Source organism: Sylvia atricapilla, chromosome 3, assembly GCF_009819655.1.
Source record: "Sylvia atricapilla isolate bSylAtr1 chromosome 3, bSylAtr1.pri, whole genome shotgun sequence".
In the NCBI taxonomy this organism is placed as follows: domain Eukaryota; kingdom Metazoa; phylum Chordata; class Aves; order Passeriformes; family Sylviidae; genus Sylvia; species Sylvia atricapilla.
In genome coordinates, this window is record NC_089142.1 from 1,605,327 (window position 1) to 1,676,267 (window position 70,941).

Sequence of the window (70,941 nt, forward strand, 5' to 3'; positions counted from 1 at the left end):
ACACGGGAATTCGGGACTGGAATATCCCCCGGGAGAAGAGACATGGGAATTTGGGACTGGAATATCCCCCGGGAGAACAGACATGGGAATTTGGGACTGGAGCACCCGGGGAGAAATAGGACACGGGAATTCGGGACTGGAGGATCCCAGGAGAACTGGGACATGGGAATTGGGGACTGGAGCATCCCCGGGGAGAACCGGGACACAGGAATTTGGGACTGGAACAGCCCCCCGGGAGAACAAGGACACGGGAATTTGGGACTGGAGCATGCCCCAGTGAGAACCGGGAGACAGGAATTCGGGACTGGAATTCAAGACTGGAGCATCCCTCGGGAGAACCAGGACATGGGAATTTGGGACACGGGAATTTGGGACTGGAACATCCCCTAGGGAGAACAGGGATACAGGAATTCGGGACAGGAGCATCCCGGGGAGAACCGGGACATGGAAATTCAGGACTGGAGCATCTCCCGGGAGAACCAGGACACGGGAATTCGGGACTGGAGCATCCTGGGGAGAACCGGGACATGAGAATTTGGGACTGGAGCATCCGGGACACAGGAATTTGGGACTGGAATTTGGGACTGGAGTACCCCGGGGAGAACCGGGACACGGGAACTGGGGACTGGAGCATCCCCTGCCAGAACCGGGACACGGGAATTCGGGACTGGAATATCCCCCGGGAGAAGAGACATGGGAATTTGGGACTGGAATATCCCCCGGGAGAACAGACATGGGAATTTGGGACTGGAGCACCCGGGGAGAAATAGGACACGGGAATTCGGGACTGGAGGATCCCAGGAGAACCGGGACACGGGAATTCGGGACTGGAGCATCCCCTGCCAGAACCGGGACACGGGAATTTGGGACTGGAACACCCCCCGGGAGAACAAGGACATGGGAATTTGGGACTGGAGCATGCCCCAGTGAGAACCGGGAGACAGGAATTCGGGACTGGAATTCAAGACTGGAGCAGCCCTCGGGAGAACCAGGACATGGGAATTCAGCACACGGGAATTTGGGACTGGAACATCCCCTAGGGAGAACAGGGATACAGGAATTCGGGACAGGAGCATCCCGGGGAGAACCGGGACACGGAAATTCAGGACTGGAGCATCCCGGGGAGAAGCGGGACATGGGAATTTGGGACTGGAGCATCCCCTGGGAGAGCTGGGATACAGGAATTTGGGACCGGAGCATCTCCTGCAGGAACAGGGACACGGGAATTCAGGACTGGAACATCCCCTGGGAGAACAAGGATACAGGAATTTGGGACTGGAATTCGGGACTGGAATTCAGGACTGGAGCATCCCAGGGAGAACTGGGATACAGGAATTCGGGACTGGAGCATCCCGGGGAGAACCGGGACATGGGAATTCGGGACTGGAGCATCCTGGGGAGAACAGGGACACGGGAATTCCGGACTGGAGCATCCCCGGGGAGAACCGGGACATGGGAATTCGGGACTGGAACATCCCAGGAGAACTGGGACATGGGAATTTGGGACTGGAGCATCCCGGGGAGAACCAGGACACAGGAATTCGGGACTGGAACATCCCAGGAGAACTGGGACATGCGAATTTGGGACTGGAGCATCCCCGGGAGAACCGGGACACGGGAATTTGGGACTGGAGCATCCCCTGGGAGAACAGGAACATGGGAATTCGGAACCGGAGCATCTTCTGCAGGAACAGGGACACGGGAAGTCGGGACTGGAGCATCCCCTGGGAGAACAAGGATACGGGAATTAGGGACTGGAATTCAGGACTGGAATTCAGGACTGGAGCATCCTGGGGAGAACTGGGACATGGGAATTCGGGACTGGAGCATCCCCCAGGAGAACCGGGACACGGGAATTCGGGACTGGAGCATCCCCTGGGAGAACGGAGACACAGGAATTCGGGACTGGAGCATCCTGAGGAGAACAGGGACACGGGAATTCGGGACTGGAATCTGGCACTGGAGCATCCCTCAGGAGAACTGGGACACGGGAATTTGGGACTGGAGCAGCCCCCGACAAAACCGGGATACAGGAATTCGGGACTGGAGCATCCCCTGGGGACAACCGGGAGACGGAAATTCGGGACCGGAGCATCCCGGGGAGAACTGGGACATGGGAATTCGGGACTGGAGCATCCTGGGGAGAACAGGGACACGGGAATTCGGGACTGGAATTTGGCACTGGAGCATCCCTCAGGAGAACCGGGACACGGGAATTCGGGACTGGAGCATCCCCTGGGAGAACGGAGACACAGGAATTTGGGACTGGAGCATCCTGAGGAGAACCCGGACACGGGAATTCGGGACTGGAATTTGGCACTGGAGCATCCCCTGGGAGAACCGGGACATGGGAATTCGGGACTGGAGCATCCCCCAGGAGAACAGGGATACAGGAATTCAGGACTGGAGCATCCCGGGGAGAACCGGGATACGGGAATTCGGGACTGGAGCATCCCCTGGGAGAACCAGGACACGGGAATTCTGGATTGGAGCATCCCGGGAGAACCGGGACACGGGAATTCGGGATTGGAGCATCCCGGGAGAACCAGAACACGGGAATTTGGGACTGGAGCATCCTGGGGAGAACCGGGACACGGGAATTCTGGACTGGAGCATGCCCTGGGAGAACAAGGATACGGGAATTTGGGACTGGAATTCGGGACTGGAGCATCCCCCAGGACAACCGGGACATGGGAATTTGGGACTGGAATTTGGCACTGGGGCACCCCCCGGGAGAACTGAGACATGGGAATTCGGGACTGGAGCATCCTGGGGAGAACCGGGACACAGGAATTCGGGACTGGAGCATCCCCTGGGAGAACTGGGACATGGGAATTCGGGACTGGAGCACCCCAGGAGAACCGGGACACGGGAATTCGGGACTGGAGCATCTCCCGGGACAACAGGGACACGGGAATTCGGGAATTCGGGCCTGCCAGCAGGGCAGGGTCACACTGCAGCAAAAGGAGCAGTGCCCACACCGGGGCAGGGCTGGCCCAGCTCCAGCAGCGGAGGCACAGGAAGCTCAGAATTCCAGGGCACGGGAGCAGATGATCCCAAATTTTTCAGAAGGCAAGGAGCACAGAAAAAGGTTTTATTTTTTTAAATCCTTTCTGCCTTTTATAAAGTGTTCCCATACGGACTTGAGACGGCTGGTGAGCAGGAACGACACTGATCCCATTGGTCAAACCACAGAAACAGCAAAACATCGCCTGGAGAAGGATCCTTTTGAGAAAGGAGAAGTTGTCGGCCGAGATTGTTTTGAAAAGGAACTTTCTGGTTTTTTGGGGTTTTTGTTTTGTTTTGTTTTGGTGTTTTTTGGTGGGTTTTTTTGTTTGGTTTTTTTGTTTGTTTTTTTGGTTTTTTTTGTTGTGGTTTTTTTTTTTTTTTTTTGTCTGGTTTTTTTTTTGTGTTTTTTTTTCTTTTTTGGTTTTTTTGTTTTGTTTTGTTTTGTTTTTTTGTTTGTTTTTTGGTTTTGGTTTTGGTTTTTTTGGTTTTTGTTTTTCCCCTTGAGAAAATGTCATCAGCTGCTAGCAGGTTAAAATCTCCCAGACCCAGGAATATCAGGCCCAGATTTCCCCTCCAGGGAAAACTCCTGGAGACAAAAGGACAAATTCCTCTCCTTTGGTGCTTTTGTCCTGCTTGAGCACCCATGAGCACCCAGTGCTTTCCTACCAAATCACCGGGAAAATTATATCCGTAAAATTGTAATAAAAGGAATAAATCTGACCCCAAAAACAGCCCTATTCCAAGGGCTGGGAATTCCCTGATCCCAGGCGGCTCCAGAGGCACTTCCAGGCATCCGGGGGATCTGGAGGATTTGGGATTTGCTCCCAGCTCTGATCCAGTTTCTCCTGCTTCGGATCCAGAGGGTTCGGGATCAGATTTGGGTCTTTTCCCACCCCGCGTTCCCAAATAAACCGCTCGGATCCACGGCTGCTTCCCTGATTTCCTCATCGCCCCAGGGCTTTTCCCGCCTCAGCAATTCCAAAATTCCATGGAGCTCCACGGAATTCCATTCCATGGAATGGGTTTGAGCTGCCTTGGCACCAAAAGCCATTCCCGGCTTTTTATTCCCGTTTGATCACTTTAAATCCCTTTTCTCCTCTCTCATCCCGCTTTTCCATCAGAATCCAGCCTGGGCCCAGAACAAATCCATGGATGGAAACTGAGGAGGAGGAGGAAAAGCAACCAAAGCTCCCAAAATCCAGTAAAATGTTTCCGATTTTGGCCCTACCTGGAGAAAAGACAAATCCCGGCCCTTCCCTTCATCCTGGGTTGTCATTCCCTTTTCCAAGGAGCGACCCTGGGGAATGCTCCTGCTCCTCTGCCCTGGGGATATTCCAGCCCCTTTCCCCCGGGAATATTCCAGCCCCAATTCCCTGTCTCCTGATTCCCCCGGGAATATTCCAGCCCCGATTCCCCGTCTCCTGATTCCCCCGGGAATATTCCAGCCCCAATTCCCCGTCTCCTGATTCCCCCGGGAATATTCCAGCCCCAATTCCCCGTCTCCTGATTCCCTCAGGAATATTCCAGCCCCCGGTTCCTCCTGTCCATGACCTGATTTCCTGGGGGATGTTCCTGTCCCGGGTCCCCCTTTCCAGGTATTCCCAGGAGATTCTCCTGGCCCAGTACCTCCAGGAACTGTTCCTGCCCCGTTTTTCCCAGGAGATTCTCCTATCCCGGTTTCCCCTATCCCCGTTTCCCCTATCCCAGTACTCCCGGGAGCTGCTCCTCTCCCGTTTTTCCCGGGAGATTCTCCTGTCCCAATCCCCCTATCCTGGTTACCCCAGGAGATTTTCCAGCCCCATTTTTCCCAGTAGACTCCCTTACCCCTATTTCCCTTATCCCGATTGCCCCTATCCCGGTTACCCCTGTCACGGTCTCCTTATCCTGGTTTCCCCTATCCCCATTTCCCCTATCCCCATTTCCCCTATCCCGGTCCCCCTATCCTGGTTTCCCCTATCCCGAACTCCCCTATCCCGAACTCCCCAATCCCCATTTCCCCTATCCCGTTTTGCCCTATCCCGGTCTCCCTATCCCGGTCCCCTTATCCCGGTCTCCTCTATCCCTATTTCCTCTATCCCGGTCTCCCCTATCCTAGTCTCCCCTATCCCGGTTTCCCCCATCCCGGTTTCCCCTATCCCGGTCTCCCCATCCTGAACTCCCCTATCCCGGTTTCCCCCATCCCGGTTTCCCCTATCCCGGTCTCCCTATCCTGAACTCCCCTATCCCCATTTCCCCTATCCCGGTCTCCCTTATCCCCATTTCCCCTATCCCGTTCCCCCTTATCCCAGTCTCCTCTATCCCTATTTCCCCTATCCCGGTCCCCCTATCCCGGTTTCCCTTATCCCCATTTCCCCTATCCCAGTCTCCCCTATCCCAGTCCCCTTATCCTGGTATCCTCTATCCCTATTTCCCCTATCCCGGTCCCCCTATCCCAGTCTCCCCTATCCCGGTTTCCCCTATCCGGTCTCCCCAGTCCTGCTCCCCCTATCCTGGTCCCCCTATCCCGAACTCCCCAATCCCCATTTCCCCTATCCCGGTCCCCTTATCCCAGTCTCCCCTATCCCCGTTTCCCCTATCCCAGTCCCCCTATCCTGGTTTTCCCTATCCCGGTCTCCCGTATCCCGCTCCCCCTATCCCCAATTCCCCTATCCCTGTTTCCCGTATCCCATTTCCCCTATCCCAGTCTCCCCTATCCCGGTTCCCCCTATCCCAGTCTCCCCTATCCCGTTTTCCCCTATCCCGGTCCCCCCTATCCCATTTCCCCTATCCCAGTCTCCCCTATCCCGTTTTCCCCTACCCCATTTCCCCTATCCCGGTTCCCCCTATCCCGGTCCCCTTATCCCAGTCTCTCTATCCCGGTCCCCCCTATCCCGTTCCCCCTATCCCGGTCCCCCCTATCCTGGTCCCCCTATCCCGAACTCCCCAATCCCCATTTCCCCTATCCCGTTTTCCCCTATCTCATTTCCCCTATCCCGCTCCCCCTATCCCGGTCCCCCTACCCCGGTCCCCCTATCCCGGTTATCCCGAAGATGTCCCAGCCCCGTTTTATCCCGGAGGACACGCTCCATTCCCGTTCCCCTCCTTCCCGGGGCGGGCCCTGGAGCGGCGGGGGCGGCGGCGGTGGGAGGGAAGGGAAGGAAAAGAGGGAAAAGATGGAAAAGGAGGGCAGGGAAGGGAGGAGGGGGCTCGGGGGGCCCGGCCCCGTTCCCCTCCCGCCCCACAAAAGCCCCGGGGCGGGCGGGCGGCGCTCACAGCCCGGGACCCGCACCCATGGGCGCCCGGAGCCCGGCCCCGCCGCCGCCCGCCGGCTCCGCTCGGCTCCCGGTGCCCGCCCGCGCCGCCGGGACACGGCCCGGGGACTGAGGGCAGTGCCGGGAAGAGGCGGCGGCAAGATCGGGAAAAGCCCGCGGGTGAGCGGCGATGGGGACGGGAACCGGGATGGGGGAGCGCCGGGGGTGGGCGGGGAGGGGAAGGCTCCGGTCCCGGTTCTTCCCGGGATGCTCCTGTTCCGAATTCCCGTGTCCCGGTTCTCCCGGGAGTGCTCGGGTCCCGAATTCCCGTGTCCCGGTTCTTCCCGGGAGTGCTCGGGTCCCGAATTCCCGTGTCCCGGTTCTCCCGGGAGTGCTCCGGTCCCGAATTCCCGTGTCCCGGTTCTCCCGGGAGTGCTCCGGTCCCGAATTCCGGTCCCAAATTCCCGTGTCCTGGTTCTCCCCGGGGATGCTCCAGTCCCGAATTCCCGTGTCCCGGTTCTCCCCGGGGGTGCTCCGGTCCCGAATTCCAGTCCCGAATTCCCGTGTCTCCGTTCTCCCCGGGATGCTCCAGTCCCGAATTCTCATGTCCCGGTTCTCCTCGGGGGTGCTCCGGTCCCGAATTCCAGTCCCGAATTCCCGTGTCCGTGTTATCACCGGGGATGCTCCAGTCCCGAATTCCCGTGTCCCGGTTCTCCCCGGGGTGCTCGGGTCCCGAATTCCAGTCCTGAATTCCCGTGTCCATGTTATCCCCGGGGGATGCTCCAGTCCCGAATTCCCGTGTCCCGGTTCTTCCCGGGGGTGCTCCGGTCCCGAATTCCCGTGTCCCGGTTCTCCCAGGAGATGCTCCAGTCCCGAATTCCCGTGTCCTGGTTCTCCCCGGGGATGCTCCAGTCCCGAATTCCCGTGTCCTGGTTCTTCCTATCCCAGTTCCCTCTGTCCCGGTGTTCCCAGTTCCTATCCCAGTTCTCCCTATCCTGGTTCCTATCCCGGTTCTTCCTATCCCAGTTTTCCCTATCCCAGTTCCTATCCCAGTTCTCCCGATCCCAGTTCCTATCCCAGTTCCTATCCCAGTTTTCCCTATCCTGGTTCTTATCCCTGTTCCTATCCCAGATCTCCCTGTCCCGGTTTCCCCGGGGGGAATTCCTGCCCCGAATCCCTGTGGGATGTTTTTTATCTCCCGGCATTCCCCGGAGATTCTCCTGTCCCAGTGTCCCGGGAGAATTCCCAGCGGGAGTTTCTCCATATCCCGGTTCCCCTGGGATGCTCCTGCCCCTGTTTCCTTGATCCTCATTCCTGCGGGGGATTTGATGGATCCCTCTGGAATTCATGGATGGAGTTTCCCCCTTGGAACTGGGACCGGGAGCAGGGAGTGCTGCTGGTTTAACTGGGGTGGGCAGAACAATCCCAGGGAAAACAGAATCCATGGATCTGTCCCTGCTCCAAACTCCATCCAGACTTTCCTTGGATTCTCTGGGAATTCCAGCCCAGCCGGGAATTCCTTCCCAAGATCCCACCCCAAGTTCACCTTTCCCAGTGGGAATTCCATCCCCTGGCCCTCCAGCCTTTTATCCCAAATTCCGCTCTCCTGGAGCCCCTCAAGGTTCAGAAAGCGGCTCCGAGGATTCCCTGGATCCTTCCCTGATCCAACTGGACATTCCCAGCTCTCCCAGCCCTCGGAGCAGCTCCGTGTCCTGCTGGTTTTGGGATCCCGGAGCTGCAGGTGGGATCTCACCTGCTCCATGCCGATGCCGGGGCCAGGCAGGCTGGGCCGGGATCGGGACATTCCCGTTTTTCCCCGGCAGGATGGAGAACAAGGCCGTGTATCTCCGCACCTTCTCCGAGCGGGAGAACGGATCCATCCTGGAGGAGCCCTTCGAGGGAAGGAGCCTGTCCAAGCTGAACCTCTGCGAGCACGGTGAGGAGGGATCCGCCTCGGGATACGGCTCCGGATACACCTCTGGATGCATTTCTGGATCTATCTCTGGATCCAGCTCCGGATCCGCCTCTGGATCCATCTCTGGATCTGCTTCTGGATCTGCTTCCAGTTCCAGCTCCGGATCCGCCTCTGGATCTGCTTCCAGATCCAGCCCTGGATCCGCCTCAAGATCCAGCTCTGGATCCCCCTGGGATCTGCCTCCGCATCTGCCTCGGGATCCAGCTCTGGATCCTCCTCCAGATCCAGCTCTGGATCCACCTCCTGATCTGTCTCTGGGTCTGCCTCTGGATCCACCTTGGGTCCACTTCCAGATTCATCTCTGGATCTGCCCCTGGATCCATCTCCAGATCCTCTGGATCCACTTTCCAGATCCACCTCTGGATCTTCCTCTGGATCCACTTTCCAGATCCACCTCTGGATCCTCCTCTGGATTCACCTCTGGATCCACCTCCATATCTGCCTCTGGATCTGCTTTTGGGTCTGGCTCTGGATCTGGATCTGGATCCACCTCCAGATCTTGCTCTGGATCCACCTTGGGATCCTCCTCTGGATTCACCTCTGGCTCCATCTCCAGATCCTCTGGATCCACCTCCTGATCTGTCTCTGGATCCGCCTCTGGATCCACCTTGGGATCCAAGTCTGGATCCATTGGATCCACCTCCAGATCCATCTTCAGATCCTCTGGATCCACCTCTGGATCCACCTGCGGATCCACCTCTGGATCCACTTCTGGATTCTCCTCTGGATCCGCCTCTGGATCCATGGCGGGAATGGGAGCACGGAGAGCTCCCGGGATTTCTCTGGAAGGAGCTCCGGCTGTGGCTCCACAGGGGCAGAGCTCCGTGCTCAGCTCCAGATTCCGGCCAGGATTCCCTGCCCTGGGAAAGGGGACGGATTCCGTGCCGGGAGCAGCCCCGGGATGTGTCCTGGGGAGGTCCTGGCACATGTTTTCCAGGGATTCTCTGGCTCCCCCATCCCTGGGAATGTCCAAGGAAAGGTTGGAGCAGCCTGGGATAGCGGGACGTGTCCTTGGGAAGAGCTTTAAAATCCTTTCCCACCCAAACCATTCCGGGATTCTGGGATCAAGGACACTCAGGATCCATCCCGAGAGATTTTTATGGAATTTGGAGATGGAAAAGGGAAGTGAGACCCTTCCTGGAGTCCTGAGATTCCCAGTGAAGCCCCTGGATCCCAAAATTCCTTCTCAAGGAGGAATCGGGATGGGGCTGGAGCCAATCCCAGGCTGGGAGAGCTGGGAATGTGCAGCTGGATCAGGGCAGGATCCAGGGAATCCTCGGAACCTTTTCCACAGGGAAAGGAAAGCTGGGATTTGGGATAAATGGCTGGAGGACCGGGAGGCAGGGAATGGAATTCCCAGTGGGAAATGGGAGCCTGGGATGGGATCTTGGGAAGGAATTCCTGGCTGGGAGGGTGGGGAGGGGCTGTCTGAGCGGGGAACATCCAGCTCCAGATAAATTCCTCCTGGGAATGCTGAAAGAGGCTCATGGTGGTGATTCCAAAGGGGATAGGGGACAGCTTTGGATCCAGAGGGGGAATTTCCCATCCAGGAGATCCCTGAGTGCTGATCCCATTCCCAAAGGTTCATATCCCTGCTCCTCCTGCCTCTTCCCAACTTCCCGCTGGGAAGAGAGGATCCCGATCCTGCTGTTCCCATCCCTTCCCACCGGAAAACAGCCAGAAAATCCAGGAGGGAAGACTCGGAGCCCTGCAGCACCCATCCCAGAATTCCATAAAAATCCCTCGCCCTAGGAAAGGTTGGAGGCACCTCCCTGGCTTCGGGGTTTTTATGGAACTCCTCTTGGAATTCTCAGGGCTCGTCCCATGGCTGACCCCCGCAGGGAAGCCCATTCCCACGGGAAAGGCCTCTGGAGCGGGATTTCTGGGAAGGGACAGGAGAAAAGTCATCCCTGAGGATGGGACCGCCCGGATCCCGCCCGAATTCATGGAAAACTCCCTCCGGAGGATCCGTCGGGAGCGGGATCCAAACCTTCTCCTGGCCCAGAATCCCCGGACCTTTTCCAGGGATTCGGGGACCCCAAATCCCGGGATCCCGGTTGTTTCCCTCCTCCCTCTCCCTGGAGCCTGGGCAGGGGCAGGAAATGTTCGCTTTTCCTTGGATCCCGGCCCCTTCCAAGGGCCGGGAATGGGAGTGGGAGGATCGGGGCGCGCCGCCAGCTCCTCCCGGAGTCTCCCCGGAGCCGCTGGAAGCGCGAAAAGTCAGGAAAACATCCCGGGAATTCCGGGCTGGGAGCGGGGAACGGGATCCAGGTGGAGCATCCCGGATCCCACCTGAGCCGGATTCCCTCGGGATCGCCCCCGCTGATCCCGGAGCTCATTCCCGAGCTCCGAAGCCGGGCGGAGTTTCGGGATCCGCCCACCGTAACCCTTTCCCGGCTGGAGCCTTTTCCGAACATCCCTGTTTTCGCGCGGGATGGACACATGGAGCCGTGGAGCTTGAGGAAAAATCCAGGGAATGCTGGCGTCTCCCTGTGCGTGGGTTCCATCCCGGAATTCCAAGGAGCAGCTCGATCCCACCGGGATGGGGTGAGATTCCCACCTGGACATTTCCCGGCAGGGATGGAGCTGGGAATTCCCATAGGATGAGATCCGAAATCCCATCAGGAATAGCCCAGGCTGGGAATGGGAATTCCCATGGGATGAGATCCCAAATCCCAGCAGGAATAGCCCAGGCTGGGAATGGGAATTCCCATGGGATGAGATCCCAAATCCCAGCAGGAATAGCCCAGGCTGGGAATGGGAATTCCCATGGGATGAGATCCCAAATCCCAGCAGGAATAGCCCAGGCTGGAGCTGGGAATTCCCATAGGATGAGATCCGAAATCCCAGCAGGAATAGCCCAGGCTGGAGCTGGGAATTCCCATGGGATGAGATCCCAAATCCCAGCAGGAATAGCCCAGGCTGGAGCTGGGAATTCCCATGGGATGAGACCCCAAATCCCAGCAGGAATAACCCAGGCTGGGAATGGGAATTCCCGAGGGATGAGATCCCAAATCCCAGCAGGAATGGCCCAGGCTGGGAATGGGAATTCCCAAGGGATGAGATCCCAAATCCCAGCAGGAATGGGCCAGGCTGGGAATGGGAATTCCCATGGGATGAGACCCCAAATCCCAGCAGGAATAGCCCAGGCTGGGAATGGAATTTCCATGGGATGAGATCCCAAATCCCAGCAGGAATGGCCCAGGCTGGGAATGGGAATTCCCCTCTCCTGTGGGATGAGGAGCTCTGGATCCAGGAGCACCAAACACCGGGATGGAGGCACACACGGCTCCGGGTGGGAATTCTGGGCTTTTCCTCCATCTTATCCCAGTGTCTCCTTGGGGAAACTCGGATCTGGGAAAGGGCGAATTCCTGAGCTGGAATGCAAGTGCTGGGAAAAGCTGCTCCCAGAAATCCCGGTGTTCCCACCAGGATCCAACTGGGAATGGTTTGGGTGGGAAGAGACCTTCAAACTCATCCCATTCCATGGACAGGGACAACATTCCCATGATCCCAGGCTGCTCCAAGCCCATCCAACCTTTCCTTGGACACAGCCAGGGATCCAAGGATTCTCTGGGAATTCCAGCCCAGCTGGGAATTCCTTCCCAAGATCCCACCCCAAGCTCCCCTTTCCCACTGGGAATTCCATTTCCTGGCTCCATGTCCTCCAGCCTTTTCCCAAATCCCGGCTTTCCTTTCCCTCCAGAAAAGGCTCCGAGGATTCCCTGGATCCTTCCCTGATCCAGCTGCACATTCCCAGCTCTCCCAGCCTGGGATTGGCTCCAGCCCCATCCCGATTCCTCCTTGAGAAGGAATTTTGGGATCCAGGGGCTTCACTGGGAATCTCAGGACTCCAGGAAGGATCTCCCTTCCCTTTTCCATCCCTGAATTCCATAAAAATCCCTCGGGATGGATGCTGAGTGTCCTCGATCCCAGAATCCCGGAATGATTTGGGATGGGATCCATGGACCTTCAATCCCATCCCAACCCCGACCCCTCCCGCCATCCCAGGCTGCTCCAACCCCATCCAGCCTTTCCTCGGGCACTTCCTGGTGCCTCCTCGCCCTGGCAGGGACGATCCCGACCATTCCCAGGTGGAATTCCGAGGCTGAGCCGTGTCCCGCTGTGTCCCGCAGATCCCGGCCGGAGGATGAGGCCCTCGGGATGCTGCTGCCGGATGGGATCCGTGTCGGCGCTGAAATATTCCGTGGTGGGACTTTACCTCCTGGTCCTGCTCATCCTGGTGGGAATCTTCATCCTGGCAGGTGAGGCTGGGAATTATTCCCTGCCCGGGAACGGTTTTCCGGGCGGAGGGAAAGTTGGGATCCAGCAGAAATCCTGGGAGCTCGAGGATGTTCCGGCTTGGGTTGAACCTCTGGAATTGCTGCGGGTTTTGAGGATCGGGTGCTGGGAATGCCGAGGCTCGGAGCCGGGATTGTTCCCATCGTTTGTGCCCAGCCGGATTTTCCTGGGTTGAGGAGGACGGGATGCAGGGCAGGGAATTATCCTGGCACATTCCAAGGCTCCTGACTCCCCCTTTTCCCGAATTTTGGTGAGTGCAGGGGTGACAAAGCCCGCCTTGGGAATGCCTGGAATTCCCACCCAGCCCCTCGGGAATTACCCAGCTCATCCCGGCACTGCCATTCCATGGGATCCGTGCTGCCTCAGGATTGTTCCCCTCCACGCCTTGTCCTCCTGGGAGAAATTCGGGAATTTCCCGGTTTAATCCTCAGTCCCGGGATCTCTCTGGAGATCCCTCATTCCCACCCCGTCCTTCCCAGAGTTTATCCCGTTATCCATGGCGGGAAGGGATGTGATCCCCTCTCCCTTTTCCATCCCCAAAATTCCCCCTCCCCGACGCCGGCGGCTCTCCAAGGGCTGGGAAAGGCCGGGAGAAGATTTTTCTGGAATTTCGAGGCCTCTCCCGCTGTGCATTGCTGGGATGTTGTTGTTGGCCGGAGGATCCCGGAGCGAGGGATGCCAGGGATTTGGGACAAGCTCCGCTCCAGGAATAACAACAACAACCTCTGGCACCGGGAATCTTTTAATTCCTGCCTCCCGGAGCGGCGGGACTGGCGGGATTCCAGGAAAACCACAGGAAAACAACTTCACCCCCCACCCCGGGTCGTCACCCGGAATCTTGGAAAAGGGAGGAAATCAGAGAAATCAGGGAATTCTGGGAATTCAGGGAAATCATCTCCGTGGTTGTGGCTTTCTGGAGGTTTGGAATTTTAAGCCAGGTCCTGGAATTCTGAGCTGGGGGTGTCCAGAGCGTTCATCCCAGCTGGAAAACCACCGGCACGGGGGTGGTGTGGGATAAAGGGCTCACAGCTGGGAATCTTGGGGAGAACAGCCCCAGCTCCCAGGTTGGGAGCTTGGAAAACCGGGAATGTCCATGGGCACCTTTAATGCTCAGATTTCCCATGGAAAATCCCTTCCTGGGCTCCTGGAGGCAGACACAGAGCTGGGAATTTCCTCCTTCTGGGAGGAAGAGCCACGGAAAGACGGATGGAATGCTTCCAGTGGGAAGGGACATGGGTGTCCAATTCCATAGGGACACTTCCCACCATCCCAGGTTGCTCCAAGCCCCGTCTGACCTGCCCTGGAATGTTTTGGGGGTGGGTTTGGCCGGGAATTGTTTGGGATCCAGCCAGGGCATGTGACCTTCCTTGGAAAAGGGGTTGGGAAAAGGGTCAGTGCCAAAAATCCAAGGAATTGCCAAGGAGCAGCAGGAATGGGATTATTTTCCTCCCTGGAGCCGGAGTTTTCCACACGGAGCTCCGTCAATTCCCCTGGGAACTCACATTCCCTATATCCCTGTCCCTGGTCCTCCCAACCCACTGAAAAGCCTCTGAGCCCGCAGATATCCGACTTTTTCATGGAATCATGGAATGGTTGTGGTTGGAAAACGCCTTGGACCCCCTGGAGCCCAGCCACTCCCCTGATCCGTGTCCCAGAGTGCCACGTCCACACGGATTCAAATCCCTGCAGGAATAAGGATTCCACCCCTGGGCAGCCTTTTCCCCGAGGGAATCCTTCCTAATTCCAACTTTCCCTGGAAAAACTTGGGGCTCTTCCCTCTTGTCATTCCTAAATAACGACGAAACCCCCAAACATCCCAAGGTTTTTTCCTCAGGGAATGGTTTTCCCTGTAGTTTTCCGTCCTTCCCGTGGGAGCCTCTCCCTCCCCAATCCCTCAGATCCCTCCCAGGGATGCCGGGACCAAACTGGGATGAGCAGAGGGAACTGAGAAGGAGAATCCCGGCCGGAATTCCGAGACAAACCGTGGGATTCATGGGAACAGGGATTGCAAAGATAACTGGGAGAACCTGATTCCAGCTTGGAGCAGCCTGGGATGGCGGGAGGTGTCGGGGTTGGGAATGGGATGGGATTGAAGGTCCCTTCCCACCCAAACCATTCCAGGATCCTTGGGAGCTGCTGGGATGGCTCCAGGCGGGAATTCTGCGTCTTGGCCGGAAAATCCTGTAGGATGAAGCTCCAAGGGATTTCAGGAAAACCCCGAGCTCCAGGGAATCCTTGGAGCCGCTTCCTGAGCCTCAAGAGGCTCCAGGAGAGCTGGGATTTGGGATAAAGGGCTGGAGGGCCTGGAGGCAGGGAATGGAATTCCCACTGGGAAAGGGGAGCTTGGGGTAGGATCTTGGGAAGGAATTCTTGGCTGGGCTGGAATTCCCAGAGAATCCCTGGGAATGTCCAAGGAAAGGTTGGGAATTTCCCTATCCAGGTGGAACTGGATGAGCTTTACTGCTCCTTCCCACCCAAACCATTCCAGCTGGATCCTCCAGCACACAACTCCTTCTCCAGCCTCGGATTCCGGCAGAGGGGAAAAACCTTTTTGGGGCGGGAATTTCACCTCCCAGGAACCAGGAACACCCTCGGGACCATCCCAGACCCCAAGGGCTCTCCCTGACCTCCCGCCTCTCCTCTCCCTCCATCCCAGTCTCCCGTCCCCGGGCGTCTCCCGAGGATCTCCAGGCGCTCCTGGGAGACGTCCACCGGCTCAACGAGACTTTCCGGGACCTGCAGCTCCAGCTGCTCCATCCTCCTCCTCATCCCGACTTCCTGGAGCACCTCTGGAGCCTCCAGGATCTCCTGCACAACCACTCGGACTCCCTGCTGCTGCTGACCTCCTCTGTCCGGAGGCTGGAGGAGCTCCTGAGGATCCTGCAGAGCCGGGCGGGACAGACGGACGTCTCCTTATCCCGGCTCCGCGATTCCCTGAGCCGGGAAGGCGAGGCGGCGCAGCTGGAGCTGTGGAGGCTGTCGGCGGAGGCCAACGGCAGCCGGCAGCTCCTGGAGCACCACCAGCACCTCCTGGGACACCTGGGAGGACGGATGGAGGCCCTGGGAGAGCAGGTGGAGGCTCTGGCCGGAGCCGTGGACTCGGTGAACCGCAGCCTCTCCGAGGATATCCGCCTGCAGCGTTCCCGGCTCCGGGATCTGCGGGGGATCCTGGGGAACGCCAGCCAGGAGGCCCGGAGGATCCGTGCGGAGCAGGCGGCCACCGAGAGGCAGCTGAGGATGGAGCTGGCTCTGCTGGGAAACGTCACCGAGGAGCTGCGCCTCAAGGATTGGGAGCATTCGGCAGCGCTCCGGAACGTCTCCGTGATCCGGGGTGAGGAGCCGGGAACGACGGGAGGGATCGGGGATGAGGTGGGTCTCAATCCGTCAGGGATTGGAGGAAGGTTGGGGTTGGAAAAGTTCTTCCGAGGTTGTGGAGTCCAATCGCTGCTGGTTTTTATCCACAGGGATTTTAATCCTGGGAGTTGGGGACTCCAGACTTCCCTGGGTGTGATTTATATCCAGCTCCCAGATCCACAGGGATTTTAATCCTGGGAGTTGGGGACTCCAGACTTCCCTGGGTGTGATCCGTGTCCAGCTCCCAGATCCACAGGGATTTTAATCCTGGGAGTTTGGGGACTCCAAACTTCCCTGGGTGTGATCCATGTCCAGCTCCCAAATCCACAGGGATTTTAATCCCTTCAGGAATGGGGACTCCAAACTTCCCTGGGTGTGATCCATGTCCAGCTCCCAAATCCACAGGGATTTTAATCCCTTCAGGAATGGGGACTCCAAACTTCCCTGGGTGTGATCTGTGTCCGCCTCCCAGATCCACAGGGATTTTAATCCTGGGAGTTTGGGGACTCCAAACCTTCCCAGGGTGTGATCAGTGTCTGCCCCCCAAATCCACAGGGATTTTAATCCTGGGAGTTTGGGGACTCCAAACCTTCCCAGGGTGTGATTTATGTCCACCTCCCAAATCCACAGGGATTTTAATCCTGGGAGTCTAGGGATTCCAAATGTCCCTGGGTGTGATCCATATCCACCTCCCAGATCCACAGGGATTTTAATCCCTTCAGGAATGGGGACTCCAAACCTTCCCTGGATGTGATCCATGTCCAGCTCACAAATCCACAGGGATTTTAATCCCTTCAGGAATGGGGACTCCAAACCTTCCCTGGATGTGATCCATGTCCAGCTCACAAATCCACAGGGATTTTAATCCCTTCAGGAATGGGGACTCCAAACCTCCCTGGGTCTGTTCCGATCCCTCACAGCCCTTTCCATGCAGGAATTGTTCCTGGTATCCAACCAAACTTTCCCTGGTTTCCTCGTCCCGTCTCCCGTTTCCCAACTCCCACCTGGCTCTAACTTTTCATGGAGACGTGGAGAGGGAAAATGTCCCCCTGGATCCTCCTTTTCTCCAGGCGCAGCCCCTTTCCCAGCTCCCTCAGCCTCTCCTGGTGCTCCATTCCCGTTTCCAGCTCTGTTCCCTTCCCTGGACATGCTCCATGGTCCAGATCCGGCCCCATCCATTCCCTGCATCTCCGTCCCCTGGGAATCCACAAATATTCCCCATCCGTGGTTGGGAAGAAAGCTCCAAGGTTCCCTCCAAGATGCCAGGAAAATCCGACTTTCCCCCCATCCCATCTTCTCCTCCTTTTCCACCCTCAGTCCTTCCCAAATCCCGGAATGGTTTGGGTGGGAAGGGCCTTTAAATCCGATCCCATCCCAATTCCAACACCTTCCATAATCCCAGGTTGCTCCAAGCCCCATCCAGCCTGGCCTTGGGCACTTCCAGGGATCCAGGGGCTGCCACAGCTTCTCTGGGAATGCTGTGCCAGGGAAAACCCATGGAGAAGCCCAGGAGATCCCGTTGGAAGCTCCAGGGTGGAGCAGGAGGTTGGGAGCAGCTCCTCTCCCGTTTTCCACCTGCGGAGACCTCACGGGCTGCTGCTCATTCCTGCTGCTTCCAGCTGGAATTCCAGCTGGAATTCCATCTGGAGAGGCCCGGGGCTGGTGCCAAGGCACTTGTTCCCCTTTTCCAGCTGCCGAGCCGGAGGGGATGGATGTGCTTGATCCCCAGGAGATCCATCCCCCTGGAATCCCAACAGCTCCCGAGGTCCTTCCCCTCATCCCTGCAGGATGTTGGCTCCCAATCCCTGTTTTTTTGGGGTGCTGGGACCACTCTGTCCCGTTTTTTTTGACATTTCCCTATTTCCCCACTCCCTGGATCCCACATTTCCCTCCCCATCCATGGGAATGACGTCACCTGCCCTGGGATGGAGCCACCGAGGGTGGGATGGAGCTTTGGAATCGCCTTATCCCAAAAAACAAACCCCTTCCCAAAGGGCCGGCACTGGATTTATCAGCCCTGACACATTCCTGGCACCCCAAACTTCCCTCTCCACCCATCCCATGGATAATTCCCGGGGCCTTGTGCCCAGCTGGATTCATCCCAGCTCCAGATGTCCTTGGGTGAGTCCGTCGTGTTCCCGGATGGATTTGGCCGAGCCATTCCCTGCCTCCCCTTTTCTTTCTCCCTAAATCCTGGGCTCTGGATCCTGGATTCCGGATTTGGGCAGCTTGGGAATGTCCCCAGGTTCCTCTCCAGCATCCAGGGATGGATCCGAGCACCTCCCGTGGCTCAGGAAGGACAACACGGAGCAGTTTTGGGTCTTGGGAGTCACCCTGAGGGGGAATTCCCGGGATCACAACCCCCGGGTGGGATGTGCTGGATCCCAGCAGGTTCCATCCATCAGGAAACGCCTCATCCTGCTGGGATTGGAGGCTGGGAAGCCGGGATGCAGCAGGAATAGGATTTCCTGGGAGCTGTGGGGTGGGAACAGCTGGGAACGCTCAGGAGCCTCTCCCAGCCGCCCTTCCCAGTTTTCCTCCCTGTGTCCTGTCCCAAGAGCTGTTCCTGGCGTGGGACCAGCCCCGGGAGGATTCTGGAAAATCTGTGGCTGTCCCATGCCTGGAAGTGTCCATTCCCAGAGTCTGGAGTTCATTCCCAGAGTCTGGAGTTCATTCCTGGGATCAGGAGTCCATTCCCAGGGTCCGGAGTTCATTCCCAGAGTCTGAAGTTCGTTCCTGGGATCAGGAGTCCATTCCCAGGGTCTGGGGTCCATTCCCAGGGTCTGGAGTTCACTCCCAGGGTCTGGAGTTCACTCCCAGGGTCTGGAGTTCATCTCCAGGATCTCGGATCCATTCCCAGGGTCTGGCATCCGTTCCCAGGGTGTGGAGTTCATTTCTGGGATCAGGAGTCCATCCCCAGGGTCTGGAATTCATTCCTGGGGTCTGGGGCCCATTCTTTGGATCTGGAGTTCATCCTTAGGGTCTGGAGTCTGCTCCCAGGCTCTGGAATTTGTTTACAGGGTCTGGAGTCCATTCCTAGGATCCGGGATCCATCCCCAGGATCCAGGGTCCATCCCTGGGATCTGGAGCCCATTCCCAGGATCCAGAGTCCATTCCCAGGATCTGGAGCCTGTTCCCAGGATCTGGAGCCCATTCCCAGGATCCAGAGCCCATTCCCAGGATCCGGAGCCCATTCCCAGGATCTGGAGCCCGTTCCCAGGATCTGGAGCCCATTCCCAGGATCCAGAGTCCATTCCCAGGATGCGGAGCCCATTCCCAGGATCTGGAGCCTGTTCCCAGGATCTGGAGCTCGTTCCCAGGATCCGGAGCCCGTTCCCAGGATCCGGAGCCCATTCCCAGGATCTGGAGCCCATTCCCAGGATCCAGAGTCCATTCCCAGGATCCAGAGCCCATTCCCAGGATCCAGAGCCCATTCCCAGGATCTGGAGCCCATTCCTCCATCCCCTCAGCCCCCGGAGTTGTTCATTCCCTTGGGAAGAGACAGCCAGGCCCAAGAATTCCGTATTTCCCATCATCCTTTCCCATCCCCGACCGTCTCCAGCCCGGGATGTTTTCCAACCTTGACACGAGATCCCACTCCAGATCCTACAGAACATTCCCAGATCCCAATTCCCGATCCATTAAAACCGCTGCACATCCCTGTTCTTCCTGACCCTTTTCCATGGCCCAGAGCCCTGGCTGGATCTCAGCTTCCCGAGTTCCCGGCTTTTCTGATTTCTGGGAAAACAGTTCCCAGGGGTGGATGGGTGGGAATGACCGGCCTCTCCCTGCCCTCTTTTCTCTCATCCCAGGAATATTTTTTTTTTCTCCGTTATTTTTCTCTTCAAATTCCTTCTTCCCATTGTTTTGGCTCCCGATTATTTTTCAGCTTTCGGGATTTGACCCTTTGCAGAATGAGGGATAAAACCCGGGATTGGGATCTTCTGCTCATTCCTGGGATTTTACCAAAGCCCTGCTGTCGATCCTCCCCTAAAGGATCATCCCCAGAATTCCCAGAGGAAATGGAAAATGTCCCTGCCCATGGATGATCCTTAAAACCCATTCCAACCCCTAAAATTCCAGGACTCTATGAACATTCCCAAAATGCCTATTTTCCCCGATTTCTCCCCATGATTTCTTCGGGAATGTCCCAGCTTTTGGCCTAAAGGAAAATTCCCGGAGCCACGCCCAAGGTGAAGCTTCCAGGTGAATTTTCCTGGCGCCTGGAGCAGGTCGGTGGGATCCAGCTTGGAATTTAACGTCCAGAAATCCTGGAAGTTTCAAACCATGGAAAACTGCTCTGGCAGCTCCTTTCTCCCCGTGTTTCTTGGGAAATCCCTGGATCTCCCGCTCCCGCTGCACATTCCCAAATCCAGGATGTGATTCCCGCCCTCCTGTTGTGTTCCAGGACCACCGGGACCCAAAGGAGACCGAGGCACGGAAGGGATGGAGGGAGAGCCCGGCCTTCCCGGCCTTCCCGGGCTCCGAGGTAAGGAAAACATTCCCGGTGTCCATAAAATCCCACAAAACCCCATCCCTGAAAAACCCCTGGCTTGATCCAAATCCAAAGGAACAACTCTCGGTGACTTCCTGAGCCATCCCTCGGGATGTCCCAACTCCTGAGGGACACGGGCATGGATCTGCTCTCCCAGATCCTGGAACATCCATCCTAGGGATGGGGAAAAAGTCACCGTCCGCCCGGCTCCAGGAAATCCACGTCGATATTCCCAGATTCCAGACAATCTGGAGCTGGAATTGTCTGCCCCATTCCCAAACTGAGCCTTCCAAGGCACCAGGGCTGGAATTGCTGCTGGATCCCTCCAGCAGATCCCAGGAACCCTTCCTGGGGCCTCGGCTCCGAGACTTTTCCGGGATGTTTTTTCCAACGTCAGTAATGCAAATTTTCCGATCCCCCCTCCTTCTTAATTCCATTGTTTTTGGGGAGGAATTCCATTGGAAGCCACCAGAGGACATTCCCACCCTGAGGAAGAGTTGGCTCCAGCTGTCTCAGATTTTAAGGGAAATGTGGGAATGCTTCCAAGGGCTGGGAATGGCACGGAGGTGGTGCAGGATCCCCCAGGGATCCATCCCGCCGGGAGCAGGGATCCGCTCGGATCCGGCAGGATGGAGCTCCAGGGCCACATCCAGGGCCAGATCCAGGTTTGGATTTGTATCCAGGTCAAGGTCCAGATCCAGGACCAGATCCAGATCCAGGTTTGGACTCACATCCAGGTCAAAGCCTGGGTCCAGGTCCAGTTCCAGACCTGGATGTGGATCCCAATCCGTGTCCAGGTCAATGTCTAAGACCAGGACCAGGACAAGGGCCAGTTCCAGACCAGTCCAGGCCCAGGACCAGGACCAGGACCAGGCCCAGATCCATATCCCGGACCAAGTCTGGATCCATATCCCGGACCAAGTCTGGATACAGGTCAATGTCCAGATCCCAATCCAAGTCCAGATTCAGATTTGGATCCAGATCCAGGTCCATATCCAGGACCAGGACAAGGTCTGGATCCAGACCCAGATCCAGGCCCATATCCCAGACCAGTTCCAGGACCAAGTCCGGATTCAGGTCCAGGTCAAGGTCCAGATCCCAATCCAAGTCCAGATTCAGATTTGCATCCAGGACCAGATCCAGGTCAGACCAATCCCAGTTATCCCCTGCTCCAAACCCAGTGCACAGGACTCTGGATGTCAGATCCCCATCCAGATCCCGATCCATCCCTGGTATCCTCTGCTCCAAGGATTCTGAGGCACCAGGACCTTGCTGGGATTGCTTTGGGCTCAAACCCTGGGATTTTGGGATCGCTCCCTCCCCGGCCCAGCCAAGCCCAGCCTGGAAATCCGATCTCCCTCGGACAGCCCCTCCAGCTGCCCGTGCTCCTTCTCCCTCCAGCTGGAATTCCTGGCGCTGACAGATCCGTGGCTGTTTTTCTTGGGTGTAACAACCCTCGGAATTATATTGGCTCTTTCCCTTTTTTATTTTTTCCCACTCCATTTTGTTCTTGTTCAAACAGAAAAACAAAACGATCCCAGGAGAGTTCACCCTCGGGAAGAGTTGTGGGAAGAGCCACGATTTTTAGGTCTTTTCCTGGAGTTTTTCGGGATGCGGGTACGACCCTTTGGGTCTGAGTTCAGGTTGGGCTCAGGTGTATCCCTGGAAAAGCCCCTTTTCCATGGAAAATCCACCATCCTGCCCCACAGAAATCCAGGTCCTGATCCCTCCTCGGGATGGACACGGCAGGGAAAGATTGTGGCTTGGGATAATCCCTGCTGGAGCTGGGGCTGGAATTCTTCCTGGTGGATTTTTTTCCTCGTAAACCAGAGGAAAATCGTGACTGAGTTTGGAAAAGCCCAGCCCAGGAAGGGCAGGAGCAGCGGTGTCCAGGGAATTCCAGGCTCCCTCCACACGGATGGAGGATCCTGGCAGAGCTTCGGATCTGACCCCGGCTCAGGATGAATCCCTGCTGGATCATTCCAGAGGGATCACCCCCAGGTCCCACCAGGTCCCATCTCCAGCACAGGGTCCTTCCCTCCACCCTGGATCCACATCTGGATCCAGCTCCAAGTCCCAGTTGGGGTCCAGGTGCGGATGTAGATCCAGGGCCAGATCCAGGATCAAGATCAGGTCCAGGACCAGATCCAGGACCAGGTCCAAGTCCAGATCCTGGTCCAGAGCCAGTTCCAGGACCAGCATCAGGACCAGATCCAGGATCAGGATCAGGTCCAGTTCCAGGACCAGAATCAGGATCAGGATCAGGATCAGGATCAGGATCAGGATCAGGATCAGATCCAGTTCCAGGACCAGGATCAGGATGAGATCCAGTTCTAGGATCAAGATCAGGACCAGATCCAGGTCCAGGTCAAAATCCAGTTCCAGGTCCAGGACCAGGAGCAGATCCAGATCCAGGTCCAACTCCCATGTGGATGGAGGTCTCCTCCAAGGTTTGGATGTGTCCCCTGCGAAGGAATTCCCAAACTCCAGCCCCAGTTCCCACCTCCCAGAGGTCAGGAATGCTTCACACCGGAGGGTTTCACCCACCTCCTTCTCCAATAAATATCCAGCCCCTTAGACAGCATGGATCCAGGAGACCTGGAGCTCATGGGGACACATTCCGATTCCTTGGGATGGATCCCAGTTTTCCTTCCTTAATCTCTGGCTTTGGAGCCCCTCCAAGCCTGAGGACACCGATAAATCCATCCTGGATCCCTGGGAAGTGCAGGAAAAGGACGGCCGGACTCTCTTGAATCTCCTGGTATTCCCGGACTCCTGGCACGTCAGGATTGAGGAATTCTGCTGGAATTTTGTGTCCTTGTCCTCATTCCAGGGCTTCCCGGGGAGCGGGGCCCCCCCGGCCCGCGCGGACTGAAGGGGGACCAGGGAGAGCTCGGCCCTCGCGGTCCCATGGGAATGCGCGGATTCAAAGGTATGGACGCAGAATTCCGGCCGGGATGGGCTCTGGAGATCCTGGGATGAGGGGCAGAGCCATGGAAAAGGGAGTGGGGGGATCCTCTGGCTCGGGGAAACCACCTGGATCTCCTGGAGGAACAGGAATCTCGACGATTCCTACTCCGACACCGTTCCGCTGAGGAACGGCAAGGCTCGGAGGGGATGGATGGATTTGGGATGGACGGATGGATTTGGGATGTCCTCCCATTCCATGGGGCTCCGTGGGCACCTCCCAGGCTGTGCTCCCACGCCTGGCTCCGGCAGGGATTTGGGAATAATCTCCTGGTGGTTTTCTGGGGCATTCCTGACTCGCTGCTGTTTCCTGTCTTCCCATGCCCGGGAAAATGGCAGGAGTAGGAAATTGGGATTCACTTGGAACGGGAAATTCTGAGCCCCAACCGAAACCAGGATCGACAATCCCAAAAAACGCCCTCTGTGCTTCAAAATTCCTGCTGGGGAGGCAGGAAGGGAAAAAAGCCCGGGAAGAGCTGGGAATTGTAGGGAAAGGAAACCTGGAGTGGGCTGGATTTGGGATTGGCTGGGAAGGGATCCCAAAGATCCTCGAATTCCACTCCCTTCCACATCTTCTTCTATCCCAGGTTGCTCCAGGAGGTTGTAAAACCCCTGGATACATCCCCGGAGCTCCGGGAACATGGAGGTTTTCTCACTGGCCCACGCCGAGAGCTCCTTAAATCCAGAAAATTATCCCAGAAAATCCCTGGGCTGGGATTGGCCAGCCTGATGCCGGATTTGCTTGGCAAGGAATCATGGAATTGTTGAGGCTGGAAAAGTCCTCCGAGTCCAACCATTCCCAGTCCGGATCCGCGTCCCCAGGTGCCACATCCCTGTGGATTTCAATCCCTCGGGAATGGGGGCTCCACTGCCGGACTTGATGGTCTCCCAGGGCTTTTCCAACCTCAGCAATTCCATGGAAACCTCAAAGCCATTCCCGGATCCCATCCCAGAGATCCCTCGTGTCCCACATGGATGGGGGGGGGTCACTCCCAGGGCTCCAATGTGTCCCCCCAAAAATCCACCCCCCAACTCCACCCTGGAGACCGGGAATGTCGGATACAGGCAACCAACCCCTTTTCCAATGAAAATCCTTTCATCCAACCCCTTTTCCAAGGAAAATCCGACCCCTCTGGCAGCGTTTGGGCAGTTTGTGGGATTCTCTGGAATTTATGGGAAACAGACCCAGATCCAGGCACGGATCCAAAGCCGGGCTTTGCCTTAAATCCCGAATTTCTGCAGGAATTGTCCTACCCTTCTCCAAGGACTTCCTTCCGAGCACAGGAGCCCTCAGTTCCCTGGGAATTGCATCCCAGGAATCCTGGGATGGGGGTTTTAGGCGTGCAGGAGCCTCCTGATGGAAAATTCCAGGTTGAAACCTCTCCTGGAGCTGCTCCGACCTGGCAGAGGAACAGCAGATTCCCGAGTCCTTTTCCTCGTCGTTGTTTTCCCGTTTTCCATGGGTTTTCCCTCAAAAGGAAAATCCCAGTGGAGGATTTTTTCCCCCCGTCATTTCCAAATGGGAAAAATTATCCTGGGAAGCGAGGACAGGTCCACCACTTTTCCAGGGAAAAAGGTCATGCAGGGAATACACTCAGGCGGAAACAGCCGGAAAAATCCAGGGTGGGATCAGCAATTTAGGGATAAACTCGGGGGGACAAGGGAAGATTCCTTCCAGAACATCCCTGGGGTCGATTCCAGAGTTTCTGGGAATGTTCCTGGAGGCACAACCTGATTCCACCTGGGAAAACCTGAGGACTGGGGGATTCTCCTGGAGCTTTTTCCCAAGATTTTGGGATCCACTGATCCCTGTGGATCCATGGGAAGAGCTGAGCGTCTCTGTCACCGTGTCCGGGCCTGAATTTGGTGCACAATTCCAAAAAAATGATAGGAAAATGGCCAGGAATTCTTTGACGGTCACTGGGGGACGGACCAGGAGAAGCTTCTCCCGAATTCCTGGGCTCCATCCCAGTGCCAGGGCTCCCTCCAGGCTCTCAGGGAATTTGATCCCATTTTTTTGGATGTTCTCCAGCCCTGACACCTTGGGAGCTGAAGCCACCAAGTTATTCCCAGCAGAAAATTCCTGGGAGAAAGGAGAGTTGGGAAGAGGGGGAGAGAAGGAGACAGAGAATCCCAGAGGAGCTGTGGCTGCCCCTGGATCCCCGGGAGTGTCCAAGGAAAGGCTGGAGCACCCGACATCCAGAGCTGCTGGGTTTGGAATGGGATGGGATTGAAGGTCCCATTCCAGGATTCCCGGATTGTCGCTGCTCTCAGACTGGTGACGGAAACTGGGACAAGTTTGGGATTTAGGGATGCTAAAGGATTTAGGAATCCTCTTCCAAACTGCACGATCCCAGGATGCTCCAGCCTTTCCTTGGACACTCCCAGGGATTCTCTGGGAATTCCAGCCCAGCCAGGAATTCCTTCCCAAGATCTCACCCCAAGCTCCCCTTTCCCAGTGGGAATTCCACTCCCTGCATCCTGGCCCTCCAGCCTTTTATCCCAAATTCCAGTTCTCCTTGAGCACCTTGAGGCTCGGGAAGGGGCTCCAAGGATTCCCTGGACCCTTCCCTGATCCAGCTGGACATTCCCAGCTCTCCCAGCCCGGCTCCAGAGGGGCTCCAGCCCTGGGAGCAGCTCCGTGGCCTCCTCTGGAATTTCTCCTTCCAGAGTCAGGATCCCGGGGCTGGAGGTGGGGCCTCACCTGAGTGGGACAATTCCCGCTTTTCCTGCTGCCTGAACTTTGGGATCAGCCCAGGACGAGGCCATTCCCAAACCATTCCAACCTCTCCCCCACCCCATTCTGGGGACGGATCCATCCTGACCCGGGATCGTTGCTTCCCAATCCCGTTTTCCCTGGGCTGGATGTGAGGAGCAGGGGCTGCTCCAGCATCCCGACCCCATCCCTGGCACCATTCCCGGGAGTTTCCATCTGGATCCCATCAGCTCCGGGCCGCTTTCCCTCATCCCACACAGCTGCTCCCGCCCTCGGGACCAATCCCTCTCTCCCGGAGCCTCCCAGGGAAAGGGCCGGAATTTCCTGCCCAGCTCTGGTTTTTTGGGATTGTTTTCCACCCGATGTTTTCCTTTATCCCGGAGTTTGGAGCCGCTCTGGGCGTTGTTTGTTGTTCCTGGAGGCCGGAGCATCCTGGAGCCTTTCCCTTGGGATCGGGCCAGGCTCGGGATCAGCAAATCCGAGCCCCTGGTTCCGTTCAGGACCTGGAAAACCTGGGAATGAGGGAGGAGGAGGCTCCGGGAGAGCCAAGGAATGACCGAGCTCGTTAGTGAGGTCATTAATGGGATATTAAACCGTGACTGGGATATGAAATCATTCCTGGGATATCAAAAGGGCGGGAATGTTTATCCAGCTGCTCCCGACCCCCTGGCATCACCCTTTTCCATGGATACGAAATTGGGAATCCACATCCCCAGCCCTGAGCACCAAATGAGGCGTTTTTAGCCCCAAATGGGGGATTCCCACCCCCAAATCGGGAATTTCATCCCGAAATCCAGGGGTTTGTTGCTGTTTTTCATGGGATCTGCAGTCAGGAATTCCAGGAGCACCAGGCCTTCCTCTTCCCTCTGCCGCAGGACGCAGGATCCCGGAGGATTTTTGGGATTTCCCATCCCTCCGGAGCAGGGATGGGAAATTCCAGCAATTCCGGATCTTTCTCTTCCCAGGTGACCGCGGCCCCAAGGGGGACAAAGGGGACCGAGGGGCTGCTGCTGGCACAGGTGAGCTCCTGGCGGGATCCACGGGGATCCCAGCAGGGATTTGGGGGAGATTTTTGGGAATTAGGACTCTGGGGCGGGGGGGGGGAAAATTCCTGATGCAAAGAGGCTGCTGGGAAAACCATCCCGGGGTTTTCCTGCCTGGATGAGGAGGAGCCGGAGCCAGCGGGAAGTGGGAGGGATGGCGGGAATGGGAAAGGACCAGGAATGGGAAAGGACCAGGAATTCCAGAGGGAAGAGGTTGGGAATGACAATGGTGTCCTCCAGGCTTGCTGCCATCCCAGGGACATCCCAGCTTGGGGACATTTCCCATGGAATTCCAGGGATATCCCAGGTTGGGGACATTCCTACCTGGGGACATCTCAACTTGGGGACATTCTCCATGGAATTCCAGGGATATTCCAGCTTGGAGACATCCCTCCTTGGGGAAATTCTCCATGGAATCAGGGACATCTCAGCTTGGGGACATCAGCCCTGGAAGCCCTAGGACATTCCTCCTTGGGGACATTTACCTTGGAATTCCAGGGATATCACTCCTTGGGGACATCTCTCCTTGGGACATTCCCCCTGGAATCTCAGGGATATCCCAGCTTGGGGACATCCCAGCTTGGGGACATTCCCCATGGAATCCCAGGGACATCCCTGCCTGGGGCCATTTGTCACCATGGATGATGTCACTGTGGATGACATCACCATTGATGACATCATCATCATCCCTTTGAGATGTCACCATCCCTGGAATTGTCACCACGGATGATGCCACCATGGATGATGCCACCATGGATGATGCCACCATGGAGATGTCACCACAAATAATGTCACCATGGATGATGTCACCATCCCTTTGAGATCTCACAGTCCCTGGGGATGCCACCATGGATGTGTCACCATGGATGTGTCACTACACATGATGTCACCATGGATGATGTCACCATGGATGATGTCACTGTGGATGATGTCACTATGGATGATGTCACCACACATTATGTCACAATGGATGATGTCACCATGGATGATGTCACCACCCCTTTGACGTGTCACCATCTCTGGAATTCCCACCATGCAAAATGTCACCAGGGATGACATCACCAGGGGTGACATCACCAGGGATGACATCAGTATAAATGATGTCATGATAGATGACATCACAGTGGATGACATCATCACTGATGGTGTCACCATGGATGACATCACCATGTCTTTGAAATGTCACCATCCCTGGAGATGTCACCGTCAATAATGCTACCATCGATGATGTCACCATGGATGACATCACCATCCCTGGGGATGTCACCATGACTGTGTCACCATGGATGCTGTCACCATGTGATGTCACCATGTGATGTCACCATCCCTGGGGATGTCACCTCAGATGGTGTCACCATGGATGAGGTCTCCATTCCTTTGAGATGTCACCATCCCTGGAGCTGTCACCATGGATGACATCACCAGCAATGACATCACCATGGATGATGACACCATGACAGATGACATCACCATGGATGATGTCACCATGGCTGCTGCTGCTGATGTCACTATCCCTGGGGATGTCACCATGGGTGATGTCATCACAGATGATGCAACCATGGCTGATGCCACCATAGCTGATGTCACCATCCCTCTGAGATGTCACCATCCCCAGGGATCTCAATATGGATGATGTCATGACCAATGGCATCACCGTGGATGATGCCATCAAAAACTACGTCACCACAGATGATATCATCACTATCCCTGGAGTTGTCACCATGGATTACATCAGCACAGATCGTGTCACCACGTATGACGTCACCACGTATGACGTCACCACACACGACATTATCGTATATGACGTCACACATGACATCATCCCTGTCTCCCAGCTCCGGCCGAGGGCTCCGTGCGGCTCCTGAACGGCTCCGGGCCTCACGAGGGGCGCCTGGAGATCTTCCACGAGCGCCGCTGGGGCTCCGTCTGCGACGACGGCTGGGACAGCCGGGACGGTGACGTCGCCTGCCGCATGCTGGGATTCCCGGGAGCCGCCGACGTCTTCCGCATGGCGCGCTTCGGACAAGGTGGGACGGCCCACGGGATGGGGCATGGCCGGGGTGGGACAATCCATGGGATTGGGGAATGGCCAAGGTGAGACAGCCCCTGGTGGGATTGGGGAATGGCCAAAGTGGGACAATCCATGGGATGGGGAATGGCCAAGGTGGGATAGCCCCTGGTGGGGTTTGGGAATGGCCGAGGTGGGACAGCCCACAGGATTTGGGAATGGCTGAGGTGGGACAGCCCGTAGGATTTGGGAACGGCCGCCATTTGCAGGGTGCCGGCTCTGGAATGGCTCCCCAGGGAACTGAGGACGTTCCTGACCCTGCCGGAGCTCCTGGAGCATTCAGAAAACATTCCCTGGGACAGGGAGGGGTTTTTGGGGGATCAGGATTGGATTGACGATCCCAGGGGATCCCTTCCCACTCTGCGGACTCCAGAATTCCCCTGAACTCCTCGGGTTTGCCTCTCCAGCTTCTCGGACCTGACAGATCCTGGAAAAGCCACTCCAGGATTGCACCTGGATCCTTCCTGTCCCTCATTCCCACCTCAGGAGACCTCGGGATGTTCTCCCACCACTGCTCCATCCATCCCACCTGGCCTTGGACATTGCCAGGGATCCAGGGATTCTCTGGGGATTCCAGCCCAGCCGGGAATTCCTTCCCAAACTCCCCTTCCCCAGTGGGAATTCCATTCCCTGCCTCCCGGCCCTCCAGCCCCTTCCCAAATTCCAGCTCTCCTGGAGCCCCTTGAGGCTCAGGAAGCAGCTCCAAGAATTCCCTGGATCCTTCCCTGATCCAGCTGCACATTCCCAGCTCTCTCAGCCTGGGATTGGATCCAGCCCCATTCCGACTCCCCTGCAGGATGGAATTTTGGGATTCAGGGGTTTCACTGGGAATCTCAGGACTCCAGGAAGGGTCTCCCTTCCCTTTTCCATCCCCGAATTCCATAAAAATCCCTTGGGATGGATCCTGAGTGTCCTTGATCCCAGAATCCCAGAAGGGTTTAGGTGGGATTCATGGACTTTCAATCCCATCCCAGGGACACTTCCCCTGATCCCAGAGCGATCCAAATCCACCCTCGGACATTCCCAGGGATTCTCTGGGAATTCCAGCCCAGCTGGGAATTCCTTCCAAAGATCCCACCCCAAGCTCCCCCTTTCCTAGTGGGAATTCCACTCCCTGGCTCCTGTGCTTCCATCCCTTTTCCCAAATTCCAGCTCTCCTGGAGCCCCTTGAGCCTCGGGAAGTGACTCCAAGGATTCCCTGGATCTTTCCCTGCTGGGCATTCCCGGCTCTTCCAGCCCTGGGAGCAGCTCCGGGGCCAGATGGATCCACGGATATTCCGGATCCGTGGAATTCCAGCCCCCGTGTCCGTGTGTCCGCAGGCTCCGGGCAGATCTGGATGGACGACGTGTCCTGCACGGGCAGCGAGGATTCCCTGGAGCTCTGCAGCTTCTCGGGATGGGGCCGCACCAACTGCGGACACGCCGAGGACGCCGGCGTGCGCTGCCGGACGGACTGACCCCAAATCCGGCCCCAGGGGAGATCCCAAATCCATCCCAAAGGGAAAATCCCAAATCCGGCCCCAAGGGGAACCCCCAAATCCGGCCCCAGGGGAAATCCCAAATCTGGCCCAAAGGGGAACCCCCAAATCCGGCCCCAAGGGGAAAATCCCAAATCCGGCCCTGGGGGAAACCCCAAATCCGGCCCCAGGGAAAATCCCAAATCTGGCCCCGGGGGAAACCCCAAATCCGGCCCCAGGGGAAATCCCAAATCTGGCCCCGGGGGAAACCCCAAATCTGGCCCCAAGGGGAAAATCCCAAATCTGGCCCCGGGGGGAAATCCCAAATCCAGCCTGATGGGAAATCCCAAATCCGGCCCCAAGGGGAACCCCCAAATCCCACCCCAGGGGAAATCCCAAATCTGGCCCCAAAGGGAAATCCCAAATCTGGCCCCGGGGGAAATCCCAAATCCAGCCTGAAGGGGAAATCCCAAATCCGGCCCCAAGGAGAAACCCCAAATCCAGCCCCAAGGGGAAATCCCAAATCCGGCCCCATGGGGGAAATCCCAAATCCGGCCCCAAGGGGAAATCCCAAATCTGGCCTGAGGGGAAATCCCAAATCCAGCCTGAAGGGAAATCCTAAATCCAGCCTGATGGGAAAATCCCAAATTTGGTCCCAAAGGGAAATCCCAAATCCAGCCTGAAGGGGAAATCCCAAATCCGGTCCCAAGGGGAAACCCCAAATCCATTCCAAGGAGAAAATCCCAAATCCATTCCAAGGAGAAAACCCCAAATCCAGCCCCAAGGGGAAACCCCAAATCCCACCCAAAGAGACCAGGTGAAAATGCCAAATCCATCCAAAACCATCCGAAAGGGGACAACCCCAAATCCAGCCTGAAGGGGAAAACCCCAAATCCATCCCAAAAAGACCCCGGGATGATCCCAAATCCATCCTGAAGAGGAATCCCAAATCCATCCTGGAGGGCAAAATCCCAAATCCATCCTGAAGAAGAAAATCCAAATCCATTCCAAAGAGGCCGGAGGAAACCCCAAATCCATCCAAAAACCATCCCAAAGGGGAATATGCCAAATCCATCCCAAAGGGCGTGGGGATGATCCCAAAAGGGACAACCCCAAATCCATGCCAAAGGGCCTGGAGGGAAAATCCCAAATCCATCCCAAAGAGGCCCCGAAGGATGACCCCAAATCCATCCCAAAGGGGCTCCGAAGGATGACCCCAAATCCATCTCAAAGGGGCCGAGGGGAAAACCCAAAATCCATCCCAAAGGGTAAAATCCCAAATCCATCCCAAAGGAACTGGGGAAAACACCAAATCCATCCCAAAGGATCCCAGCTGGGCCCAGGGAATGGGATTATTCCCAGAGAAATAAAGGATTTGCTTTTCCCTGTGGGGTTTATGGAGGCTTATAGGGTTTGTGGGGTTTATGGGGTCTATGGGGTTTATGGGAGTTTATGGGTTTAATGGGGCTCATGGGATTTATGGGGCTTTATGAGGATATATGGGGTTTATTGGGGTTTTAGGTTTTATGGGGTTTATGGGGTTTTGGGGTTTATAGGGGTTTATGGGGTTTATGGGGTTTATGGGAATTTATGGAGGTTTATGGGGTTCATGGGATTTATGGTGGTTTATGAGGATATATGGGGTTTATTGGAGTTTTTAGGTTTATGGGGTTTATGGGGTTTTGGGATTTATAGGGTTTATGGGGTTTATGGGGTTTATGGGAGTTGATGGAGGTTTATGGGGTTCATGGGATTTATGGTGGTTTATGAGGATATATGGGGTTTATTGGAGTTTTTAGGTTTTATGGGGTTTATGGGGTTTTGGGGTTTATAGGGTTTATGGGGGTCTATGGGGTTTATGGGAGTTGATGGAGGTTTATGGGTTTAATGGGGTTCATGGGATTTATGGTGGTTTATGAGGATATATGGGGTTTATTGGGGTTTTTAGGTTTTATGGGGTTTATGGGGTCTATGGGGTCTATGGGAGTTGATGGAGGTTTATGGGTTTAATGGAGTTCATGGGATTTATGGTGGTTTATGAGGATATATGGGGTTTATGGGGTGTTTTTAGGTTTTATGGGGTTTATGGGGTTTTGGGGTTTATGGGGTCTATGGGGTTTATGGGAGTTTATGGGAGTTTATGGGGTTAATGGGGTTCATGGGATTTAAGGTGGTTTATGAGGATATATGGGGTTTATTGGGGTTTTTAGGTTTTATGGGGTTTATGGGGGTTTTATGTTTTATGAGGTTTATGGGTTTATAGGGGTTTATGGGGTTAATAGGGGTTTATGAGGCTTTATGGGGTTAATAGGTTAATGGGGTTTATGGGGGTTTATGGGGGTTTATGGGGGTTTTTAGGTTTTATGGGGTTTATAGGGGTTTATGGGGGGTTACGAGGCTTTATGGGGTTTTTAGGTTTTATGGGGTTTATGGGGGTCCAGGGGCCTCAAAGAGGGATGGGGATTTATGAGGTCTGGGGGCTGTGGGGGGTCAGAGAGCGATGGGGGCCCAGGGGGTCTGTGGGGTCAAGGAACGATTGGGGCTTATGGGGTTGCAGGCTGGGAGGGTTAGGGACATTTACGGGGTTTGGGGGATTTACGGGGTTTGGGGGGATTTACGGGGTTTAGGGGGTTTATGGGGATTTATGGGGATCCAGGGGCCCCGCAGCGCCCCCCTCCCCTATTCCTACCCCGCTCCCAGCCCCACAGAGCCCCCAAAGCGCCCCAAATGTCTCCCATTGCTTTTGGGGCCGCCCCAACCCCCCCCCACAGCTCCCCGCCATCGCCCCAAGCCACGCCCACTCCGCCCTGACCACGCCCCACGTCGGCAACGCGATTACGTCATCCACCAGCATTTGGCCACGCCCCCGCGCCTGTCCGCGCAGCTCAGACCACGCCTTCTCCTCTGGCCACGCCCCCACTGCACACCCTCCGCCATATTTGGTGTTTGGCCACGCCTCCTCAGGGGGCGGGGCCAGCGCGCGCGGGGTTCGAACGCGGCTCCGGATAACGGGCGGAAAAGGCGGGAAAAAGGATCCCGGAGTTCCCTGGGATCGGCACCGGGAAAAGGATCCCGGAGTTCCCTGGGATCGGCACCGGGAAAAGGATCCCCGAGTTCCCTGGGATCGGCTCCGGGAGCGGGAAGAGGATCGCGGAATTCCCTGGGATCGGCACCCACCGACAGCGAAGCTCGAACCGAGGTGGGACCGGGGCAGCTTTTCCCGGGAACCGCCCGGAGCTGGGAATAACCTCCTCCGAAAAGCTGTGATTCCTCACCCCTCTCCCGAATCCGGGACATCCCAACCTTGGCTCCCCCATCCCTGGGCTGGGATCTTTCCCCAGCCCGGAATTCCCGCTCCACAATTCCCAAATCAGGGACGCCCCCCAAGCTGAGATCCCCCCAATTCCCTGATCCCGGATCCCCCCAGTTCCCGAATCCGGGATCTCTCCCTGATGTGGGATTTCCTCCCCCACACGCTCCCAGACTGAGATCCCCTGGGATCCGCTCCGCCCTCCAGTTTGGGATCCCTCTGATCCGTAACCCCTCAATTCCCCAATTTGGGACATCCCAAATCATGGGAACCCCCCCTCTCTTCCCCAATTCCCAAATGCTGCACTTCCCCCATTCCCAAATTCAGGAACCCCGAATGTGGGGTTCCTCCCCAATTCCCAAATCCGGGATCTCCCCAATTCCCAAATCCGCCCATTCCCAGTGCCACTGGGGTCCCTCCACGTCCCTTTGTGCCCCACAGGATCGGGATTGGGATCGGGATCAGCTCCATGGACACCTTCCAGTCTCCGCCCCCCGCATCCCGCAGGGACAAAGGTGAGGAACAGCAGGATGATCCCAGAGTATTCCCACAAGGAATCGCGGGGAAAATCCCTGAGGCTTTTCCAGGGGTAAACAGCCTCGTTCCAAACCCGGGATCCTGGAATGAGAAAGGCCTTGGGAGCAGCTCCGGGATGAATTCCAGAGGCTGCTCCAAGCCTGGTCCAAAATTTCCTGGGAAAATTCCACAGATTCTCTGGAAAACTTTGCCAGTCCCTCCCCCCTCCTCCTCCTCCTCCTCCTCCTCCTCCTCCTCGCAGTTTTATCCCTGAGCACATCCAGGTGGGAAATCCCTGGGATCGACTGGGATCAGTTTTCCATCCCTGTTCCCATCCCTGTTTCCCATCCCAACTCCTTTTTCTTCCCAACATTCCCCTCTGGAATTTGGGCTCCGATCTTCAGGAGCTCCGATTTTTAGGGAACAAACCCATCCAAGGAACGGAGCTGGAATTCGGGAAAACATTGAGGGGGGTTGGAATGAGCTTTCCCAAAAATCTCAGTCAGGAATGGGGTTGGAGCATCCGGTGGGAATCATGGAATGCTTTGGAAAGGAGCTCCAAGGCTGGGAATTCCGACCATTCCTAGATCTGCATCCCTGAAATCCACAGGGATGTAAATCCCACCGGGAATGGGGACTCCAGGGCTGGAAAACCTTTTCCAGGCAGGAATTGTTCCCAAAATCCAGCTGAACTTTTCCCTGGAAGTTCGAGGGTTCCTGTCTGTGATTCCCGGGCAGCGGATCTCAATCCCAGCTGGAATTTCCTGTGGAAATTTTCCCTGCAGATTCCGGCCTCACATCCGTGGCCATCCCGGCCTCTCCCTTCATGCAGAAGTTGGGATTCGGCACCGGAGTCAGCGTCTACCTGATGAAAAGGTCGGGAATGGCCTTGGGAATTGTTATCCCGGGAAATCCCAGAGAAAGGGGGTGGAAAAGGAGCCTCAGACCTTGGGATGATCCTGATTTTCCTCCCCATGGATACGGAGGCCAAGGAGGGATTTGGGATTTGCAGAGCCAGGAAGGAGTGCAGTGGCTTGGGATAATGCTGTCCTGGCTGGAATGCCGGGATTTGGGCTCCATTCCTGGGAATTCTGGGGTTTGGGCTCCGTTAGTTTGGGATAACCTCATTGGTCTTTCCTTGGATGGAATTCAGGGGTTTAGGGCCATTCCTGGGATATACTGTGGCTGGAATTACAGGATTTGGGGCTCCATTTTTTTGGGATATCATTTTCCCAGCTGGAATCCAGGGATTTGGGCTCCGCTATTTTGGGATAACCCTTTCCTTGGCTGGAATTTAGGGATTTGGGTTCCATTCCTGGAAATTCTGGGATTTGGGCTCCAATATTTTGGGATAACCCTTTCCTTGGCTGGAATCCAGGGATTTGGGCTCCAATATTTTGGGATTTCCCTTTCCCAGGGATTTGGGCTCTGTCCCTCCATTCCAGCCATGGCTCCATCTGGAAATGGGAACGGATAAAATTTCCCTTTCCCTGGAGAATTTGGAGCATTCCCGCTGGGATCCTTCTCCCTATTCCCTCCAGAATTCCACACAAACCCCCTCAGCCGTTCCCAGTTCTCCATGGGAATTCCCGCGGTTTTTCCCGCCCAGGTCTCCGCGGGGATTATCCCGCTCTCCGTGGGCCGTGAAGAAAATCAATTCCGGCTGTTCCCAGAGCCAGCGGAGCCTCTACCAACAGAGACTCCAGGAAGAGGCCCAGACCCTCCGGAATCTGCAGCATCCCAACATCGTGGGTGGGAATTCAGCGGGAATGGAGGGGCGGGATCCATGGGAATGGGGCTGGGTTTGTTGGGAATGGAGAGGCTGGAGCCAATTCCAAAGGGAGATGAGGGGAATTTGGGATCAGGGAATTCCAGACCTGCCAGCGCCTCTGGAATTCTGTGGGAGTGGCCAGGGGTGGATTTGGAGCTCCCTGGGATTGCGGGAGGGGTTGGGGTGGGGTCAGGATTGGATTGAAGATCCATGAATCCCATCCAAGGCGTTCCATGATTGTTGCTGCTCCCCCATTCCCATCCCATCATTCCCATGGATCCCATGGTTCTAGTCCCATTCCCCCAGGTCTCACAGATCCCACTCCCATGGATCCATGCCCATGGATCCATTCCCCCAGATCTCACGGATCCATTCCCATTGATCCATTCCCACAGACCCATTCCCATTGATCCATTCCCATTGATCCATTCCCATTCCCATGGATCCATTCCCATTGATCCATTCCCATGGATCCATTCCCATTCCCATTGATCCATTCCCATGGATCCCATTCCCATTGATCCATTCCCATTCCCACAGACCCATTCCCATTGATCCATTCCCATGGATCCCATTCCCACAGATCCATTCCCATTCCCGTGGATTCATTCCCATTCCCACAGACCCATTCCCACAGACCCATTCCCACAGACCCATTCCCATTGATCCATTCCCATGGATCCATTTCTATTCCCGTGGATCCCATTCCCACGGATCCATTCCCATTCCCCTGGATCCATTCCCGTTCCCACGGATCCGTTCCCATGGATCCCATTCTCACAGATCCCATTCCCAGGGTACCGGGCACTGACGAAGGCTCCTGACGGGAGCCTTTGCCTGGCCATGGAATTCGGTGGGGAGAAATCCCTGAACGACCTCATCGAGGAGCGCCGGGAGCAGGGATTGGGAATGTTCCCGGCTGCCACCATCCTGCAGGTGGCCCTGAGCATGGCCAGGGGCCTCCAGGTACCGGGAAAATCCGGGAATTCTGGGAATAAAGGGGTGCCAGGGCGGCTTTCCAGCTGCTGGAGGGGTTGGGATAGGGATGGGGTAGGATTTTGGGAAGGAATTCCTGGCTGGGAGAGTGGGGAAGGGCTGGTTTGGAATTCCCAGAGAATCCCTGGATCCCTGGCAGTGTCCAAGGAAAGGTTGGAGCACCCTGGGATGGTGGGATTGGAATGGGATGGGATCGAAGGCCCATAAATCCCATCCTAAACCATTCTGGGATCAAGAACACTCAGGATCCATCCTGAGGGATTTTTATGGAATTCAGGGATGGAAAAGGGACTCCCTTCCTGGAGTCCTGAATTTCCAGTGAAGCCCCTGAATCCTGAAATTCCTTTCTAGAGAGGAGTCAGGATGGGGATGGATCCAATCCAGGAGAGCTGGGATTGGAGGGAATCTCCTGGGAAGAGGAGCTTGGTGTGGTGGGATCTTGGGAAGGAATTCCAGGCTGGGCTGGAATTCCCAGAGAATCCCTGGGAGTGTCCAAGGATCCACCATGTGCCAGGATTGTAACGGGCTGATCCATAAGATCCCAAAACCCGCGGATTCTGAGCCAACGGCTGGATTTGGGATCCTCCCCCTTTCCAATCTCCCAAATCCGACGGCTCTTCCCGCCTTTTTTTTTTCCCGGGATTTCCCAGTACCTGCACACGGAGCAGCGGCTGCTCCATGGTGACATCAAATCCCCCAACGTCGTCGTCCGCGGCGCCTTCGAATCCGTGAAAATCTGCGACGTGGGAGTCTCCCTGCCCCTGGATGAGAACCTGACAGGTGGGATTCCCGGGAATGCCGCATCCCAGGGAATTCCAGGCTTCCCACAGTCCCAGGGGTTGTGGGGGAATCCGAGGCCGTTCCAGGATTTTGGAGTTTTAGGGATACGGATCTGAAGGTGGGAAAAGCTGGGGATGGTTCCCGGCCTAAGCCTTGGGAATTCTGCGGCTCCTTTGGGATTTATTGGGAATGTTCAGATGGAGGTGCCGTAATCTCCTAAGGGAATGTGGGGATGGATCTGTTTTCTTGGGAATCTGGAGCCAGAGGGTGGGAATGGATCAGATTTTTTGGGAATGTGGAGCTAGAAAGTGGGAATGGATCCATTTTCTTGGGAATATTCAGCTGGAGGCTCTGGAATCTCCTGGAGGAATATAGGGATGGATCCATTTTATTGGGAATGTGGAGCTGGAGGGTGGGAATAGATCAAGTTTTTTGGGAATCTGAAGCTGCTGGGTGGGAATGGATCAGGTTTTTTGGGAATATGGAGCTGGAGGCAGCAGAATCTCCTGGAGAAGGTGAGAATGGATCAGGTTTCATTGGGAATGGATCAGGTTTTATTTGGGAATCTGGAACTGGAGGCTTTGGAATATCCTGGAGGAATGTGGGAATGGGTCAGTTTTCCTAGGAATTTGGAGCTGGAGGATGGGAATGGATGGATCCATTTTTATTGGGAATGTGGAGCCGGAGGGTGGGAATGGATCAAATTTCTTGGGAATATTCAGCTGGAGGCTCTGGAATCTCCTGGGGTGGGAGGAGGAAGATGGGAATGGATCAGGATTTATTGGGAGTGTGAAGCTGGAGGCTCTGGAATTTCTTGGAGAGGGTGGGTATGGATCCATTTTCTTGGGAATGTGGAGGCACCAGAATGTCTTGGAGGCATGTGGGGTGGGAGTAGTTTTCTTGGGAATCTGGAGCCGGAGGGTGGGAATGGATCAGGTTTCTTGGGAATTTTGGAGCTGGAGGCACCAGAATATCCTAGAGGATCCACAGGGCTCTGGAATTCCTCTGGAAATGGGAGGCTCTGGAATTCCACCAAGGATCTCCAGGACTTGGGAATCCATCCAGGAGCTGGAATTCCTCTGGGAAAGGGGCTCTGGAATTGCTATGGGAATGTGGCTTTTCCTGGGATCCCATTACTGCTCCAGGATCCCATTCCCACTCTGGGATCCCATTGCCACTTCGGGATCTGGGATCCCATTGCTGTTCTGGCATCTAGGATGTGATTCCTGATCCAGGATCTGGGATCCCATTCCTGCTCCTATTCCTACTCCAAATCCTATTCTCGATTCCATTTCCCCTCTGGGATCCCGTTCCCAATCCCATTCCCTATCCGGGATCTCATTCCCATTACCACTCCATGATCCCGTTCCTACCCCCATTCCCATTCCGGCCCTGTTCCCTTTGCAGTGAGTGATCCCGATCAAATTCCTGCTCCCTTTCCCTATCCAGGATCCCATTCCTACTCCCCTTCCCGTTGCAGTGAGCAATCCCAATCCTATTCCTGCTCCCATCCCCATTTCAGTTCCTGTTGCAGTGAGCGATCCTGATCCCATTCCCATTGCAGTGAGCAATCCCATTCCGACCCCATTCCCGTTGCAGTGAGCGATCCCCATCCCATTCCCGTTCCCATTCCCATTGCAGTGAGTGATCCCATTCCCATTCCTGTTGCAGTGAGCGATCCCAAGCCCGATCCCATTCCCATTGCAGTGAGTGATCCCGTTCCCATTCCCGTTGCAGTGAGCGATCCCAATCCCATTCCCATTCCCATTGCAGTGAGCGATCCCAATCCCGTTCCCATTCCCGTTGCAGTGAGCGATCCCAATCCTGTTCCCATTCCCGTTGCAGTGAGCGATCCCAATCCCGTTCCCATTCCCGTTGCAGTGAGCGATCCCAATCCCGATCCCATTCCCATTCCCATTGCAGTGAGTGATCCCATTCCCATTCCTGTTGCAGTGAACGATCCCGTTCCCATTCCTGTTGCAGTGAGTGATCCCAATCCTGATCCCATTCCCATTCCCATTGCAGTGAGCAATCCCATTCCCACCCCATTCCCGTTGCAGTGAGCGATCCCCATCCCATTCCCATTCCTGTTGCAGTGAACGATCCCGTTCCCATTCCTGTTGCAGTGAGTGATCCCAATCCTGATCCCATTCCCATTCCCGTTGCAGTGAGCAATTCCCATCCCATTCCCGTTGCAGTGAGCGATCCCAATCCCATTCCCGTTGCAGTGAGCGATCCCAATCCCCTTCCCATTCCCATTCCCGTTGCAGTGAGCGATCCCCATCCCATTCCCATTGCAGTGAGCAATCCCCATCCATTCCTGTTTCCATTCCCGTTGCAGTGAGTGATCCCATTCCCATTCCCGTTGCAGTGAGCGATCCCAATCCCATTCTCGTTCCCATTCCAGTTGCAGTGAGCGATCCCAATGCCATTCCCATTCCCTTTGCAGTGAGTGATCCCATTCCCATTCCCGTTGCAGTGAGCGATCCCAAACCCATTCCTGTTGCAGTGAACGATCCCGATCCCGTTCCCATTCCCGTTGCAGTGAGCGATCCCAAACCCGTTCCTGTTGCAGTGAGCAATCCCATTCCCATTCCCGTTGCAGTTAGCGATCCCAGTCCCGTTCCCATTCCCATTGCAGTGAGTGATCCCATTCCCGTTGCAGTGAGCGATCCCATTCCCATTCCCGTTGCAGTGAGCGATCCCAATCCCCTTCCCATTCCCATTCCCGTTGCAGTGAGTGATCCCAATCCCATTCCCATTCCCGTTGCAGTGAGTGATCCCAATCCCATTCCCATTCCTGTTGCAGTGAACGATCCCGTTCCCATTCCCATTCCCGTTGCAGTGAGCGATCCCAATCCCATTCCCGTTCCCATTCCCGTTGCAGTGAGCGATCCCAAGCTCTCCTACGTGGGCACGGAGCCGTGGAACCCTCCGGAGGCGCTGGAGTCGGACGGGATCATCTCGGACAGATCCGACATTTTCCCCTTCGGCCTCACCCTGTGGGAGATGCTGACCCTGAGCATCCCCCACCTGCCCATCCCGGAATCCGACTCCGAAGGTCAGGAATTCCCGCCCGGAATGGGAGAGGGGAGAGCTGGGAATGGGAAAGGATCCAGGGAATGCTGGGATGTGAAAGGGGTTCCAGGATTTGGGATAAAGGGATGGAGGGACGGGACACAGGGAATGGAATTCCCACTGGGAAAGGGAAGCTTGGGGTGGGATCTTGGGAAGGAATTCCTGGCTGGGCTGGAATTCCCAGAGAATCCCTGGGAGTGTCCAAGGGTGGATCTGGATCACCCTGGGATCTTGGGAAGTGTCCCTGGGATAGGATTGAAGGGCCGTGGATCCCATCCCAAACCATTCTGGGATTCTGGGATCAAGGACACTCAGGATCCATCCCGAGGAGTTTTTATGGAATTCAGGGATGGAAAAGGGAAGGGAGACCCTTCCTGGAATCCTGAATTCCCAGTGAAGTCCCTGGATCCCGAAATTCCTTCCCAGAGAGGAGCTGGGATGGGGCTGGATCCAATCCAGGAGAGCTGAAGAGGGATTTGGGAAAAGGGCCTGGAATGCCAAGACAGCGAATGGCTCCCACTGCCAGAGGGTTGGGGTCTGGGGATTTTGGGATCCTGGGCTGGAATTCCCAGAGAAGCCGTGGCTGCCCCTGGGAACATCCATGGCCGGGCTGGGATCACTCTGGGAACATCAGGAAGTGCCACCGGGGGGTGGGATCGGGACGCGATTCCCGGGATCCGCTCCCGACGGCCGCGCTCTCCCGCCATTCCAGAGGATTCCTTTTCCGAGGAATCCTTCGATGAGGATGCCTACTACGCGGCGCTGGGCACGCGGCCGGCGCTGCCCCCGGAGGCCATGGATCCATCCCAAGCATCCGTGCGGGAATTGTTCCTGGTCTGCACGGCCCGGGAACCCCGGGAACGGCCCCCGGCAGCGCAGATCCTGCAGGTGCTGGAGCACGGCCAGCCGTGACATTCCTGGAGTCCCGGCATTCCCGGATTTCCGGTGGGATGTGGCTCCAGAGCCTGACATTCCTGGATTCCCAGAGAGACACAGCTCCAGAGACACGACATTCCCAGATTCCCAGAGCCCTGACATTCCCCAGTTTCTGGAGCCCTGACACTCCCAGATTTCCAGTGGAATGTGGCTCTGGAGCCCTGACATTCCCCATTTTCCAGAACCCTGACATTCCCAGAGCCCTGACATTCCCGCATTTCTGAAGTCCTGGAATTCCCATACTTTTAGAGCCTGATATTCCCAGATTTCCCAAGCCCTGACATTCCCACATTTCCGTTGGGATGCAGCTCCGGAGCCAGGTTTGGTTTGGGAGGAGCCATTCCTGGTTCTGTGGAATGGCTGCAGTTGTGCTCATCCCATTCCTGGATTTTTGGGATGGATTTTCCCAAATTTTTTTAGGTCAGACTTTCCCAAATTTGAGACTGAATTTTCCTGGGTTTCCCACTCTTCGGGGTTTGGATTTTCCCGATTTTCCAGATGGGATTTTCCCAATTTTCTGGGTTGGAATTCCCTTAGTTTAGGTTGGATTTCCCTCTTTGATGTTTGGATTTTCCCAAGTTTTTGGGTTGGATTTTCCCTCTTTTCTTGGGGTTGGATTTCCCCTCTGGGGTTTGGATTTTCCCAAGTTTTTTTCTGGATTCTCCCTTTTTGGGGAGGCTGAATTTCCCTACTTTTGGGTCAGATTTTCCCTCCTTTTTCAGTTGGAATTTTCCCTCGTTTTTTGGGCTGGATTTTCCCCAAGGTTTTCCCATTGAATTTTCCTGAGTTTTCCCTCAGGAATGTTCCAAATAAATGGTTTTGTTCCTTTCCCTGGGATTAGTGGATTTTTCTTTGGGATTTGACTTTTCCAGAGGAGTGGGAGCTTGGATGAGACTGGGGTGCTCTGAGGGGGAAAAATTCTGAAAAAAACCCGGAATATTTCCATAAAACATTGCAATATCCTCATAAAATCCTGGAATATTTCCATGAAACCCTGGATGGAATATCATCATGGATTCAGGGAACATGATCATGAAACCTTGGATCTTGTCAGAAAGCCTTGGAAATTTCCCAGAAACCCCTGAAAAATCAGAAAACCTTGGAATATTGTCATAAATTTATGGAATACCATTACAAAGCCTTGGAATATTCCCATAAAACCCCTTGGAATTTCCTGCCTGGGAGGGCCCAGGGAAGCTCCAGGTGCAAATCCCATGGGAAAAGCCCTGGGAAGGAATTCCCGTCACAATTCCAAGGGAACGGGAAAAGTGAAGTTTCATTAACAAGCCCCTGAGGCCAGTGAACTGAAATCCCAAAAAACAGCCGGGAAAACCAAGGAATTCCAAGGGAATCCTAGCAGAATTCCAAGATTTCCAGTGGAATGCAGCAACTGGACAGGAATTGAGTGGGAAGTGATCCCTGAGGGAGATTCCCAAAGGAAAGGAGCATTCCCAAAGGAAGGGATTGAGGGAAGGATTCCCAAGGGAATGAGGGATTCCAGGAAAGGAAGGATTCCCAAGGGAAGGGAAAGATTCCCTAAGAAAGGAAGGGAATGAAGGATTCCCAAAGGGAATGAAGGATTCCCAAGGGAATGAAGGATTTGGAAGGGATTTAGGGAAGAATTCCCAAGGAAATGGGGGATTCCCAAGGGAAGGGAAGAATTCCCAAGGAAAGGGAAGGAATGAAGGATTCCCAAGGGAGCTCAGAACTCCCATGGGATCTCAGCAGGACCCTCTGGATTCCAGCTTTTCCTGCGCCTTGGAACTCAGGTCGGGCCTGGGGATCCCAATGATCCCAATACTGATCCCAATGATCCCAATCTGAATCCTGATGATCCCAGTCCCAATGATGCTGATCCCACTGACCCAAATCCCAATCCTGATCCCAATGATCCCAATCCCAATGATCCCGATCCCCATCCTGATCAGGATAATTCCAATCCCACTCATGATCCTGTGGATCCTGATCCTGAGAATCCCAAACCCAGGGATTCCAATGATCCCAATCCTGCTCCCGATCCCAATCACGATGATCCCAATCCCAGCCTCAGTCCTGATGACCTCAATGATTCCAATCCCAATCCCGATCTGGATCCTGCTGATCACAATCCTGATCCCGTGGATCCCGATCCAATTCCTGATGATGATCCTGATCCTGATGATTCCAATCTCAATGCTGATCCCGATAATCTTGATGATTCCAGTTGCTATCCCAATGATCCCACTGACTCCAGGCCCAGTCCCCATTATCCCAATCCCCATGATCCAAATGGTTCCAATCTCAATCCTGATCCTGAACATGATGATTCCAATCCCAGTCCTGATGATTCCAATCCTGATCCCAGTTGACCCCAGTCCCAATCCTGATGATCCCAATGATCCAAATCCCTATCCCGATCCCACTAACTACTGATCTGTTGGATGCCCTCGGCCACCAGCCAGCCCCAGATGCATTTCCTGGTTCCCCTGAAGAGATAAATCCAGGAATTCTCTGGGAGCCATGGAGATCCCAGGAATGAGCCCATGGATGATCCCGGGAATCCCAGCTGGGAATCCACCTGCTCTAGCACCTCCTGTGCCTGGAATTCCAGGGAAAAACAGGATGGAAATGCTGGGAATGGGATGGGGATTCCAGGAAATGGGGATGGAATTCCAGGAAAACAGGAATGGGATTCAAGGGAAAAAAAGGCATGGGAATTCTGGGAAATAGGGATGGGAAATCTGGAAAATGGGATGGGAATACTTGGAAAAATGGATGGCAATTCCATGAAAAAACAGGATTTGATTTCAGGGGAAAACAGGGATGGGAATTCCAGGAAAAACAAGGATGGGAGTTACTGGAAAATGGGATAAGATTCCAAGGAAAACAGGGATGGAATTACGGGAAAATAAGGATGGGATTCCAGGAAAACAGGGATGGGAATTCCTTGGGAAAAAAGAGATGGGGATTCCAAAGAAATAAGATGGGAGTTCCCTGGAAACTAAATGGCAATTCCAGGAAAGAGGATGGGAAAACACAGATGAGAAATCCCAGGGAAATGGGATGGGAATGCCAGGAAAATGGATGGGAATTCTGAGAAATGGGGTAGGGATTCAGCGAAAACAGATGGGAATTGCTGGGAAAACGAGATGAGAATTCCAGGGAATGGGCTCCAGGAATTCCCAGGAAAGCGGAGGGTGGAAATCCCTGGAAGGATGGGAATGCCAGGAAACGGAACGGCAATTCCCAGAAACGCGAGGGGAAGCTTGCCCAATGAATCCTCATTGAAATCCGGAATTCGGAGAACAAAGGCATAAAAACACCGTGGAAAGGAGATAACGAGGGAAAAAACCAGTGCCATGGAAAAAAACCGAGAGGATTTGGAAATGGAGAGATTGCTGGGATATGGAGGGAGAGGAATTGCGGGGCAGTGAGAAGGACCAAACCTTGCCCAAATGACTCCAACTTCTGAACGCGGGGAAGGAATGCAAATCAGGAGAGAGGAGAAGAATGGGAAGAAACGGATTGTAAAAGAGAAGACGGGGAAAATTCCGACACCGAGTGAAAACCATGGAAGTGAAGGGGATGACTGGAGGTGCAGAGAAATGCGCCGAAGCTTCTCCAATTAATCCTCATTGAAATCACAAGATTTCATTCCTTTTCCCCAGTGGAAATTCTTCCTTTCAGGAAAGGGAACGAAATTTTGAAATCAGAGAACAAAGTTGAACAAACGCTCGGGAGAGATGTGATCAAAGACAGTGCCAAGGAAAAAAAACCGAGAGAATTTGGAAATGGAGTGATTATGACTAAATGGCCTGAGACAAAATGAGGGGAGGTGAAAAGGCCCAAAACTTCCCAAAATTTCTCCAAATCAGATCCTGGAATTAGGGAAGAAATGTATATAAACAAGGAGGATAAGGTTTTGAAGAAATGAAACCATACATAAAAAAGGAAAAAAATTTTGAAACCGTGTGAAAAACCAAAAAATTGAATTGCATTACAAGGATATCGAGGAAAAGGACAGAAGCTTTTAATTTCTTTTACGGAATGGAAATGAAATTTTGAAATCAGAGAGCAAAGTGGAAAAAACACTGTGGAAAGGCGGTATGGTCAAATTAATTGTGTTTGCAAAAAAAACCCCGAAAATCTGGAAATGGCATGATTACAATTACATAGGCTGAGGTGAAAGGGACAGAAACCTTCCAGAATTATTCTCACTGACTTCCCCAAATCAGGCAAGAAATGTAAACAAAAAGACAGGAGTAGTAATTGAATAAATGAAATGCTGCGTAATGATGGTGGAAAAAAAAAAAAAAAAAAAAAAAAAAAAAAAAAAAGGCAAAAACAAGAAAAGTGAAGGAGGTAACATGAAATGCATGGGAATGGCTGAAAAATAAAATAAAAAAAAAAATAAAAAAAAAAAAAGAAAGAAAAATTTTCCTTCAGGAAAAAGAAATGAAATCTTGAAATCACAAAAGAAAGTGGAACAAACACTCTGGAAAGGAGATACAATCAAATCAAATTTAATAGGAAAAAACCCGAAAATCTGCAAATAGCATGATAAAAATCTAACGGACAGAGATGAAATGAGGAGTAGGGGAAAAGGACAGAGCCCTGCCAAAATTATTGCCATTGATATCCCGAAATCAGGCAAGAACAAAAAGACAGACTGAGCAACTGAACAAAGGAAATGCCCTGTAGTGACATGAGAAAATTCTGGAAGGAAAAAAAAAAAAAAAGGGGGAAAAAAAAAAAAAAAAGGAAAAGTGAAGGAGATAAGAGAAAATGCACAGAAATGTCCCAGACCTTGCCCAGCTGATCTTCCCAGAAATTGCAAGATTTCATTTCCTTTGCTGAAAGAGATTTCCTGAGATTTGAGAAAACACTTTTAGCCCTGGGAAGAAACAGGAGCCTGGGGAAAGACATAATGGGAATGGAGGCTGCAAAACAGGGAAATTGGTTGAAAAAGAAGCTTTTTGAGTCAGAACAAGCTACTGGCAGGGTCTGAAATGTCCCTTCACATCCGCAGCAGACACAAGGTGGCATCAGAAAGCCGAGTCCTTCCTGCCAGGCTTCTTCTCTTGCCGTGGAAAAGAGACAAGCTGGAGCTCCAGGTGCCCACACACCTGATGGCTCTGCCTCTCTTTTTCCTCAGAGTCCTCCAGCAATTCTCCTCTCCTGTCACTGGTGACTCTTCTCCAGGTCTTGACCGTGACCTGCAGTTGTTTCCTTTGTCAGAAAAAACCCAGGAATTACCTTAGTGGATCTTGATGGAAACTGGGGATGTGGATCAAGGTTCCTGAGGTCTCACTTTCAGAGCGGCATTTGGGCTTTAATCCCATTTTTGGGGTGATCCCGCCGTGGCTGGGTGTAGGATCATCATCCCATGGTCAAGACTCTTTTCCAGGTCTTGACCATGACCTGCAGTTGTTTCCCTTGTCAGAAAAAAAAAACGGGAATTACCTTAGTGGATCTTGATGCAGACTGGGGATGTGGATCAAGGTTCCTGAGGTCTCACTTTCAGAGCGGCATTCGGGCTTTAATCCCATTTTTGGGGTGATCCTGCCGTGGCTGGGTGTAGGATCATTATCCCATGGTCAAGACTCTTTTCCAGGTCTTGACCGTGACCTGCAGTTGTTTCCTTTGTCAGAAAAAAACCGGGAATTACCTTAGTGGATCTTGATGGAAACTGGGGATGTGGATCAAGGTTCCTGAGGTCTCACTTTTAGAGCGGCATTTGGGTTTAATCCCATTTTTGGGGTGATCCCACCGTGGCTGGGTGTAGGGATCATCATCCCATGGTCAAGACTCTTTTCCAGGTCTTGACCATGACCTGCAGTTGTTTCCCATGTCAGAAAAAACCCAGGAATTACCTTAGTGGATCTTGATGCAGTCTGGGGATGTGGATCAAGGCTGGTGAGGTCTCACTTTCAGAGCGGCATTTGGGCTTTAATCCCATTTTTGGGGTGATCCCACCGTGGCTGGGTGTAGGATCATTATCCCATGGTCAAGGCTCTTTTCCAGGTCTTGACCATGACCTGCAGTTGTTTCCCATGTCACAAAAAAACCAGGAATTACCTTAGTGGATCTTGATGCAGTCTGGGGATGTGGATCAAGACTTGTGAGGTCTTACTTTCAGAGCGGCATTTGGGTTTAATCCCATTTTTGGGGTGATCCTGCCGTGGCTGGGTGTAGGGATCATCATCCCATGGTCAAGAATCTTTTCCAGGTCTTGACCATGACCTGCAGTTGTTTCCTGTCAGAAAAAAAACGGGAATTACCTTAGTGGATCTTGATGCAGTCTGGGGATGTGGATCAAGGCTCCTGAGGTCTCACTTTCAGAGCGGCATTCGGGCTTTAATCCCATTTTTGGGGTGATCCCGCCGTGGCTGGGTGTAGGATCATCATCCCAGTTGGGATCACTTTTCCCCAGGGTTTTGGTGAGTTTTTGGTTGTCCTCCAAGCAGAATCCCAGTGCTGGGTTCAGCGGAGCAAAGCTGACCCAGGGAGGTCAAGCCACAAAGTCTCGTTAGTATTTAGGTGATTCTGCTACGGAGCTGCATTAATTATCCCCCCCGAGATGAATTAATTACCCACCTGAGATGCACTAATTAACTTTTCCAAACAGCCTGGGCACAGAGGAGAGGAGAGGAGACACCTTGTGGGTAAAAACAGGGCAGAAAGAGCCAGGATTGGGGCTGTGACCCAGGGTCCCCAAACCCACCCTGGCCCCACATCCTCCTGCAACACCCGTGGGTGCACCCAGTCCATCAATCCATCAATTTCCTGTCAATCCATCCATTTCCAGTCCATCCATCCATTTCCAGTCCATCAATCCATAAATTTCCAGTCAATCCGTCCATTTCCAGTCAATCCGTCCATTTCCAGTCAATCCATACGTTTCTATACCTACAGACCATTCTATGTGTGTCCAACAAGTTCTCACGAGGGGAACACTCTGGATCTTGCACCTCCAGCCACGAGTGTCACCCCAGGGGCTGATGTGCCCCAACATCTGCCCCTTCCTCTCCAAACCAGTGCTCACTTGTTTTCCAGAGGTGTTTAAAGACACCTTTTTGGGTTCTGCCTGGGAATGGGCACAGAGAAAATAAGGCTCTGGAGAGATCTTAGAGCCTAAAGGGGCTCCAGGAGAGCTGGAGAGGGACTGGGGACAAGGGATGGAGGGACAGGACACAGGGAGTGGCTTCCCACTGCCAGAGGGCAGCAATAAATGGGATATTGGGAAAGAATTCCTTCCTGTGAGGGTGGGGAGGCCCTGGAATAGAATTCCCAGAGAAGCTGTGGCTGCCCCTGGATCCCTGGAAGTGTCCAAGGTTGGATGGGGCTTGGATCAGCCTGGGACAGTGGGAGGTGTCCCTGCCCACGGCAGGGGATGGAATAATGTGGAATCTAAGATCCTTTCTGAAGCAAAACATTCTGGGATTTTAAGTTTTTACACATACACAAGCAAATATATATATATACATACATAAACACATAAAATATACCCATACCAGGCATCCATAAAAGTACATACATACACATATGCACACATAAATGAATATATATTAATGTATGTGAATATGTATATGAATATACATGGATATATATTATTATAAAACATCACATATACATACATAGACATACATAGACACATAAAATACATGCACACCAGGCATCCATAAAACTACATACACACACATATACACACATATATGAAGATATGCGAATCCATATATGAATATGCATGAATACATATGAATATAAAACACCGCGTATACATACATAAACATACATAAACATACATAAACACATAAAATACATGCATACCAGGCATCCATAAAACTACATACACGCACATACACACATATATATGAAGATACATGAATATCTTCATGTACATGAATATCTTCATATACGAATATACATGAATATACATTAATATATATGAATATAAAACACCAGGTATACATACATAGAAATACACAGACACATAAAATATACACATACCAGACATCCATAAAATTACATACATGCATATATGCAGGCCTATATGAATATATATATGAAGACACACTAATACATATATGAATATATGTGGATATATATTAATATAAAACACTACGTATACATACATAGACATACATAAACATATAAAATATATGCATACCAGACATCCATAAAATTACATACACACACAAATACGCACATATATGAAGATACGCGAATCCATATATGCATATGCATGAATACATATGAATATAAAACACCGTGTATACATACATAAACATACATAGACACATAAAATACATGCATACCAGGCATCCATAAAATTACATACACACACATATGCAGGCCTATATGAATATATATATGAAGACACACTAATACATATATGAATATATGTGGATATATATTAATATAAAACACTACATATACATACATAGACATACATAGACACATAAAATACATGCATACCAGGCGACCATAAAATTACATACACACACATATACACACATATATGAAGACACGTGAATCCATATATGAATATGCATGAATACATATGAATATAAAACACCACGTATACATACATAAACATACATAAACACATAAAATACATGCATACCAGGCATCCGTAAAATTTCATACACACACATATATGCACATATATGAAGATACGCTAATACATATATGAATATATGTGCATATATATGAATATAAAACACCAGGTATACATACACAGACATACACAGACACATAAAATATACACATACCAGACATCCATAAAATTACATACACACACATATATGCACATATATGAAGATACGCGAATCCATATATGAATATGCATGAATACATATGAATACAAAACACCGCCTATACATACATAAACATACATAAACACATAAAACATATGCATACCAGGCATCCATAAAATTACATACATGCATATATGCAGGCCTATATGAATATATATATGAAGACACGCTAATACATATATGAATATATGTGCATATATATTAATATAAAACACTACGTATACATACATAGGCATACATAGACACATAAAATACATGCATACCAGGCATCCGTAAAATTTCATACACACACAAATATGCACATATATGAAGATACGCTAATACATATATGAATATATGTGCATATATATGAATATGTAACACCAGGTATACATACATAGACACACATAGACACATAAAATACATGCATACCAGGCATCCATAAAACTACATACACACACATATACGCACATATATGAAGACACGCGAATCCATATATGAATATGCATGGATATATATGAATATAAAACACCACGTATACATACATAGACATTCATAAACATACATAGACACATAAAATACATGCACACCAGGCATCCATAAAATTACATACACACACATATACACACATATATGAAGACACGTGAATCCATATATGAATATGCATGAATACATATGAATATAAAACACTGCGTATACATACATAAACATACATAAACACATAAAACATATGCATACCAGACATCCATAAAAGTACATACATGCACATATGCACAGATATATAAACATATATATGATGACACACTAATACATATATGAATATGCATGACTACATATGAATATAAAACACCGCGTATACATACATAGACATACATAAACACATAAAATACATGCACACCAGGCATCCATAAAATGACATACACACACATATATATGAAGACACCCGAATCCATATATGAATATGCATGAACACGTATGAATATAAACCACCACCTATACCTACACAAACATATAGCGACACACATTTATACAAACACCCCACTAGAGCCCCAAACCGCCCCGAGGGGACCCCCCACACCCAGCAGGAGCCACCAGAGGGCACCGCGCCCCCAATTTTGGGCTGGGCTTCCCAGAATGCAGCGAGAGGGGCCGGGGGCTCGGCGGGCTCCGCACAGCGGGCTGCGGCCGCGGGGACGGCGCGGAGCTCCGCGGGCAGCGGGACCCTCCGCCAGGTAAGCGCCGCTCCCCGGGACACTCAAAGGAGCGGGGGATTATCGCATTGCATTTCGGTTTGCGGCGTGGTGTTTTTATTGGATTTATTTTCTGTTGTTTTTCAATTTTTTTTTTTTTTTGTTTAGCTTTTCTTTTAATTCTCTCTCCCCCCCCCCCCCCCCCCCCCCGCCACTCTTTTATTTTATTATTTTATTTCTTTATTTTATTGTACTTTATAATCACTCCCCGCCCCACGGGAGGGGCGCCCCGGGATCAGTCGGGGAGCAGCACCAGCCTCTCCCGGGATGGGTCTTTTTGGAGGGGACCCATCCTCATCCTCCTCATCCTCCTCTTTTCCCCTCCCTATCCCGGGCTGGAGATGTCCCTGAGGCTCTGGGACTGGTGTTTGGGGACTGGGTTTTTTTTTTCCAGCGGGATGAACCCTGGCTGAGCTGCCTTCTTGGAGGGGAGAGTGGGTTTTTATCCAGGTCCCCAAAGTTGGAGGAAACTCCTGGGGTGGCAGCGGCTCCTCTCCCGCTGCGCCGGGATGGTGCAACATAAATTAATTTAATGTGACGGCTGCGATGAGACAGCGGGCGGGGGCTGCTCCGCCCGCGGTGAAAGTTGCGTTCGAGTTTGGCAATTCGGGCCACGGGGAATTGCGAGGAAAATTGGAGGCTTTGGGAAGGCTTCTGCGGAACGAGGCGAAATCCCTGCAGGGAGCCGGGAATGGTCGGAGAGGGAGGCGGAGGAATGGTTTGGGCTGCCCTTAGAGAGGCGTCTCGGCAGCGCCGGTGTCGGGGTGCCTGCTCTCATCGCTCAGCGTGAGCTCCGTGTCTGGGATGTGAACCAGGAGAGTGTGGGCAGAGCAGAACCTGGAGAAGTCAGGATGCTCAGGTCCCGGTTCCCTGATCAGAGATCTCCCTGATCTCCCTCCGTGGTGGATCTCGGGGTGCTCAGGACTCGCCATCTCTCCCGAGCTGTGTTTTTGAGTTGGTTAAAAACCTGGTCTGCACGAAAACCCCCCAGCCAGAGCCGCGCTAAAGTAATTTTTCCTGAGCCACGGAGGGAAGTTGGACCCGAGCTAAAGCAAATAAACTTGTATTTCATCGCGCTGGGGCTGGGTTTCTTTGTGTTCCGCTCTGCTCTGGGCAGTTTGGGCTCAAACCTTCACCTTCAAACGTGTCTCGGTGGCCGAGCAAAGAAACTTGTGCTCCTCGGTGCAAACCTCGCTGCCCGCGGGGGCTGCTCTGCCCTCTGCCTCCCTGGGGCTTTTCTCGGCGTGTTTCCCTCCTCGGTGGCTGCAGGAAGGGGCTTTGCAGGGTTCCTGCTCCAGGCTGAGATGCTGCAGACGCGGGAGGTGTGAGCAATGACCGGGCAGGGTGCGCTCTGCTCTGCCCGGGGATGTGCCGGCTCCGCGGCCGGCGCTGCTCAGCTCGGGAGGGAAAAGGATGCTGCAAAGGAGGGAAAACACGGGCAATTTCATCCCCTGCTGGGAGGAAAAGGTGCTGAGGTGTTTTCTCTGCCTGTCCTCACACCCGCAGACCTGCTCAGGTTTGGGTGCTGGGAGCCCAGCTGTGTCCCAGTGATCATGGGAATGGACCCTGGGGGGATTTCAGGGGTGGAGGTGCTGGCACATGTCGCTGTTTTGAGGCTATAAATGGTCCCAGAAAAACCGTGGGCAAGAGGTTTCTCCCTGCTGGAGGAGCCTGTGCAGTCCCAGCAATGCAGGATGGGCGCTGCGGGCGTGCAGGAGTGACGAGGAGATGCAGTCCAGTGCCATCAAAGACCAGAGATGGGAAAAAAATGGGGTATTAGCAGGAAAAACTAAAAAAAAAACTAAAAAAAAAACTAAAAAAAAAACTAAAAAAAAAAAAAAAAAAAAAACCACACTAAAAAAACCCCCCCAAAAACACCAAAAAAAAAAAACTAAAAAAAAAACAAACCCCAAAAAACCCGAAAAAACAAAAAAAAAACCCAAAAAACAACCCTCCCCAAAAAACCCCAAAAAAACAAACCACCCCAAACAACCTCCTAAAAAAAAGCCACCCAAAAAACCCACCCCCCCCAAAAAACCCCACCAAACCAACCAACCAAACAACAACAAAAAACCAACCTCCCCCCCCAAAAAAATATTCAAAATCAAATCATGTGTTGTGCCCTGATGTGTTTTTCCAAAATAAATAACGGGGGATGTGATCTGTTGATCCCACAGCAGTGGCCTGGGGGAACCTGTGGCTTCTCTGCAGCGATGCCAGCGCAGAATCCACTGGTGAGACACAAAATCACCGTAATTCGTTAAATGCCTTCCATCCTCTCCCAAGAAAACAGATTAAACGTAGGTGCCAACGTCTCGGTGTCGATGCTGTCACGTCAGGAGAAGAAGAGGGAAGATTTTGACACGTTGCACAGGTTCCATCCATTAGTCATAATATTTCCAGCACGCCACACGTGCAGTCATTTATATTTTTATATAAATGGATGCACGGGGAGCAAATTCAGAGGTGACACAAGGGAATGTGGAGAAACTCAAGTGGATTTTTTTTTTTCCCTTGCAGGACCCTTTGTTGTCTGAGAGGGACCTCCACCTTCAGTCTATCTGTGGCTGGTGATGCTTTCCTTTTTTTTTTTTTTTTCTGATGCGTTTTTGGCTTCTTTGTACCAATCTTCCTGCTTCGGGAGGGAGGGAGGATGGAAACGTTGCAATTCCTGTTGAAGAGTTTGACATTTTGTAGCAGATAAAGCCAAATGCAGACAGTTGCTTTGATTTGGCTCCTGTTTTTTTGCCAAATTTAAGGGAAGGCAGGATGGGATTCAGGCTGGAGGCGGAGAAAGGAGGTGGCACATACATCCCTCATGTCACAGTGGCCTCCAGCTCTGGTGTTTTTAGCAGACATACATCTCTGGGAACGGGCTCTTTCCAACTGGTTTTGTGCCCAGAAACTTGAATCAGTTGTATCTAGCAAAAATACGAAGGTGGGGGAACATCTGCTCCCATGTCACCGACATCAGTTTTCGTGGCAGCTGTGGTTTGGTCACTGGGGATCCCAAAAAAAAAAAGGGATTTTGTGACTGTTGGGTGAGTTGAAATCGAAGTTTCACAACTGCCTCCTTCATTTCTTCTGTTTCTCTGTCTCCCTTGGGAATGAGGAAAGGGTTTCCAGTCCCATGACAGCATTTTTATTTTTTTTTGTTTTAATTGTATCCATAGTTGGTCTCTGGTGGGTCCTGGAAGCAGCTGCCTGGAAATGGCCCAGCAGAAGTTTGATGGTTCTTGGAGCAGGAGCAGGAGAAGTCCTGGTGATCCTTCAAATGGACCAGGAGTGCTGGACACTGGTGGTTCTCAGAGGGATCTTCACATCTGCTGGCTGCTCCCAGCCAGGGATGGCTCTTTCCAGATGTGCCATTTTTTGGATTTCTTCCCCCAAACCTCCCCTGGATTTTCCAGGGAGGAATCACTGGGATGTCTGGATATCCAGAGATGGGAGCTGTGGGATGTGGGTCATGTATTCCTGCCCTTTCTATATTCCCTTGGAAAAACCAGAGAGTTTTCTATGGAATGTGGCCCAGGGATGCTTTTTTCCTTCAGAATGAGTCTGAACTTGTCCAGTTCAACTGCAAAACCCTCAGCTGCTTCCGCAGGCCACTCTTTAAACACAAAGGCACTTAAAAAAACTATTATTTCCCCCCCCAAAAAATAGCTTTGGTGGCTGTGACTGTGACTGAGTCACATTCCTGGTGGTGAAACGATGGCTTTTTTCCCTATTAGTTAATAAGGCAATCATTATGATAGGAAATTCACAGGAAATTGTTAAACTAATTAATTCAATTAATAGGAAATGCTAACGAGCATCTGGGGCCGCCAGTGGATGATCTCTGGATGAGCCTGTGTCAGCTCCAGGTGTGAGAGCAGAGGCTTCACTGGGGAGCTGGGGGGACCCGTTTTGGCCACGTGGCTCCACAGAGGGACCATTTGCTGGCCAGCCAAGTGGCCAGCGTGGCCAGGGGAGCATCCAGCTCTCAGCAGGAGCTGGCAGCAAAGACAGGCTCGCTTTTGACTCGTGTGGCTGAGGGGTGGGAGAGAATCCTGGTGCCAAAGGAGGAGAAATTCCTCATTTCTGAAACACAGCAGAGAGGGGGAATCGCTGCCAGCGATGTAGAGGGGCTGGGAGGAGGCAAAAAGGGTGATGAAGATCACTCATCAGCTCTGATCAATCTCCAGCGTGGCCTTAGGAAAGGATCCACCTTCAGATGGTCTCAAAATGGTAAAAATTCCAATGTTCCTGGCTGCCTTGAGTGCCACTGCCCTCAGGTGGTGTGGTCCTGTCCCAGACTTCCACTGAGTCCTGCCTCTGGCCTTGGTTTGCCAATCTGAGATTTTTATTTCCAACCGAAAATCAGAAAACTCTGAAAATTTCAAACAGAAGCCCAAGCAGTTCTTTCTCTCTCAGCTTTCATTTCTCAGTTCACCTTCCTTTCTGGCTGTAATTCCTGCTGAGGCTTCTGGCTTCCAGGAGAAAGGGTAAAAAAACAAACAAACAAACAAAAACAAAAAAAAAAAAAAAAAGAAAGAAAAAAGAAAAAAAGAAAAAATAGAAAGCAGGCATTTAATAATAGATCAAAAATGAGATTACGCAGTAAGTACGCAGCAGTAAGTCAGCCCTCCCCTTCCCAAAATGCAACCAAAGAAATTGCAAATCACCTTGAAAAAGGAAAAAACCGGTGTAGATCAAACCTGCTGTAGATCAAACCTGCTGCTCATAAGCATGGATGAGGTGTTCATATTTTATTTAATGGCTGTGTGCTGTCCTGGCCACCCTCCCCTGAATTTCTGTTTGTGATTAATTAGACAGTAGAGATGAAGTGGGGAAAATTCTCCAAACGGGAATTGAGGGGGGCACAGCTTGGCACACCTGGAGACAGGCACAGCTCTGGTGGTGGCTGTAGCTGGAGGTAGCTCCCAAAAACCTGGAGGTTTAATGGGAGTCTCCTTGTCCATCCCTGATGGCTCTGGAGCAGCTCCGACCACGTTTGGTGGAGCACTGGGGTCGCCGAGGGAAGGGAATCCGAGGGGCTTTGTGCCAAAGGAGTGGGTGCCAGCAGAAGTGCCAGGATGGAGGGAAGAGGTGATAATTAGTCAGGGGTAATTAGTCACCAGCCCAGGCTGCCCTGGGAAGCTGGGCAAGCCCCAGCCTGGGCCAGGGCTCAGCCAAGGCTTGATGAGACACGACTTCCCTGGAAAGGAGGCTTAGCCCTGGCGCTGGGCACTGGGGCTGTCAATCCCAGGCCTGTCCCTGTGTGCTGTAAATCCTCTGGCTCTGGCACAGTGTCTCCACCAGGACAGCAGAGGACCTTCAGCCTGACCCCCCTGAGGTGCTGTTTTCACCCTTGATGAGTAAAATTCCAAGAGGGACACGAGGCATGGAGAATCCTCTTCCATATTATCTTTGTCCAACATGGATAACCCAGCCTGGGTTGGGGAATGTCTCCTCCTGGATCATCCCAAAGGGCTCCAGAGGCAGCGTGGATGTTGTGGATGCCAAGAGTGTGGGCTCCAGGGGGCCAGGGTGGGAGAAGGTGCAAGGGGAAGGCTCTGGCTCTTGCACAGTGTCTCCCCAGGACAGCAGAGGACCTTCAGCCTGACCCCCAGAGGTCCTGTTTTCACCCTTGATGAGTAAAATTCCAAGAGGGAAATGAGGCGTGGAGAATCCTCTTCCATATTATCTTTGTCCAACAGGGATAACCCAGCCTGGGTTGGGGAATGTCTCCTCCTGGATCATCCCAAAGGGCTCCAGAGGCAGCGTGGATGTTGTGGATGCCAAGAGTGTGGGCTCCAGGGGGCCAGGGTGGGAGAAGGTGCAAAGGGAAGACTCTGGCTCTTGCACAGTGTCTCCACCAGGACAGCAGAGGACCTTCAGCCTGACCCCCCAGAGGTCCTGTTTTCAGCCTTGATGAGTAAAATTCCAAGAGGGACACGAGGCATGGAGAATCCTCTTCCGTATTATCTTTGTCCAACATGGATAACCCATCCTGGGCCATGCCATGGGGATGAACCTCCACACAGAACCACGTTGGAGGGGCTTGGAGCAACCTGATCCAAGTTGGAATGAGATGAACTACTAAGTTCCCTTCCAACACAAGCCACTGTGTGTTTGTATGATTCTATAAAATGCAGCTGTAGGTCTTTTTTTTCTCGCTAAGTCACCCACTTTTAAGGCCAGAAGGTGTCACAGCCCCTCTCTGTGAGAAGAAGAGGCTGAGGAGCCACATCCATCATGGCTCTGGTGGTGAGGGCAGGGTAAGAAGAGGACAGGAGCAGCAATCCCGTGCTGGGTCTGGCACGTGAGGCCGTGAATGTTCACCAGGGGCTGCCAGAGGAGGCAGAAGCTGCTGGACATCACCACTCACTGCCATGTGTGATTAGCATCCTCTAAGGTGTTCATTTATCTTCTTTGTGGCCTTCTTGGTCTCAACTTTCTACTTTTAGAGTTGGAGAAGAACCTGTTTCATTACCTGCTGGGCTGCTGCTCTTCTTGTTTATTCCCCAGAAGGAAGAGAATTCCATGTGCCAGAGCTGGAACTTAAAAAAAATAAATAAACACAGACTTTGGAAACAACCACTTGGAGGTAGAATGAGCCTCAACAAGAAAATGTTTGTCTTCCACCTTTTTCTGAGACAAGCTGGGACTAAAGTGCAGGGAAAAGACAGGGCAAGGTTTACTTTCTTTTAATTTCAAATATATTCTGAAATTAATTTTGAAATTAATTCCCTTTTCTCCTTGAAGCTGCTTTGCCAGGTTTGGGTGGAGAAAACCAGCTGAAAGCCTTGCCTTGGTGAGACGGAGGCAGGGACACTTTTATTTTCTTTATTTACCTATTTTTACCAGCGAGGCCCTGAGGCAACCAGGAGCACTCTTCCCTCCCAATCCCTTTTCCCAGCACCAGCAAGATCAGCACCCAAGATACGCAACTGAGTCAGCACTGCAGATGCCATCAAGTGTCTGCTTTATTCCAGAGCATGAATCAGAGCAGTGTCAGAGCCTCGTATCCTGCATCTCCTGATAATGCAGTCACCTCTGAGGGAAGAAACACAGTGGAATCCCATTATCCTGACTCTTGCAGGCGCCCGTAACTCACTGGGACCAGCAGTGCTTGTTTTAATGCAACTTCTGCTGTAGCACGTGCAGCCTGTTGGGTTTTTTAAATCCTGGAGCCAAAAAGATGTTGCGGGGTTTTTTTATCTGTTTGCATTACGCGTGACCAGCATGGCTGCATGTACATTTATATGTTTATGAATATATAAATATGAGTATTTTCTGGAGCACTAGCTGTTTGTGTTAAGCCTGGTTAGACCAGTAAGAGAAGCGTGTGCCACCAGTCCAGGTGCTGGCTGCTCACTCTACGTGTTTTTCCAGTGTGTCATATCCTTGGAGAAAACATGGATTAACTAATTTTGACCCCTCCCCAACCATGCTTTGACCTCCAAAACCATCTTAACTTTCCAGGCTTAAAATAATTAATTCCCTTTCAGTTTGCTGTGGGAATCACACAAAGAAGTGAAACCCTTTATCCACAGAAGTTTTCTGCTTCTCCCTTGCAGGACTTTTCCATGCCCAGCTCAGTGACAGTGTTTCCTGCTATTGTTCCTCAGGGACAGCTTCTGGCTCCTTCTGCAGGGGTTATGTATGCCATCAAAGACCAGAGATGGGAAAAATGGGGTATTAGAAGGAAAAAACTAAAAAAAAACCACCCCAAAAAACCCCCAAACAAACCCCTAAAAAAAAGCCTTCCCAAAAACCCACCCCCCAAAAAAAACCCACCGCCCCCAAACCAACCAACCAAACAACAACAAAAAACCAACCCCCCCCAAAAAAAAAATTCAAAATCAAATCATGTGTTGTGCCCTGATGTGTCCTTCCAAAATAAATAATGGGAGATGTGAACCTGTTGATCCCACAGCAATGGCCTGGGGGGACTGGCTCTTTTCTTTTCTCCTCTTTTCTCCTGATTCCAGGGCACCAGCTGTGTCCTGTTCCTGCTGCAGTCCCCACTCTGCACCTGGTCTGAAAAGCCTCGGTGGGATGGAAGGAGGCCGGCAGTTGTGCAGTTTATATCCCCTAAAAACAGACACAGCAGCGAAATTCTGCTAAAATCCGTCTGTATTGCCCCCAAGGGACACGTGGAGCTGTTTAAAAGACGTTTATGCCACTGTGGTGATGGTGGAGGCAGAGGAGGACACTTTTCACCTCAGATTCCTCTTTTGAGGGGCTTGTTTGTTCCTTGGGGTTTTTCTGCACCAGAGACTACAGAAACTGAGGGGATAAAAAGCACTTCTGTGGTTTCCCATCAGTAGATTTGAGGGGAAATTAGTTCAACTCCACCACCTTGAGCTACATCATAAATCTCACTGCAGAAATACGGAGCCTAGGCATTAATAATTAGGAGCTTGCACAATAAAGGACTGGAATATTTCACAAATGACACACCATCTTTCGATCCAGCCGATGCTGTGCAGAGAGATCTGTGTCAAAGTTCTGTGCAGCCAAGGTGCAGAAGGTTTTGCTCCCGTTTTTCCCTCCTGAAGAAGAAGAAAATGGGAAGGAAAAATCAGGTTGCATCCCCAAAGTGTGCCAAGCACGAGAGTTTTAAGGTTTCCCCCTATTAGAGAATGTTTGTATGTGCTGAAGGAAAATGATGCCAATTAATAATTACCCTTTCCCAGCTTCCCACGTCTTGAAATCCCTCCAGTTCAGCCAAGCTGCTTCCTATCAAACTTTCACACACAAAAAAAAGGGAAGAATCTGCTGGGCTGTGACTGAACATGAGCAATGTCCCCCCCCAGGGATCCGTGTCCCTGAGGTTTGAGGGCTGCAGGAAAAGGGCTGTGGGCCGTGAGATGACAAATGGAACTCCACAGCTGCTCGTTCATGCTCCAGCAAAACTTTGTTTCGGGTTGTGGGTATTTCCCAGCCACGAGGCTGAAACCTCAGCAGCTCTTACGTGAATATTCCTTCAACTTTTTCTGTTAATGCAGTTTGAAGTAATTGGAGGGCCGGTGATATTGTGAACAATTTATCCACCCGGGAAATGATGACCTTGGATTTATTCAATCAAATATTATCAAGATTAAGATTCAATCAAATATTATCAAGCTGAGCTTGTCAGTCACGAGGAATTGTTTTGCAGCCTGGGCTCGAATCCATCACCTGAAACCAGGAGACTGTGGCAGGATATTCTTCATTCATCAGCAAGAGGCATCACAGCAAGATCATTTAACTGTAATCCGTCAATTTATCAGGCTACTCAATTAAGTGGGGGCTGGAGAGAGGATAAAGGGAATGATTCTGTCTGTTGTAATGAATCTTTGACCACCCGAGGACTTTTCTTGCTCCTTGCTCTTTGGTGTTCCATGTTGCCTTGAAGGCCTCGTTAAAAGGAAAACACAATCACAACGGTGGTGCAAAGAGGGGCTTAAAGAATTAAAAGGATTGATGAATTAGAGCTTTTTGCTGTGGGTTGTCACTGACCTGGGCCTGACAACCATAACCTGAAGAAATCCTGGAGAATATCGGGTGGAATAAATACTCATTTTATTATTAATATTCGTTTTATTTACGGAATAAAACGACTGAAGTGAAACCTTGTGCAGTAAAAAGGGATGGACTTTTAGGTCCATCTCAGTTTTGTTCTTTCTGTGTCTGTGGTGCAACCCCCAAGTTGGTGAAGCAGTTTGGGAATGTGGTGCAACCTCTGATTGCTGTGGGAGCTCCTGGCTGGCATCAGCTGCCCTGGGACCTCAGCAGTGTCATTTTGGTGCTGGATTGGGAGGGTTTCTTTATCCACGTGGTATTTTAGACATTTGGCTCTTTCCAAGTTCATCCAAACGCCGATTTTTTTTCTGCGTGGCTACACCTAAATCCTTAGGTTGTTTCCCTGCTTGGCATCTCTGCTCAGATCGGTGACACAACAACAAACATCCGCATTGTTGTTTTCTTACAAAATGAGCCCCAACCTCACCCAATCACCCCGACAACTCCTGAACGTGCTGGCCTATTTCAGGCCAGCCTGGCAGAGACACACAGGGATGAAGGTTGTGTAAGTTCATGACAAACAGGCAGCGAGGCGTCAGGGGCAGCCCAGGTACTCACAGAGCCTTGGGGCAGGGTGGAGACCAGGAGAGAGGGAGATCTTCCAGCTGTTCCATGGGATCCATCAACAGGAGCCAATGCAGGGGCCCTTTGCTGCCCTGGCCCGTGGATGCCCATCTCTGTTTGCAGCAAAACTGGTTTTCAGTGTAAATGCAGTGGCAGTTTGGGCAAAAGTAGCCCCGGAGTGAGGCGCAGCTGCTCCTCTGCTTTCTGCAGGAAGGCAGCAAAAGGTCTGAGCGACTCCAAGCGCTCCAGATCAGGAAAGGGTTTCCTGCTAGCTGGGTTTCTCACATCTCCTGGTGTTTTCTTTCAACAAAAGCAAGAGAAGGGGAGAATTCATTTGAATTGAATGCTAAAATACCCCCCCCCCAAAACATAAAGCCAAAGGAACTGTTAGAAACAGGGATAGGTGGAGATTAAAAACACTTTCTTTCTCTCCCTTGCACACACATTATACATATAGGCACCCTAATCTTGTGCTACACAGGAAAGTAAATTTTAAAGGAGACAATACAAATCAGGATGAAAGAAAAAAAAAGAAAAATAGAGGATGAGTCAGGTCTGCTCTGCTTATCTGAACCGAGGGGGAGCCTGCCTGGTGCTCCTGACAGATTTTTTTCAGCAAAGATAATGCACTGGGTTGATGACAGTTTATGAGATAGACTTTGAGGGGTATGAAAATTGCTGGTAGGTGCTTGAATGGCTCTGACTGCACGGAGTGAATTGGAGTTGAGTCGCAACAATTTCCCTAAAGCCGTGCAGATTAACATAAAAATACCAAGGAAGTCCAATCTTTGAATTTTTATCTGCTTCAGCTCGAGAGAGTCAAATAGGGGCATTAGAGAAGTGCCATCCATTTGAATCGATTGTCGCTGCAGCTTTTGTGGAAAGGCTTCGTCTGGGCTTATTGATAACGTTGTTGAGGTGCTTAGAAACACAAGTGTGTTGGGTTTATTTTCCCTTTGGTAACTTATTCTTGTTTCTGGCATTTTGTTAAGATATTTTTTAGTCCTGGTCTCCTCTGGAGATCTCCGCGGAGCTGAGCATTGGTAACAGAGATGCTCTGTGCATCTTCTCTCTAAGAGTTTGCCATAAACCTGAATCTCTTTTAAAGCTTTTTTGTAAATTTTAAGGTAAATTTATTTGCTGGAGGAAAAACTGAGATGAAGAAGAGAATCTAGGAATAGTGATTTGCCAGGGTTTTTAGTGAAGAGGCTTAGCTAAGTGTTTTGTTTTTGGTTTTTTTTTTCCCTTGGTTAAACCATATCAGCTGAAATGCAAATTTAGTGGCCAAAACTTTCTAACAATCTCCATCGTAGCATGACTTCACCCATTTCACTTCCTTTGCTGCTCTGCTGCTCCCTGCCTGCACGGAGAAGATATCAAATCAGTCTCACCCACATTAGAGAAGTAACTTTAAATGTGAAGTTTCAGGTTTGGGGACAAGCGTTTTTAGGCTGTGGATGTGCCCTGCTGTCGAAGAAACACGAGTGAGAGAGATTCCACCTTCTGAGGGGGCTGTGTCACTGGGAGCCTCGTGCTCCTCTGGTTTCAAAAATAGCTTTTTAGGAGCTGCGGCCAATGACTTCACCCTTCTGCCTTTGTTCTCATCTTCATAAACAGCTCCTGCACCTAAGGAGGTGGTTGTGAGAATTAGTCATTGGGTTTAGAGCTCTTTGAAGACGGCAAGTGGTGGATTACAGCTCCATGTTTATTAATGCCACGGCTTAATACGACGAGGATGTTTCACAGCTGAGTCCAGCCGGGATGGAGCCCAGGAGGTTGCAGTGGGCTTTATTTCACTGATGTCCTCCAGCTGTGCCAGCTGTGCCACCCCATTACCTGGCCCATCACACCTGATCCATGGGCTGCAGTAAGGAGCTTTCGCTTCCCACACTCCCCCAGAGCTTCCACTGGCCTCCTGCCACAGCACATGCCAAGTTTAAATCTGTGCTTTTGGCTTCGTTCCTTCAAAACATTTTCAGTTTTCTTGGCTTCAGCCGATCCCAATGGCATCTTTTTTATGATGCACTTTATTCTACTGCTTCAAGTGCAGTAACACTCTGAAAGTTCAGTCTATTTTTAATTACCAAAAAAAAAAAAAAAAAAAAAAAAAGAAGGCAGAGGCCAGTATTGCTCTGTCACTGGTAGTGGGAGAAAGGGGAAAGGGAGGATTTTTCTTCATCTTTAAATGTGATTGAATTTAAATCTTGACACCCACTGGTTTTAGTGGAACTTTGCTGTCATTGGAAGGGCAAATGGTTGTTTGCTCCTGCACTGCTGGGAGCCAACACTGGTATTGATTAAACAAAAGCATTGCCACATGCTGGAGGATCTCAGAGTGCCTCAGTGAGTGAAGATTTGGGCAATGTCATCACTTTCTGTGCTTCCTCTCTGATGAGGGAGCTGAGGAACCTTTGTAAGGCTGACACCGAGGTGATGTTTGTGGGACAGCTCCTGATCCTGTGCCTGTGCAGAGTGGGGCCAAACCCTCCCCACAGCAGCTGGAGTGATTATTCCCATCTTTATTCTCCGGTTTGGCCCTCTCCCTGAGCTCTGCTTGGCTGCACTTGCACCAGGAAAAGCTCCCTTGCCTGCGGCTGGTGGGATTTCAGACTGCTCTGCTGGTGTTTCTGCAGTTCCTGTGTGGGTGTGGATTTATGGGGAGGGGAAAAAGGGATGGCACGAGGGCAGTGGCTGTGTTTGGGTTGTTTGAGTATCCTCTCCTTAAAAAAAAAATGTTTAGTGAGGTGGTTTCTGCCCCTTTTCATTTTACTTGCGCATCAGCTCTTCCTTTGCATGAGAATAGAAATTAATTTTGTTTCAAGTTCTGGGAACCTGAAGACATGCTGAATAGGTAGAAGTTTGTTCTATTTATGGGTGGCAGAATTTCTTTGTACAATGAACCAGTTTGTTTTAATTTAAACTATGTATTCAGCACATTTAGCTTAATTTTATTGAACTACAAGTTCGACGTGTCTTTTTCATTGTTTTTTAAATTTGTGACATAAACCCAAAGTACAATGCGAAAGTCAGGCTAGTCATTAAGGAACTTCATTTACCATTTTAGGCATCAAATGTGTTGACTTGCATAGTTTATTAATTTTTACAGATGCCCAACTGTAAAAATAGGACAGCTTTGCAGTTCAGGCCTGATTTATGGAGAAATTTGCCTTTGTTGTTCTCCACCAGCAAAAACCAGCCCTTCATTAAAGAAAAAAAAAAACCCAATGAAAAAACTGCAAAGCAAGAGGGTTTAAATAAATCAGAATTGAAGTATTTTGCTCCTGTTTTGCATCAATAAATCCTGTATTAAAGGCTGAAAAGGCGGGATGGTGGAAGAAGGATTGGCAGGCAAGTTAGCAATAGTGTTCCTCACGGACCGGTCTCAAGCCTGGTGTTGATCAAGGTATTGACTAATGATAGAGCAGAAATTAATGGGATTTGGAGGTGTCATCAAAAGGGGAAAAACAGGAGATCCCAGGAGAAGAATGACTGACTTTGGGACCATTTGTCTGTAAGCAAACGTGAGTTCTTGTAATGCAAACTCTGATAGAAAGCTGGGGGGGTTCTGTCTGGGAATTGGGATGTATTAATCAACCATAGGATAATTCTGATGTCCTGATGATAAAGGTACATTCTGGGATCACATTTGTCAACTGAATTATTCCCGCTGGTGACAAGGAAATGCAAATGCCACTGCAACAGGTTTTAGTGAGGCATTGCTTAAAATGCATTCTGCATTCCTTGTCCATGGGAGAAAGATTGATTCCAGCTGGAAAAGGTGCAGTGGAGGGCATCTGCTGGAAATGATCTGGAGAACAGGGAATCTGGCTCCCCAAAATGATTAAAAGAACCCGGATGGTGAGGTGGTGACAAAAAAAGGCTGAGAAAAATTAGATTCCTTCTCTATAAATACACTGGTGTAAATACCAGAGAGGGAGAAGAGTTTTTAAAGTTAAATGACAATTCTGGCACAAGAACAAAAGGCTCTGAAAAAGTTTAGGCTGGAAAAGAGCAGAATAGCTTCAAACCAAGGGAGGTGCTTGAAGAGCCTTCTACTGGGAATTGTGTAAAGGGCTAAAAACCTGATTGCTGTGAAGATGGAGCCTGATAAACGTATTAATGGGATTATGCAACGTGGTTGGCTTCAGTATTAAGGGATCAGACTCTGGTTTCCGCTTCTGCGCTTTTGCAAATACACTTAAGAATCCTGCAGGTATGAAAAAAAAAAAAAACACAGAAGGTTTACATTTTAAGAAATATTTTCGTTCTGATTCAGCTCGGAGTGGGTTTGCAATGCACTAATGACTGAATTGGATGAACTGTGGAAAGGAGGAAGTACCTTCTAGCTGGGAAAAAGCAGCAGCTGCCACCTGCTTCCTTATTTCAGTGGTCGGTTTTGGCGGTAGGCCTGTGCCACACAGATACTTGTTTTTTTAAAATTTAAAGCCTTTCGTAGGGCGAAGTTGGGCCTTGAAATAGATTGTGCTCAAAATGCTGACAATTATTTATTGTTATTTATCATTGTAAGGTGCTTTTTAAAAAACCTGCAGCACTTAAGGCGCACGAGTGTTTATTATCGATCCCGGCGTTCTCGTTATCGATCCCCGTTCTCCCCATTTACAAACAGTCCCCACAATTTCTGGCTGCTTTACTAAAATCCCAATAAATAAGACCAAGTGCCTTTTTATCAGAAGGCTGTGGTTATTTTATCAAAGACGGGTGCCAGGCTATTTTAGCACGGTGTAACTTTGATTTCGTGGGCACTTTGCGCTCAGGATTTCTGTGCTTTTTATGTTTTGATTTGACCTCAGCTCTCCAGCCTCGTCTGCCACTGAGAGCTGAGTCTTCCCCATCCTCTTAGTCCTTAAGCAGGAATATTCTGCCTGGAGGGTCTCCATGATTCCAGAGGGATGCTGGAAGTAGGGGATGACTGTGGTTACAGGAGAACTACTTTTCAGAGGATGTGGGATGTCAGAGCTCACCTTCCCTTCACCCTTACACTCTCTTCACTCAGCAGCAGCATCTCTATTCTGCCTGGGGGCTTGACCCTGGCTATCTCCAATCTCCAGCGTGTTCTCCTCGCTTCCCACGTGTGCTTCTCATTCACTTTCTCTATTCAGGATGCAAATGGCAGATGTTTTTTCTCTTTTTTTGGCTTCAAGCTCTTCTCATAGGAGCCTTTCAGCCATTCAGCCTCTCAAACTAGGTCCGCTTAATTACCTTCACTTTTTGAAACCGAAAACCTCGCAGACCTGCTTTTATTTTGCTTAAACTGAGTCAATTTGTGGAGAATAGGCTTGAATTGAGTGATCACAAGCAGCTTTTATTTACAGCATCCTCACTATTTGCCAAAAGTCTCCTGCAGAATCACCTCCCGTTTGCTCAGTGCCTGTTTTGTTCCGAGGTCTGTTGGCTCTTACATCCCGGATTTACAGGGCCCCACTGTTGGTATTTGTTCTTCCGTCTATATCTGGAATTTAAAGCTCCCTTATCAGCCAGTTCCTTGGAGCATTTCTTTTCCCCTCTAGCCATTTTTAAAAGCTCTCTCTGCACACATCCAAACTCGACGGTGGGGTCTCCAGTGGACAATCCCAGCAGACAGCCTTTTACAGCCTTTTCCCAAAGTGACTCTAATCCAGAGCGATCGTTTTATGCCTGCTATCGCTTTGGATTTTGAGCAAACACAGATGATTCACTCAGCTCACGGAAAGAACCGCAGAACAATGTCCCAAAAGATTATTTAAATGGAGTTTTGGGCGTGGGTTTGGGGTGGCCATGGGTAGTGTGCAGGCTCAAGGTTTGACTTTGATGGGGAGCTTTGAAGGTGGGTGTTTTCCCCGGCCACCTGCAGACGTGTTTCCCAGCTGCCTCTACTACAGGATGATGATAATTTCTAACAGATTGTTTTCCTGACAAGGAAGAATTATCCCTGGTTTAAATTGTGGGAGATGAACCCAGGGAGGAATGGAACAGCTGGCTTAAACACACAGGTCTGTGTGAGCAGGGTCTGCGCTCCCCCAGTTGTTTCAAGCACTCTCAGCAATCTGGCAGCTTGTCAAGGCCCCTCAAATTGTGCGGACTCGAGGGTGAGCTGAAGTGCTGGAGCATTGCAGCCTCGAGTCTGGTAGCCTGGTGCAACAAAGCACACGATGAAAACGATGCTTTTGTACTTTGCCCAACTGCTTGGTTTGCAGTCACTTCTAATTTAAGTTTAGACAGTGCTGAGTGCTTAATTAAAAAAAAAAAAAAAAAAAAAAAAAACCAACACCAAACTGCTTTTGGTAGACAAGAGCCTAATCCCTGAGCTATGCCACGTTTACAACACGTAGGTGTTGGGGGATTATGTTATAGACAAGCCAAACGGTTGTTTCTTTTTAACTTCTATTTAAATATAGTTCGAATGATGGATTATTTAGTAGAGCAGAATAAGCTGATGCCTGCCAGCTTTTTCATGCCAGTGGTTACCAGATGTGTCTGTATTTAGAACATCTGTTCCAGGGTGGAGTTTGGGGCTACTCTAGGTATTTAGATGTGTCTTCTTCCTTGGGTATCCCTGGAAAACTTCAAAGCATCTGTGCTGAGATGAAGGGGAAGCATGGTTAGCTGTAATACTCCAGGAATCCAAGGGAATTTTCCAGAAATGCGGCTGACTCCTTAGTGAAAATGCAGCAGGGCTTGGAAGGGGAAGGAGCCTTGAGGAGAGAGGCAGTGCTGGTATTTTGTGCCGTTGCTCAGCCATTGCCAAGACCCAGTCGGAGTTTTGCTTGGCTGTCCCCAGGCTGGGGCTGCTGCCTCCTGCCTTGGATTCCGTCTTTCTTAGCAGTCCATGCAATTTCCAGGAGTATTGCAATATGGAAGCTTCTTAGAGGGATTTAAACAATTCTTTCAGTGGATAAGTTCTGCTTGGATATGTCTTAGATCATTTTTTTTTGATGCTGGATTGGTGTAGAATTACAGTGAGCTGTTACAGAGCAAGGGGAGAGAAATCTGCTCTACCTTTACCCTCTCCCAACCACGTGGAGCTCCACCAAAGCCAGGAGTGACCCATCACGCTGAAATTAATTTTTGGTCATTTTGGGGATGGGGAAAAACATATTTTGGTCAACGAACTGCTTGTGAAAAAGACTCACCTGGTACTGGTATCAGCCTTTGGTTGGCAGTGATCTGGGATATACTGGGAAAGGAGGGAAAGCTACGCGTGTCTGTACGTCCATCCGGTATCTCATGGTTTATTTGTCACCACTGCCTTCATCTCTCAAAACTTAAATAATTGTTGCTGAGATAGGAAAACGAGCCTTTTAGAAAGCTTCTTGTGAAGAAAAGAACTCATGCATGGTTTTATAAACAAAGCATTGCAGTAATGGGGCTGGAATGAGATGGTTTTTAAGGTCCGTTCAAACCCATACCACTGTGTGATTCTGTGATAATACAGTAATTTAATTAATTTATCTAAAATGTTTGTCCCTAACCAAGCATGTGGCAGTGCAATTAGACACACTCAGAGTGTGATCTGTAATATTCCACCCCAAACAAAAGCTTGTGCTCCGTTTTTGGCCCTATGATTTTTCTTTTACAAAGCCAGGTAAAATAAAAGCAGGAACTGTGCCCTCATTAACGATGGAACAGGCATTTCTTTTCCTCATCCTATTTAAGCACCAGGCAGTGCCCTCCAGCATCTTGCCAAAAGCTTCCCACTACTTTTATAAGCTTATTTTCCTTTGCTATCAAGGACTGCTTCCTCTGACAGTTCATTGTGCTTGCTCTTTGGATCCCAGCTGGGGCTGCAGCAGGTCCAAAGCAGAATTAGGATTTGGGAGGGAAGGGTCTGTGTGTCCACTCCTGTGCTGACTTTTCCTTTCCTGCTCCTGCCAGGAGATACTGCTCCTGGGTGTTTCATTTCACGTTCCAGCCCTTGCCATGCTTTTTGGCCAGCAGTGGGGTGTATTGTTACAATTCTCCTCGTGCCCATGGGGTCTTCAAAGGGCTTTATTTAACTGTGCTGAGATGCCTTTACCTACCACTGAAATGCAGCTACTTAAGCTGCAAAGCCTGGCAGCTGCTCCAACAGCAGGAGCGCGACCAGGCCACTGCTTTAATGGCATAAAGTAAGGGAAGAAAAAAAAAAAGAAAAAAATTCCGTATGCATTAAAAAAACTGCAGGGAAAATGTAAATTGTCAGAATATAATTACCTAAACTGGAGTTTGGCCAGCACTCCAGATTAACATTTCCTCTCGTGAAGCCGTGGGATACCTGGTGGCCAAAAGCAGCCGGAATCTCAGCAGGATTAAAAACTGAGCTTTGCTGTGTGGTTGTTCCATGGTGGCTGAGAGATGTAGATAATCTATTTAGCACCTACAGCACCCTGGGGCTAAAAAGTGGCTGAATCCTATGAAATCCAACAGGAGTGTCTGAGGTTAAGAGTGCGGTCTGAAAACATTCCACGGAACTTGTAAAATCCGCAGATGGTCCGACCGTGGTGCCGTCTCCTGTGGAAGGGAGGAGAAAAGAGATTTAAAAAGATGTACCAAAAGGATTGCAGCTGGGAAAAGTTGGAAGCTCAGGGCCCTCCCCGCCATCCGTTGTTCCGTGCTTTTCTGAGGTTTATTTCAGGCCATGGAAGTGTGCCATGGAAATGTGCATTAGCTGGCTCTGGAACTCCTTAATACCTGCTTGAAATGACTCAGTGTAATTCAGAGCAGATTGGAGACACCGGGATGCAAGACACGCTCAGGAGGAAGGGGGAATGTGGTGTGGATAAGGAAAAGAGGGGAAGTGGAGAGGACACAAAGGTGTG

The 70,941-nt window shown here is 51.7% G+C and overlaps 2 protein-coding genes across 2 annotated transcripts; both read left to right on the forward strand.

Moving 5' to 3' along the window:
- Window positions 1-8,059: 8,059 nt before the first annotated feature.
- On the forward strand, window positions 8,060-30,751 carry SCARA5 (scavenger receptor class A member 5). The gene is made up of 8 exons (XM_066314592.1): window positions 8,060-8,175; window positions 12,351-12,479; window positions 15,173-15,847; window positions 20,279-20,359; window positions 23,199-23,297; window positions 27,014-27,067; window positions 28,927-29,118; window positions 30,480-30,751. Exons 1-8 carry the CDS (start codon window positions 8,064-8,066, stop codon window positions 30,614-30,616), a joined length of 1,479 nt encoding a protein of 492 aa, XP_066170689.1. The 5' UTR covers window positions 8,060-8,063; the 3' UTR covers window positions 30,617-30,751.
- Window positions 30,752-33,605: 2,854 nt separating this feature from the next.
- Window positions 33,606-42,834, forward strand: PBK (PDZ binding kinase). The gene is made up of 8 exons (XM_066314593.1): window positions 33,606-33,815; window positions 34,368-34,441; window positions 35,228-35,318; window positions 36,052-36,194; window positions 37,010-37,179; window positions 37,860-37,989; window positions 40,877-41,050; window positions 41,780-42,834. Exons 2-8 carry the CDS (start codon window positions 34,396-34,398, stop codon window positions 41,977-41,979), a joined length of 954 nt encoding a protein of 317 aa, XP_066170690.1. The 5' UTR covers window positions 33,606-33,815; window positions 34,368-34,395; the 3' UTR covers window positions 41,980-42,834.
- The last annotated feature ends 28,107 nt before the right edge of the window (window positions 42,835-70,941 follow it).

Coding starts and splice junctions, on each gene's coding strand:
- PBK (XM_066314593.1), top strand. CDS start 34,396: ATGGACACCTTCCAGTCTCCGCCCCCCGCATCCCGCAGGGACAAAG. Junction 34,442..35,227: donor CGCATCCCGCAGGGACAAAG/GTGAGGAACAGC, acceptor TTTTCCCTGCAG/ATTCCGGCCTCACATCCGTG. Junction 37,990..40,876: donor CCTGGATGAGAACCTGACAG/GTGGGATTCCCG, acceptor TTCCCGTTGCAG/TGAGCGATCCCAAGCTCTCC.
- SCARA5 (XM_066314592.1), top strand. CDS start 8,064: ATGGAGAACAAGGCCGTGTATCTCCGCACCTTCTCCGAGCGGGAGAAC. Junction 15,848..20,278: donor GAACGTCTCCGTGATCCGGG/GTGAGGAGCCGG, acceptor GTTGTGTTCCAG/GACCACCGGGACCCAAAGGA. Junction 29,119..30,479: donor CATGGCGCGCTTCGGACAAG/GTGGGACGGCCC, acceptor GTGTGTCCGCAG/GCTCCGGGCAGATCTGGATG.